General features: G+C 46.3%; 1 protein-coding gene and 1 long non-coding RNA gene across 2 annotated transcripts; one reads left to right on the forward strand and one right to left on the reverse strand.

Annotated features, from left to right (window-relative positions):
• Window positions 1-3,873: 3,873 nt before the first annotated feature.
• LOC148183709 (uncharacterized) lies at window positions 3,874-7,894 on the forward strand. The gene is made up of 3 exons (XR_015773364.1): window positions 3,874-4,003; window positions 6,702-6,772; window positions 7,808-7,894. It is a non-coding gene; the product is annotated as an uncharacterized LOC148183709 (long non-coding RNA).
• A 3,944-nt stretch (window positions 7,895-11,838) lies between these two features.
• DMBX1 (diencephalon/mesencephalon homeobox 1) lies at window positions 11,839-32,552 on the reverse strand. The gene is made up of 5 exons (XM_005521124.2): window positions 32,429-32,552; window positions 18,649-18,812; window positions 14,456-14,651; window positions 12,911-13,265; window positions 11,839-12,437 (listed from the first exon to the last, which is right to left on the reverse strand). The coding sequence occupies exons 2-5, from the start codon at window positions 18,798-18,800 to the stop codon at window positions 12,037-12,039; spliced, it is 1,104 nt and encodes a 367-aa protein (XP_005521181.1). The 5' UTR covers window positions 18,801-18,812; window positions 32,429-32,552; the 3' UTR covers window positions 11,839-12,036.
• Between the last annotated feature and the right edge of the window lie 38,489 nt (window positions 32,553-71,041).

A 71,041-nucleotide genomic window follows, 5' to 3' on the forward strand; every position in this document is an offset into this window, starting at 1 on the left:
TTCTGTGATTCTGGATCTGGCTCCTTCATACTCAGAATCCCAGTTTTACAGCAATGCCCTCCCCTTGTGCAGGTTCAGGTCCAGTGAACCCCCTGACTCGAGCAGGTAAAGCAATATCAGGTATTTCATAGAACACCTCATAACATATAGAACCTCTTTGGTCCTTTTAATCTCCTTTCTTTTTTCAGCAGCAGCAAACAGCTGGCCAGTGCTGGGTGACATTCAGGGGGACAGCTGGGAGCCTGTGAGGGGGACAGGAGACTCTAAACACATGTTTAAACACGGTGCTTTGTGCCCAATAATCAGTAACATCGAGAGGGCGACATTAAACAAAATAATAAATTGTGTGCTGGCCCTCAAATTGGATCCCTTTTTTTTTTTTTTATTTGATTTTGCTAGGATTTATTCCATTTGACAAACCATGCTGTTTAGAATACAATAGTGGCATAATCACAGCCTGGGGCCCTCATTCTTCAAGATAATGGGATACTTATTCATCTAAGGCAGGTACAAGTCTGTCCTTGGCTTTCATTTTACAAGATTACTTGTATTTCTGTCTCATTTGCAATAGGTGATATCTGTCAGAAAGCAATTTTCACCCAATTTGGGATTCTTAATATTTTCTCTTTAAGCTCCTTTGTTGTTGATTTTTCCTCCCCCCACTGCCCGACACACATTTTGCAAGCAACCTATGGACAAGCTACCTTTTATTCCACCCCCTTTTAAACAAACAAACCAACAAACAAATAAATAAAGAGCATCCCTGGCCCTGTTTACACAGCTCAATAATTTATTGGTTAAGTGTGACAGCGCAGGAATTTTTCAATGTACAAGGATTCCTGACTGGTGTGTGCTCCACTTCACCCTCAAGAAAAAGAGAGCAGTGCTCACTTTTGTTTGGCCTGACAGTCTGAAAGTTCAGAGCTAGGAGCCCCTCGTGCCCCCAGAAATGTGCCAAAAAAGCAGTTTTTTAAAGGCCAGCTGGAAGGCCTAAGCTGAGGTCTTGATTCAGGCTTTGATGGCTTAAACACAGCATTTTTTTTCAAGTAAAGATGAATGAAAAGCCAGGTTTTGGGTTTTTTTTGGGCAGAGAGATTTTTGCAGGTATTGTTGGGAAATTAAATCAACAACAAAAAAAATTGATCCACTAGCAAGATTCTACTTCATGCTAAAAAAGAACTATTTGGTTGGATTTATTTTTTTTAAGTAAACATGAAGTGAAATGCGGAAAAATATGTGATAATGTGTTCGGACCCAAAAGGCATCTAGATTAAATTCTAACTATTTGGGATTTCAGCCCTTCCAGATTCCCTGTGTGAAAGGCTCCTCTCCTTTCCTTGCCTGCCTGTTTTCCCTGGCTTCCCCTGCAGCCCTCCCTGCTGGTTTGGGATACCCCAGGTCAGTTTGTCCTCAGATTTGATTTGCAAGGTGCAATTGTTCTTGCTGAAAGGTGCAATGGGCAGAGGTGAAGCCCCCTGCCACCCCTGGCTCCTGTGCTGGGCCCTGATGCAGACACCACACATTCCTGCAGGTAACAGCCCTGCAAACGTCCTGGGAGGTGCAGGGGCTTAAAAACACAGGTGGGAGCAAAGAAAACAAATAAAATTTGGGAAATGGAGCTGAAATCAAAAGCACATCTCTCGTCTCTCTTTGCTTAAGCTGTTTAGAGGAGCTCTGTGTGCAGAGGAATTACTTGGAGGTAACTCAGACACCTTTCTTTTCTCCGTGGGTGTCTCTGAAGGCAAAACTAATTCACTTCTGCTCCACCAGGTCTCCCCTCTATTGTTCCCCACTAATGTAATTTTTTTTTTTTTTGTCTTCAGAAACATTCCTGCCTGTGTAATCATCTCCAGCACAGAGAGCAAGGAGAGGAAATTAAGATATTATTGAGGGTTTGAGAGATAGCTCATGTTTCAGAGTGGATCAGAGGCTTTTTTTTTTTTCTTTCTCCCTTAAGGTGCCTGTTATGGGGAGGTGAGGCCAATATGTTGTATGGTTTGCTGGGGTGGGAGGGCTGGGGTGAAGCAGGGTTGGTCTTCAGGAAGCTGTGATGCTTCTCTCTTCTCTTGACACAGCAATAAATATGTCCTTAATTCCACACGTGGTTGTCTCTACAGCAGATAATCTCTTGGGGGAAGAGTTTCACCTCTGGTGGTCTCCACAGGGAATCACAGGAAGTTTTCACTAAAAAGCTTCCAGTTCTCCTTGGGGAAGAGAGGACTGGACTACATGAGGTATCAGGCAAGATTTTTTTTTTTTTTGGTGACATGAAGCAAAACCAAATCTGACAAATAACTTCTGAGTATTTTTTTTTGGCCTTCAACAAGGCTGAGCTGGAGGGAGCTGAGCTGCTTCCACCAGGCGAGTGATTTATCTTGCTATAGGAAAGTTCATTTTTTAACCAAAGAATGAGACTGCACACATGAAAATCCATCAGCAAAGGTTTTTCCAGGGTAACACAGTGTATTTCAGTTTTCCTCATGTTTCCCAGGGCAGCTGTGGAGACCTGCATGGAGATTTTAAGGTGGCTTTGAAACTGCTTTGTGCTTCTCTGCTTGTCTTCATGGTGTCATTGGAGAGATGGCCTCCTGTCGCCAACAGCCACACTGGCCATGGCCACCAAACCACGGAGATGGACACTTGGCTTCCCTCACAGAGCCTTTGTGATGCTCACGACCTATTCATTGACTCCATAAGAAAGAAATAATTGGAAAATTAGCATAAATATTGCGTGTCAGACTAAACTGCTTGCAGCTGCCTTTGAAATAAGGGGTGGTGTATGGGTTACTGTACAAAAATGATAGATAAAAGTCAGCCTGGGAGTCGCAGGTGCCTCAGCTGGGTTTCCTGATGGTGGTGTACTCTGCTGAAATAACCTCGCGCTCCCATGTGTTTCCTTGTGGACATGGGGCAGTCCCACACTGATATTTCACCTTACCAATGCAGAGAGAATGTGCTGGAAGGAAAGCCAAGCTGAAGGAAATCTGTACCTTGCTTTTTGCATCTGTGTGTGACTGAACTAACTTTGCTCTAGGCATTCCCTGCTCAGCACTTGTTGGGAAGGTGATTTGGAAAGCCGTGCGGAGTGGATGCTGCTGGAAGCTCAAAGGTCTGTAAACATGATCTCTGCTCTGCTGGCTTCCAGGAAAAGCACAGTTGAGAAATGAACTTGGCTTGTCCCAGTGCTGCCCTACTCCCAGCAGGAAAACCACTTGGGGTACAGGTTTGTGAAAGAGGAGCAGGATTAGGGCTGCAAGGGGGCAATAGAGTCACCCTGCTCCTGGTCCTGCAGCGTGGATGTGAGTCTGGGACCGGCTGGACTTGGCTGAGCCTCCTGGATGGGTCTTTGGTAAATCAGGGCTTGGAGAAAACTGTTTCCCCTGACATCTGCTGATTTTTATGGGAGTCAGAGAGTTGAGCACCTTCCAGGCTCTGTGTCTAATCCGGTGAGCCTGGTGCAGGCGAGATGCAATCCTGCCTTTTCTGCAGCTGGACACTCTCCCACCACTGTGGGAGTGGAAATATTCTCCTCCATCAGCTGCAAAAGGCACAGAACAGGCTGCAGTCTGTGGAGAGGCTGGGATTCATCATCCCCATCATGCCCCATCCTCACCTGGGGATGCTGGTGGCAGAGACTGGAGGGTTGGCAGTGGATAATTTGCCAGGGCTGAGCTAAAAGCCAGCTTTTATCCAAAAAGGGGCTACAAAGCGTGGAGACACCAGGTGAAACGTGAGCAAAAGCCCCAAGTGCTATACAGACAAAAGCTGCAGGTAATTAAGTCAATTAGGCATCATTAATAGATGGGTTTCTCTGACGTGTGCCTTGCAGCAGGTTAAAATAAAACACCAGCACGGTCCCTGCTGGACTTGCAGCTCCTGGAAACAGAGACAGCCCCAGTGTATAACAGGATCCTCACTGCTGTTCTGGGGCTTGAATAACATTATGGTGACTTTGCATAGATTTTTTGCCTTAATGCAAATAGGGAAATGATTTTCTAATCAGGTAAGATTAGGCTGAAACATGATAGCTAGAGTTTGGGTTGTTAATGAAATATGGAGAAGTAGCCTGTACCTTTGTAAACTATTCCTAAAAATAATGCAATGTTAAAAAAAAAATTGGTTTCTTTGGCTACCAGGCATGTGAGAGAGCCTTGATGCAAATCTTTGTAATGAGTGCATTCCGATGAGCATTTGAAAAATATATATGTATTTATTTGCATTGATATGTTTATATGGCTTTACATATCAACTTAGTCAGGAAAAATTGAATAAAATGTCTCAGGTCTGGGAAATGAGAAGAGATTATGAAAAGCAGATTTAATATAGCACCGTTTTTTGATGTTTGTGGCACATTTCATCATATTGCCAGAGACACCCAATTACACAGCTTGCAGAGTAATCAGCAAATGGGGAATCCGAAGGAGAATATTAACTCTGGTCTTTTTTTTCCCCTTCCTCCTCCTCCTTCTTTAGCAAATATTATGTTATGCCTTATGGAAATGGATCAAAATGCCACATGTGCAGTTAATACTGAGCTCTGGAGCTCTTTCAAATCTTATTTTTCCCCTCACATTGTATTTTTCTGGAACAAACCTCCTGATAACTTTAGGACATGGTCTTCAAGGCCAAAACACCACCTTAAACTTCCTGCAAGTTTGGGTTTCAGTTTTAGCTGGTGGCTGACTTTACCATCATCAACCTTGCGAGAGGGAAAAATTGAGTTATTAATTGAAGATAACCACATACAAGGACGCGATTATAGTTCATCCATTTATTTCCCTCTTTGTGAAGGCAGGAATTTACTGTGCAGTTTGGTGTCCTTGATGGTCACAGACACTCCTTACCCACAGGGGTTTTAATATTCAAAGCAGACCTGTAACTGCAGTGGAAAAGGAGATCTAATGATTAATATTTCCCCTATTGTGGATAATAAAAAAATACCAATGGCTGCAGTGTAGGACAGTTGTGGCTGGCTGGTATTTTGGGTGAATGTGATCAACCAGTCTTCAAAGGCACTGATGGAACTGGGTCAAAATTACTAGCACTAAAATTTTTGCAGGCAGGGTTGTTCCCAGTCTCTGCCCACATTCCCACTGTTTTCTGCCTGGTTTAAGAAAAGGTCACTTTTCTTGAGAATGTCTGAAAAGTGATTAATCATTGTTACAAATGCACTTGCGTTTCCTTCCAGATTCCTTTTTCCCTTCTATGTGTTTTCCTTTATCTCTACAGCTGAGTAAAGAAACTGGGAAATTATATTAATGGGGGATGACATTCTGAAATGGAATAATTTGATTTTTTTTAAAAGAGCTTCATTATTGGATGACTTCAGGAAAATACAGATAAAAAATATTTTTCCCATCTACTTTACCAGGCATTGGCCTATACCCAAGGTGAAAAGCCCATGAAATCACCACCAAGAAGTAGTTTCACCTTTTAGGTTCAAACTAACTCTGAAGGAACAGGACATAGAGGAACAAGTTTGCAGAAGCTTTTCTGCCATCTCCTGGAGCACAGCCCTCCATGCCTAGGTGTAGAAAAGCAGGGCACATCTTCACCAAAAGAACAGAAACATCCTCAAAATCACATGGAAACCCCAGTTTTTTGGGAGTGGTCACATTTATTGTGCACCACTGCCTTTAGATGTGCTGTCTGCTCAGGTCTTTCCTACCATCACCTCACCAGGCAGGAATTCTGTCCTGGGTTGTGCAGGAAGGGGACAAGAGGTGCTGCAGCCACTGTGTCTTGTGACCAAGGGGGACTTTTCACCTGCCACCCCAGCTGGAGATGTCAACCCCAACAGCAAGAAGCTGTTATTTAGCACCTTTTTGTGCAGCTTCTTCTGTGTGGTCCCAGCCTCAGGTTAATGAATGCTTCACACAATGCATTTTTCTTGATTTTTTTCCCTTTTTATTAGCCGAGTATGAAAACAGGCAATAATTTTACAGAAAGCAGGACTGGCACAATTGGTACATAGAATCATGCTGCAGCTTTTCAGAAATGAATATAAACTCTTTTTTCTTCTTCTTTTACCTACCAGAATAAATAAATATGATACACATTTGAGTTCCTCAATAGTGAATTCTAAAGCACAAGGTCTTACACTACAGCTCAATTTTACAGCAATCTGTACAGTATATTACTTTGATTTCCTTTTTGCAATTTAAAAGCCTTTGTTCCTTTTGCAAGATGGGTTTGACATACAAACATGGATACACTCAGGAGCTAACTGTACACCTTGGGTCAGAACCTGGGGAAAAAGAAAGAATAAACTGATTGCCTCCTGCATGAGAAAATAAACTGAAAAGTTATTTTCTGTTGCAGAGACACATCTAAAGTTCTGCCTTATGAGATGGCCCCACTCAATTGCCAGAGCAGTTAGAAAAGGTTTTGGCCATTCCTGGGGCACCAGCTGCACCATTTAACTCGCTGTGGGTTTATTGTGTGTCTTACAGAGATTTTGAAGAGGACTTCCAGCCTGGAACCCAGATAATTAAAAATATAATCACTTTTTTTTTTTTTTTTTTTGTGTGTGTGTTAGTATATGAAAAACTGTACATTCTTTACAAATTAATGTGGGGGTTGAGTGTTGTTCCCAGCTGTGGCATTGCTCCAGTGGAACTGGTGAGATAATTCCCCTCTGGCATCCCAGTGGCAATGAAGGTCCTAATTTGTGCACCTCAGCTTTTGCTTCTCTTTCCCAGGAGCCCAGGAAATCCAGGGACAACGTGGATGCTGCTGCCTGAGCAGCTGGGAAGCAAACAGCATCCTCAAAGTCTGTGGAAAGCAGGGAACCTGAGTCATTGCTGGGCTGTTGTGTAACGCGGTGGGAGAGTCGCAGCCGCCGCACGGCAGAGCGGGGGATTTTTTTGTTTGTTTGATCTTGCATTGCTGAAATTTTTGGGGGTTTTTCTTTTTGTTGTTTATTGCACCAGCCTCTTCTTATCCTTCCAATATGGATTTGGGCTGAGAGCAGACCCATGCAGAGAAATAGCTTTTTTTTCACTCAAAAGAAAAAGAAAATGATCAGGAGATGTATTATGCTGCTCTAGAACAGATCATAAAAAAGCAGCAAGGGGCACATGGAGGGCTAAGAAGGGAGGAATAGAAAAATCAACACAGCTTGTAAAAACCAGCAGGAAAGTTCTGTAATTGACTTTTTTCAAGCTTAATTGAATTATGTTTCATAGCTACTGTAATTAAACTAATAGAATATGGTGGATTTTAATTTGCATTCCTTTTCTAGAGAGGTTTATTTAATCCTTTATGTATGAACCCTTCAGAAACGTCCTGATGTTGCTCAAAATTGTCATGTCAATGGAAATACCACATGTGGAACACAGGGACAGAAATAATTAGTTCCCACCTCTATGTCTACCTACTTTGGTGTTTCTTCAGCAAAAACAAGCAACTCTTTGGCTAGCTGCAGTGGCAACACATACCTAGAGCTCTTTAAAATTCTTCACATGGTGAAACATCTAAATGAGAAAGGAGATGCGGAGGGATCTGCTTGCTGATGGTTATTTTCATATTTGGCAGCATTTTTTGTGTTTCCTACAAAGCAAATTTTTCTTGGCGGAAATATAGGAATAAAGAAAATACCTCTCTTTATTCCCATATTTACCATCAAGGACATTTCCTCTTCTTAGCCAAAAAAATTATAAAGATAAAAAAAAAAAAGGAAAAAAAGATGTTTCCTTTCAGCTTCCCGGCATCGTTACTGGGTACTTTCTCATTTAGCATTTCTTCTGCACTGTTTAAATATTTCCTTTTTTTTATTTAATTAATACCTATTTGACTTCTCTTGCAGCATAGATAAGACATTTAATCGCATACTCTTGCCCTCAGTATTATGACTGATTTTCTCCTGGGCCTTCATCCTGCAAAGACAAGGTATAAAACCTTTATAATATCACTGAAGGAGGGTTTGGAGCTGTAGCTGCTTCACCGAGGAGAGGCAAAGCAAACAAAGCCATAGGAAAGGCAAAAGACCAGCAGAGGAAATCTCCAGATCTCTAACCTGTCTCCAAACAGGAACTAGGGAGATTTTCCCAGATTTCCCACCACTGTTCTTAAAAGATTGGGCAAATTATTTTTCTGGCCTGTGTGCCATGCTGCGCATTTGTTTGGTGCTCCTTTCATACATTAAAAAATCATCTTGATCATTTGCCTCACAGAAAACAAAACGTTGCTTCCCTTTTTACATTTAACCTCCCCGTGGTGAAGCTGTCCCAGGAACTCCCTGCCCTCGTACCAGGCTGGCACAGCACCCAGAGGGGATGGAGAACTCTTCTTCTCCCCTACAATAATTCAGTTGCCTGGTGAGGTAGGATCTCTGTGTTACACTCCAAGTGTTTTATGCCTGTGATGGAAGAAGCCACGTCATATCCAACTAAAATGTTTGTTGTGTCAGATCTCTGTCTGGAAGTGAGGAGGGGAACCTCAATCTGTTTTGAGTCTGAGACTCATCAGTGACTTAATTTTCCTAAACAGCTGGGGCTGTTGGAAGAAAAGGGGATAAGCAGACCTCAGACCTCAAATGAGGACATTTGCAGGGGTTCTTCCCACCTGGAGAAACATCCAGCTCTGCCAAGTTCAAAGAGGAATGGTGCAGAATCAATCCTTTCAGCCTTCCCAATACATACACAGTATTATGTTGAAGGGGGAGTTTCTCTCTATGTTTCTTCATAATTTTCTTTTGGTCAGAAATAGCCCAAAAGCTCAGAGACCTTACAACAATATGCAGGAAAGAATGGGTTTTGACAGATAATTAATTATTATACTTTTGCAAGCTGTGAGCCTAAATTCTTGCATTTTTGCATTTCTAAATAAATGTTGGCTTTTCAGGTCAGCTCATTCCCCTCATGGATGTTTAAGGTTGACTGTGAGAAGGTAAACCCCAAACTTTGCACAAAATAATTCAGTGACTCATCTGTACTTAAAGCAATCTCCTTTTTTTTTCCCTGTTTATTTTTAAATTTTAGATATTTTCATCCTGATTCAGAATGGGAGAAATAATCTCCAGGTGGGAATTATTCACACGCCCTGGTTCAGGACCAGCTGCACCTCAGTCAACTGCTGCTCCTCGCAGAGGAGATGAGGATGATGCTGAATAAATGCCCCTACGGACTGATGGAAATCCAAATGTCTCCTCTCCCAGTTTGCTTCCTGAGCCGTGCTGGCCTCATCCCAGTGCTGGTTTTTAATGCTGTGAGAGATGCTCCACTGGGGACGTTCCTGGTAGCAGCTCCAAGCCTCTGTGAGGAAGGAGATCAGCAGTAACACAGGGGTGAAGGGGGTCAGGCTCCAGGGGCTGTCGAGATGTGAAGGCTGTGAATGTTAAAATGAATTTTTGCACTGAGGCACAGGGAAGAGTTTCCCTCCTTGGCTCAGTGGGGGAGATCTCGTCTCCCTCCAGAAGATTGTGGCAAATCTAGTGCCGGATCAAGTGAGCTTATCTCCTGTGCTGCCTGTCCTCTCCTTGCAGGAGCAGCCCATAAATCCAGGCATACTGACCTTCCCGTGGCAGATGCTGTGGTATCCATCACAAACCCTGGTAAGGCTGTATCTGCCCTGGTGTGTGCTGGTGCCTCCCTTTCCAGCCCCAAGGGCACAGAACAGATGCCTGTCTTACCTGGGATGGTGCAAGAACAGCAGCAACCCTCTGCTCTCTGCCTGAAACACCCTCTGACATGAGCTGCAGTTTCAGGGGCATCTTTTATTAATTAAAAAAGAGATCAACTGCAGATCTGATCTCATACCAAATTACCTCACTTGTTCACTGGCACCAGGGAACAACATCAGAAGGGGTGTTAACTAAATTTGTGTTTGCTTTGCTCTGGTAAAGCAACTCCACAGCCAAGAACATTGCAGAGGTTAGCAGGGCACAGAAAAAAATATAGGTGAATAGAGCCTTTTGAGGAAGGAGGAGGAAAATCAAAGCTCGGTTTGGGTGTCCCTGGTTTGGGTGACAGCAAAAAATGAAAGCTGGGGCTTTCTTTTTGGACAGAGAAAATGTGCTTTGGTGGTTTTAATTTACTCAGACTCCTTTGAAAGGGGCAGCCAAAAATCTGCTTCCTACAAATACATTTGGTTTTGGCAAAGTGGAGATTTCTGCCGGTCACAGGGGCTGATTTGACACAGTCAGGAAAACTAAAGCATGAGAGAAAAGCCCCAAACTGAAGCTTTTGGCACGACAGAAATATTTATGGAAGACACTCCATTTTCCTTGGAAGCTGGTGCAGCTGATGAGCTGCCCCCTCCGGAGGTTTGCTCCTGCTACAACTTTATGAGGGATAAACCATTATTTCCCATCAGACAGCTATTCTTACATCTCTATTTGTGTGAGTCAGGTGCTTTTTCAAGAAGTGATAACTGAAAACACTCTTTCCCTCTATGTTTAAATAGGTAATTCCACCCCCAGCTGCTGCCCCAGTATGAAGCAAGGTGGGAGTGAGAGGGGCCCCACTTGGGTGGCTATGGGTCTTCACGTTAAATCAATTATGATTATTTGCAGAGAGCCAGCACAGCTCTGCCCAGCCTGTTAGTGACACAGCCAGACCACACTCTTGAGATACAAACACACCACCTGCCCCAGAGTCACTCTGGATTTCTCTGTCCTAGGCAGTACTGGAGATGAGATCTGAATATCATCCCTCCTTAATGCTCAGGGTAATAGCAGTGAGTCCAAAATGTTTATTTGGTTAGGCAAAAAAAATAATAAAAAAATAAAAAGTGATTTAAATTGGCAGAAACATTCCTTCTCAACAAGGAAAACCACCCAAGGGTGAATGATGGGTCATTCCAATGAAATGACACAGAAACTGTTCAATGCAATAATTCTGAAGCTGGTGAATTTTGGTTACTTTCAAACCCTGCATTTTTGGCAAGTTCATCTATTCCCCCTCAATTCCCAAGAGAATATAAAGCCCCTGCTCACACCTGCTTTGCCTCCAGCAGTTCATAATTTTTCACTTGTTACATTTCCACCTGATAATTGCTTTCTGGACTGAGGGCTTGAGAATAGAATTTGGTGATCAGAGGTTTTTTCTAGACACAGCTTGCATTAATCAAGTTTTTTGTCAAAGAACCATAAAATTCATGGTGTATGAACATACCAGGAGTCCATACAAAATTTTTATTACTATCTATTGTCAAAGTAAGACCAAAACGCTCTCCAAAAAGAAAAGCCTGTAATTTGCAAGTAAAGTTTACACTTCACTGAAGATCAAAGAGGAAACAACATCTATCAAAAATAATCTGCAAATTTGGCCTTCATTTTCTCCCAGCCAGCAGCATTTGGCCAATATTTTGTCCTCTTTGAGCAAGTGCTATTAAAAAGAAAACTAAAAACGCTTGCCTTATAGGAAGTGCTTAAACAGGAAATTCACCTTCAGATCATTTCCCAGTTGTTAAAAAGTTAGCTTTAGCAGAGAAGGGAGAAGTGGAGTGGTGAAGTGCACAATCATTTCTCTTCCTCATGAACACCTTTAGGATGCTGACCCAAGAAGTGCAGCTAGCTACCAGCTGAGGTCAAGATGATGGCTGATTTGTAACTCTGATACTAGCTACTAAAATCGAAAAGGAAAGGGGAATAAAAGCAAAAGAGGTCACGGTTCTGTAACACTGACAGTAACACACAGATGATGGGTGCTGTCAACATTATAAACTATATACAAGACAAAGAAGGACTCTTTCTTCCCCCAAAGAATGCAACAACAACAAAATAAAAGGTGAATATAACACAGTTGGCACCTTATCGAGGGGATGAGGACAAGGGGCTCCTCCTGAACGTTACAGGCTGAACTCATGGCAGTCCAGAGGACAGTTCATCTGTCTAAACACAGATCCTCTCCCCCTTCCTCATTAAATATTTTAGTGAAGACCAGGCCAGTAGCAATGTCTGATGCAACCGTGGTGCTAAGAAGATGTTAATAAATGCAAAGTTTTCCCTGCAAGGGAGCACCTGGCTCCAGGAAGAGGTGGGGGTGCGTGGGGTCTCAAGGAGTGCCAACCTCTGGTGCCTCTTCCCAGGGGCAGTCAGTTGGGGAGGGTGTCCAGCCCCAGGGACGCCGCGTGCTGCTTTGCCCGGAGCCTCAGGTTCTCAATGCTCGTGGTTTTACTGTTCAGGCTTGGCAGGGAGCTGGAGGCCTGCAGGATGGGGGAGGACCAGACCTGCTGAGCGTGGGACAGCGACTGGTAATAGGACTGACAGTGCAGGGAGCTTAGCGGGGCCATGTTGACGTTCATGCCCAAGTAGGGCATGGCAGACGGTGTCCCCATTTCAAAGGAGGAGTAATGGACCAAGTTGTTGGTGGCTGCCATGTGCTGGCGGAACTGCTCCTGCAGGCGGAAGAGGCTCAGGGGCGAGGAGGAGTAGGAGTGAGTCTGAGCCAGGCCGCTGCTGGATGAAGGCGTCACGGTCGCGCTGATGGGGGACTCTGTAGCAGGAGACAGAGGGGATGGGGGTTATTCCTACAGGCTGGATGTAGGTGCTTATTCGCACCCCAGAAAGGTTCGGGCAGCAGCATGGGCTTCTCTCTTTCGCTGGAGGGCAAATGGGAGAGGCTGTGACAGCTCACGAGAGCTAAATGTGTGCCTTTCCCATACTTGGCACCTGAGAGTGTAGAAATGGGGCTGAGCTCTCTGCTGCTGGGCACTGATCTCCCCAAGATCTAACTGGAGCAGAAGGCCTTGGCTCTTTCAGTGCTCCAGCTGCAATGGACATCCTGCCCTCTGCGGGGCTTGTTCAGTGCTGAGGACAAGAGGACAAGCCTGCACAGCCCATCCATGAGCACCTGCTCCACAGGGAATATGGGACTACACCCAACCACCAGCATCCCCCTTGGAAAGGGGTCCTGACCACCAGCAGACAGGTCCTGACACCAACCCCCATCAAGATGCTGCCCCTCACCTGCTTTTGGGCTCGCTCTCTTGCAGTTCAAAGTCTTGCTGTCCACACCGGGGCTTTTGTCCACTTTGGCCTCATCCAAGGTGCTCTTGAACTCCTCCTCTCTGTCAGTCTGGTCCTCGGGTGCCGACTCGCTGGCAGACTGCTCCGACAGGGTCAGGTTGAGGTCTGTGCCAACCTCGCTGGGGAGGCTCTGGACCTTCTCAGTGTCCGGGGTGGGAGCCTGGGTCTCCAGCACAGGTGGCTCCATCTTTCCCTCACTGTGGCTCCCCTCACAGTCCTTCTGCTTCTGCAGCTGCTCTTTCTGCAGGCTACGCTGCTTCTTACGGAATTTGGCTCTCCGGTTCTTGAACCAGACCTTCAGTGCCACAAACAGCAAGGGAGAAAAAACAGTGAGAATCCTTCTCAGTGCCAAATTCAGCATCATTCAGCCTTGGAGCTTCAGGGAAACCCCAAGCAATGAGGTGCTGCAAGCCCACTGTGCCCAAAGACCATTCCACTTTGCTGGACCTTAAGGATTGACTGTTTTCAGTGAATCTACAGATAACATTTCAAGCAGACTAAAAAATATCCAGCCTCTATATTAATTCTTTAACAGGCTCCACTGCTGGTGTTTTTTGGGGGTTGTTAGGGTTTTTTTCCCAAAATTGGTTAGACAGCTGCATCCAATAGGATGTCTAGCAGCTGTAATGTCTGATGACATTACCTTGGCTTACAGTCTGCTAAATTTCTAAAACCATTTGGTTATAAGTGTATCAAAACTATGGTGGCAACACTCAAAGTACTCATTACAGGCATAGACTGTTGTCTGGGAACTGCATCTAGGAAAGGAGAAGAGGATCCATTATTTTTTGAACCTAAATCAGATACATGGAATAGAAGAAATGTATTTTCAAATCTTGTTCATGTTGTTTGGTTGGTTAGATAAGGAAACAAACCATTTTTTAGATCAAAATTCCTTGATACTTTTATAAAAGAACTAATTTTTTTCCACTACTTTTTCTTTTTGCAGTGAAGAATATTTGCCTTTTAAAAGACAAGAACCACTTCACCAGCAGGTTATGAACTAGCACATTTCGCTAGTTGAAACTGAAAAAAAAAAAAAAAAAAGCAAACAAAAACAAAAAGCAAACCCAAATCTTGGCCTGAGATGTTACAAATATTGACACTGGTGGAAAAGAGCAGCTGGAATTACTTGGGTCTCTGCTGAGAAAGCCAGAAAAGCCTCGCAAATAAATAAATAAGCAGGCTTCTGTTGCCGTCTCTAAAATTTCCCCCAAAGAAATGTGAAAGAACAAATGAAAACCAGTGTACACTTCAGACAATCCTAAATTTAAAAAATGTGCGCGTGGATTAGAACTTTCTTTAACAGATGTGTGACTTTGGGTAATTTTATCCTCCCTGCCCCTGCCTCTGACAACTTTATTGCCCCAAAATCTTCGGTTCCACTGGGAGAATCCTGGGAGGTCAAGGTTGCTGCCAGCCCTCTGGGAACCCGGCTATGTTCTCCTAAACATCCCCACTCGCAAACCCACAAAATATCAGTACCTGGACTCTGGCTTCCGGCAGGTTTGTGCACATGGCCAGCCGCTCTCTCATCACCACATCTGGGTAGTGAGTCTTCTGGAAGGTCTTCTCCAGGGCCTCCAGCTGCTGGGCAGTGAAGGCCGTGCGACTTCGCCTTTGTTTGCGGTGCTGGGACCCATAACGTGCCTCCAAAATGATGTCTTGAAATGTACAGCCGTTGGAAGACAAGAAAAGTGGCCAATTTAATTATTGGAATTTGTACGCTTACAGTTGAATAAAGCACTTGCTAACATCAGACAAAACTACAGAACGTTTTTTCCATTGCTTTAGAACTAATGAAACACATACATACGGGTTTTACTGATTAATTGAGGTGTCCAAAGAGATAAAATCATAGCAGAAGGGTTAAAACTAGATGACCTTTGAGATCACTTCCAGCCCAAACCATTCTATGATTCTAACAGCCTATTCTTTAGGAGGAGAGAAAACCTCTTTCCGTGACAGCTGTGAATTGTCCAGTGCTGAATTTGGCTGAAATAACTCAATCTGCTCCAACATCAGGGGCAGGACATGCAGATGCCCAGACCCCACCATGGCATAAGCACCTGCCATTAAAAAACACAACTGGAAAATGATGTGGGGACATTCACTCTTGTACTTCCTTAATGTCTTGTGCGTAGCTCACTGTAGTCTTCAAGGCATGATATTGGAGAGCTGTTCTGGGCTCCAGTTCAGACAGCATTTCATCTCATGTGCTTTTGTGCATTTTGCTCCAAAGCACATCCTTTGCTGAGCACGGACACTCTCCAGCATCTGGGGTGGAAACAGCAGCCAGGGCCACGTCCAGCCCCACTGGTTACAAGCCCAGAGCTCATGTGCTGAGCTCTTCTCAGCAGAGCACCTACTCACAAGGTCTGACTTCGCAAACCAAGGAAAATTGGAAAATTGAGGGCAGAGAAGAAATTCAGACTGGGGAAAATCTGATGCCAACAGTAAAGGGCTTATTATTTTACCAGAGGCGTTATTATTGCACAACAGTTAGTGGGAGTAGAAAGATCTTAAATCAATGAAAATAAGTTACTTGAAAATGAAAAAAACCCACCCTTTATTATGCAAGTTGGGACATGCTGTGCTACGGCCCTGGAATGAAACAGTCTGGCAAGAGGTTTGCTCTCATAGAGGAAATGCAGAAAGAGCAGTGTCTGGTATCATTTTTAATTCGGTTAAGAATGTGACTTCCAGTAGAAGGGAGGAATGAACACATGAGGAAACAACAGAGCAGGGAGAAAAGCTGGCACTATCAGCGCACAGAGCCCGATGAAGGCTCTGGCTGCTGTTTATTTGCACTTTTGTCACGAGCGTCGTGACATGAATCTAAACAATAAACCAAAACCTGCTGTTGGGCCACCCCCAGCACCACACAGCCAGGTCTCAGATCCACTGGCTAACGAGCATAGCAAATCAGCTTTTCACTGCTCAAACATTCCTCTTCCAAAACTTCCAGCTGTTCCATTCTAGGTCAGCACTCGCAGCGCCCTTCTGGGGGATTGCCAAAGCTGCGTGGTTTTGGCAACCTGGCAAAGATGTGATCAGGCTAAAGGTCTTCAACAATATAGTGCTGGTTGCATACAAGAGAATTTTGTGTTTGAGATATCAGAGCTCCTTGGGGAGTTCAAATGCTGGTGGTAAAGCTGCCCCTTCAGAGGCAGAGGGACCGTCCCTGTGCATCCGGGCACAGCTCACAGGGCAGCCAGGCAAGAAGGGATATTCCAGCACAAGAAATGAAACATTTTAAAAAGCCAGCATTTGTGTTTCAAGTACACAAAAGCAGGAGAAAGGGCACTGGTTAAACACCCTACCTGCAGGCTGGAATATTCCCAAATTTCTAGAGTAGAGGTTAGACCTACCAGCTCCCCAGAGGCGGCAGCTCATGCATTAAGTTTGGCCACTCCAGTGAGAGGCAACCAGCAATTATTTTAATGTTTTAACTATGTTTTCAGGCTTTGTGCAAGAAGGAGAATATAAATTGCAGGTGAGGCTTTGCAGTTACCACCAGAAACCTCTGTTTTCTGACTTAAGGTCATTTGCTTTTGTGCTGCTTTATTCTGACTGTCCCTGGAAGGCAAATGAGATCTATAACCTGCACTGAAAGATATTCAGAAGCAACAGAATGTGAGGAAACTGCAAAGGAAACAGCTCGTAGGTATATAATGCCTACACTGCCAATGATAAGCAGACAAGGGGACTGTGAGATTTAATTTGGAAAGTCTTCCAGGTGGGTTATTAATTTTAAAGATAAGAGGTCAGGAAACCAATTGAATTTTCCAGTCAAGAATATGAGAATAGCTTTTTTATTCTTTTTTTTATCTTCCTCTGCTTTAGCCTAGTTAGGGCCAAAGACGTTAAGTCCTCCATGCTCTACTCTGAAAGATAAAGATCACAAACATCTTTCAAGAGATCCTTGCAGCTAGAAAAGGGGCAGGGTGAGACCCAGGGTCTGCAAGGTACACTGCAGAGTTCAGAGCTATCTGCTCCCATCTGACCACCTGACCACTGAAAGGGGCAGGGAACAAGGGGATGGATGGCCAGGACAAGGACAGCGCTTTCCTCATCACTCTGTAGCCCAGCAGCAGAGCCAAGAGGAGAGTCCAGGTCTCCTTGATTCCACTTTGGTTGGTTACTGATGACTCCTGCTCTGCCCTGTGCCACCCCAAGTATCCCACAGGCCACTTAGAACCATGTAAAGAAGGTCACAACTAACAGCTGGATAAGGGAGCAGCCAGCTGTGGCTCCCTGATCCAAAAAGCCCAAGCTTTGTGGACTGCCCACCTGGGAGGACCTTCCCAAAACTTCTGCATCCTCATTTTGGCTTAAACCATTATTTATTAAATTGAGCCCACCAAAGCTGTCAGGACAGGTAATTTTTCCCACCTACTCTGGACTGGAAGGAATCCCTCTACAGTTTTTTTTCTTTCCTTTTTTTTTTTTTTTTTTTCAATGTCAGACAACTAGAAAGCTATCTTATAACAGATACACATTTTCAGACATTCAGGGGAGGTAATTCCATTCTGGGAAAGTTTCTAGAATCACAAGCATGGTAAATTTTTACTTTAGCTTCCATGTTCTGCTTGTCAGGTCTGCTTTGCATCACTGCATCCAAGTCCAGACCAAAACAGCGATGTTGCAGCTGTTGATCACTTGCACTGCAGGAGCCTTTGATGATCTCAGCCAGGTCTGGATGTTTTGTGGCAGGCTGAAATTTAGAGCAGATACATGTGCCCTACCACACCAAATATTCTCAGGTCTCCATCCATTATTTTTGAACAATTAGCTCTACCAAATCATAAAATACTGTCTGGGCTTTGCACTTCCTATTAAGGAGAGGATCAGTGCAGTGCTGTTACAACCATGGCTGAACACAGAAAGCCAGCTCAGATGCTCTGGACCAGCAGCTCCTGTCATGCTGCCCCACCACCAACAGTGCTGTGTAAATGACACTGCCTGGTAAAGTCACATCTGACTTGATTTGTGCTAAAAAGCTGTTTTTTGGAAGGCAGCAGGATCTGCAGGGAACTGTCACCCAAGGCAGGGTCTAGGACCCCCAGAAAGAAATAGGTCAAGGTGAAACCCAAATAAGATCCAAATGAAGATAATTTCCCAGACAGAAAAAGTGCTTTTTAGGAAAGAAGTAGAAAACAGTTGCATGAAGAGACAACGTGGAGAAACAAGCTATGGCCCGGGATGGCAAGAGGTGGCTGCTAGGGAATGCAAAACCTGTGTGTCTGAGCTGGGTAATCCAATTTACTTCATGGTGATGTTCATTCTGCCCTTATTTACTAACAAGAAAGGGAAATTCTTTGCTGTTTTCTGTTCACTTGTTAAAAGACATTTCAGTCTCTTTTTAACTCTCTTTTCGGTCCCATATAGTGGGAACACATCCCATCTTTCCCCTGAGCTTCCCAGCTGTCGGAAGCCAGTCTGAAGCAAGTTGCCAGCAAACACTGGAGGTGTCACCTGAGTGACACAGGGACACTACTGAGGAGCACATCATGCCCCTTGGCTCTCTCACACTCCAGAAGAGTTTCGCTCAACGCAAACAACAAGGGTCTGGTTGGGTTTTTTTTGCGCTGGGTTTTTGATATTTTTTTTTTGTCGTTGTTTGTTTGGGGTTTTTGGTGGCAGGCAAGGGCAAAAGCCATGAGTTGTTCTTACCAGCCAGTCTCTCAGCCAGGGTGAGGGCGTGCACGGAGGGCCGGTAGTCGGGGGCGTGCTGGGCCTGCTGAGCTGCCTGCTGGTGGAGGTTGTACATGGCGCTCAGCGAGTTCATGGCGTGCAGGGAGTAGCCGTTCACTCCATAGTGCTGCATGGTGACATAAACCTGCAAAACATCAGCCACAGGACACAGGGCCTTAGGGACGTGCTGCTCCAGCCTCCTGCTGTCTCGGCAGAGCTTTGGGAACGCTGGGCTCAGAGTTAAAGTGCTGCATGCAAGGCTCTTGTCTGACCTCTCAAATCCAACAGGTTCTGGGACAGGAAAGGAAATATCTCCTGTACACCTGAAGCACCATCAACACCAGTCCAGCTTCCAAACTTAAAGCCCAGAATCTGACTATATCTCACTCATGCTGATCAAAATATGGGAAAATACTTTTTTTGCATACCATAATACAGTTTATCATATTGCAGTGATTTTTAATGCATTGTCCTAGCTCCAGGGCTAGCTGGGATTTTCCCCCTATCACTGTCTACAGTGGACTATTTGTAATCCCAGTGCTGGAATGTCAAATAATGTTTCTCATCTGAACTCACTCATTTATAATTTGTTTCCATTCATTATTCATTTTTCTAACTGGTCTTCTTAAGAAAACACAAATGATACAGGGGGGTGGAGGGTGGGAAAAGAGCATGTGGTGTAAAAGAAAATAAATCTGCGGCATAATAGCACCAAAAATGTTATGGCTAAAGAGGGAATAAGGTTTGCAATAAATACCGACATTTCATAGCTCAATAGCAAGGAAATTATTTCAGAAAACTAATGGCTTTTTTATTTTTTTTTTTCCTAGTGTGGGCTCTGCATGAAACTTCAAGCTCTTTTTCCTTATAGACCATCTGTAAAACTGAGCTAATATTGATCTCAAAAGCCGAGCAATGCTTCATTCATCCCTGTTGTAAATGACTGAGGGCCTCCAGGATGTCGTTCCTGCAGTTTGTAAGACATCAGAAAGGAAGTTGTGAAACATTAGCCACAAAATAAATTTTTTAAACCACCGTTTGCATCAGCAAGTCACCATCTGGAAAGTCAGTGCAATGAACAAATGTTCAGGGAAAGAGGGTCAGCTGGACTAACTTAAGGAAAGCAGACATCTTTTCAGGCAGCCTCTTAGAAAACAATTTAAACACTGGAGGGAGGTGATGATTTTAGGAAAAATGCCCATGGTTTTAGGAGGAACGCGATGCACTGAACAGAAAAAAATTTGGAAGAACAATTATCTGCTGTATTTTCTGTACTGCAAAAAGACCTGCATATTTCCCAGTAAATGATTTGTACCATGGAGGGACAGATCCGTGGTGAAGAGGGAGAGATGGAAATGAGTTGGTCCCACTGTCCCTCCTGCTCTAACTCCTGTTCTCTCCACCTTGATGTAAGAAGCACAAACATGAAGTGACCTTGTGTAACAGCCAGAGACCAAGTGGGAGTTCCTTAAAAAGCAGCTGAATTTAGTAGGGCCTGGGGCATCTCGTGGCTTCACCCTCTCAAGCATCCCTGCACTGTGGTGCCCAGGAACAGGGCAGGGAAACATGCAGCTGGAGTTTGGTCAAACACTGTGCCAGCTCAAGGATGAGCCTCACAAATGTGAGTTCTGGTTTTGGGATTGTCTTCTCAAAGAGGCTGCAGTAACTATAAACCCATAACTTTGGAATTTAGTGCTCTGCTTCGTTCCTGTTTCCCCAAGTCCCTCGTGCTCTGCCACTGCATCATCTCAGCACTGAGTGACAATGGAGGGTGACAGGTCCAGGTGTGGTTACACCACAAAGATCTGACACACACCTTGATGTGTCTTCATCTGCCTGTTCACCCACTCTGGGTTGACTCCCCATGACTCTAAAATAAGATGTGAAAATGGACATTCTCCTTTCAGGTGCCAACCGAAACACAAGAATGCCATAGCTCTGCTCCAATGCAGCTTAGCAAAGATTTAAACAATGACAAAATTGTTTGCTGGTTCTCTGGTCAAGGTGATGGACTTCACACACCAACAGATTTTTTGGCATTCTTATCTATTTTCCTCACAGTGGGGTTCATGGTGAAATTACAGCTATGGTGTTGCTTTCTTGGACTGCACAGTTTTGCTGCTGGTGACATGTGTTCAGGGACATGTCCCAGTGACATGCACCATTGACATGGCCACAGAGGACAGCTCCCATCACCTGGGAAAGACTGACCTGTGGTTCAGCCTCACCCCATCCTTGGTGTGGTCCATTTCCCAAGAGCATCACACCAATAAAAAACAATAAAAGTTTTTCACAGACAAGGGCAGGACTGGCTTTTCTGACCAACACAGGCAGCAAAACAGAGGTTTGCAACTTCATTCTGCCTCCTCACTTGTGAACCAGCTGGCTGGCTGCACCAGCTTTGGCCAGCGGGGTGGAGGTCTCAAAGCTTATTACATTCCTGTGTGTTTCGTGAAAACCATTTGAGGACACAGAACCTATTAACTGCCCTGGGCTGCTGCCAGACCTCTGTCCTTAATAGAGGCTGGAGAATCCACACCGGGGCTCAGCCTTGCCAGAAGATACGTGGGAGGCCAAGTGTCTTTGACTCCCAGCTCACAGAAACGCCTGTTTTTCTTTTCTAATCCCCCTTGCACGTCGTCGGCCGTGCAGCAAGCTGGCATGTTAAAGGAAAAACCAAGAGGGAAAGGAGGGGAATTTTCCCATACTATAGAGTCTTCCAAGGACACTGCCAGTGGTGTTGTGTCTGGAGCCCAAACACTTGCTCCAGGACTATTTCAGTGGTTTTGATTGTTAAAAGATTTTATGTGTACATCTTTGGGTGGCCTGGAAGAAAGTGCATTAAAAAAAAAAAAAAAGAAAGAAAAAAGAAAAGAGAGAAGGGCTTCTATGATAGGAGTGGACTCAGGATGGGAGTCAATGCCCATCACAGCTTTGATAACTGCCTGTTACACTGCAGTGCAGACAACAGGCAGAACTTCCTACTCACTTGTGCAGCAAATGTATCATCCCAGATTCTGTATAAAAAATGAGGGAATTTACTGAGCGAGACGGTTCAGCTGGGTAAGCAAAGTTAACTGAGACCACAAATAGCTCCTGTTTAACTGTCAGCTCTGAGCTCACTCCAACCCCAATAAATTAAATATTTAAAAGACATCATGCAGCAATTTTTTTAAATGGAGAAAGCCATTCATCAAGCCACTGCTGTGTTTCACAAGCTGTCGAATAGTGCTTACACCGGTTAAAATAATCTTTATATTTCATTAAGCAACCAAATAAGCTGATCCCTTCCCACTGGCTGTATAGATGGTTTTAATTTTCAAAATCTGCAAATGCATCTTTTATGTCTCTGCGTGGCTGGAGGGCCTTAGGAACAGCCACAGCCAGGAGGAGGATGATGAGAGCAAAGTTTGAACTCCTGCTTTATGGAAGGGTATGGGCTTGAGCAGCTGTGGATGAGCTGGGAGGGTAACAGGGTCCATCCTGAAAGAAAGGGGCTTCCTCATCTAGATTTTGTGCATCAGAGATCACTGAAGAGTTGGGAGCAGCAAAGAAAGGAGATGGCAGCTGAGAAAAGGTGCAGGAAGACAATAGGTGAGAGAACCCTGCTGGGAGCCCGTGGGCTGATCCTGCAGCGTTTGCTCAGCACAGGGGTGGGTGCTGCTGGGCACTGCCTGGGCTGGCACCTCCTGAGGCCTCTGGTCTCTTCCTGCAAGGCTCCTCGGGCAGCAGCAAAGGCTCTCCCACCCCCAGCATCCAAGTCCTGCCCTGTCCTGGCTCCCCACACTTCCCAGCACCCAGGGCTGTGAGGTCTCCTCGCCACATCCTGCACCAGACCCTGCTGGGGTTCTCATTCCTTCTGCCTTTACAGGTCTGGCATGGCCACCTCAGTGTCAAAAACCCTCCTATGGCTCTTACCTCTCACTTGTGTTTTCGCTGTGGAAGACTCATGGATGCTGTACCTATTCTTCCCAAGCCTGAAGACTTCTGTCCTGCCAGGATCCAGCCTCACAGAGAGGATATGGGATTCCCCTTAGCTTTAACTGCTGCTGTCTATGAGAAATTCAGCTTTCTCCATTCCTGCATTGCTTTGAGGCCAGGCAATGCAGGGTTCTGCCCATCCCAGACTAATCCAGGGACTCCATCACTCTGTATTCAGCTGCTGCTGTTCAATCTGATGCAAAACAATCTGCACATTTACCAGCCAGAAACAGGAGCCCTGCTACCCCAGAGCTGCACTGCATGGCTCCCATCCATCCCTTCCCTGCTCTGGCCTTGGAAACCTCAGGTTCCCATAAAGTCATACAGCACAAGAGTAATGCAATTTATTGTGCACCACATAACAGTGTGGCATGCAGGGGAGATCTGATGCTGGGTTTTTAAATTCTCAGCTTTGTACAAGGCTTTAAGTTTCCCTATTAAACTGGTAACTAATATTGGTACAATTTATCATGTAATTCTGAGTCCTGAGAGAAGTCCTGAGAGAAGTTATTAAGAGACATGCACTCATTTCCTCACCAGGTGAAAACTCCTGTTCCTAGTGGCTTGTGTATATGTGGAATTGAGACAGATCTGAGAACAATTTTCAAAATGAATTGAAGTTTTCTGAAAAGTACCTGGCAAGAAAACATCCATATTTTCCCTTCTATCACGAAAAGAAACAAAGCAGCAAATCACCAAAACAAAATCCCAAAGAAGACTTTTGCCCTTCTCAAGCAAACACTCTCAGGTGAGATGAGGCTGAGGCTGGATGTAGGACATGCGGCTTTGCAGGGGCTTTGGACCATTATCTTTTTTCCCTCCAAACAGTGAGTCATCCCAAACTCAACAAAATACTGAGACTAAATTCATTGATCATTGATTCATTGTCACAAAACACTCAGGTGCCATCATAAAAAATGAGGTAATAAAACCTACGAGTTAGAAATACTGAATTATTCCTAGAGGTTTCAAGAAGAGGATGCCAGTCTGCTTTTGACTGGTTGGCACCATGGGATGTTTCTTTATCACTTCATCAAAGCTATCCCCAAAATGGGATGGCTGGTAGAGAGGGTGTATGAGGCCTTCTCTATGTGGGAAACAAGCTGTACAAAAAAAATAGAAAAAAATCAAATCTGGACTTTGGAAAGTCGCTTTCAGAAGGGAATTTCTCCAAAGTTCATTTCTCATGAAGAGGTTCACCACAGATGCATTTAAAGTTTGGAAGACGTGGCACAGCCTTGGGTCTGTGCCCTGATGTAAGGCACAGCTTGAGCACAAGGAAAAGATCAGTTAAAAAAAAAAAACAACGAAGCATGAAACAGAAGTCTGGTGCACTTGATTGGTGTTCAGGGTTCTGCAGGTGATGGAAAAAAACAGGAGTAGCACTGTCAGGTAAAAGAAAAGTTGTGGTTCTCAGCCTGAGGACCTGCAAAGGTGGTACAAATCACTGCTGGTGTTTATGCAAAGCACAGGAACCCTCTGTTAATTACTAACAGGGAAAAACAGCAAATGGTTTGCACTGCAACATCCTTTCCTTCTTATTGCCACTGGCAAAAATCATCATTGAAAATAGAATCACAGCAGAATATCCCCCCTCATCTCCCCCGGAGCTGTTCTGTGTTATGGTTTTATTCTTTAATTCCTTATTCAGAAACACTTCAAATCAGAAAGACACAGAGTCAAAGATTTGTTATTTATAACTCACATTCTAGGAAAATAGGCTCACTCTGTAGACAGACATTGGGTTTATATGTATTTGGTACTAAATGAATTACATACCTGGGGGCTTATGAATAAATGATCCTAGCAAGAGGTTTTCTTCAATCTTTTTTTTTTTTTTAATATATCCCTAAATCTTTTAGATATATAAAGGTCCAAAATCACGTAAGATAATAACCAACATGTTATAAATCAGTTTTGTTCCTCATGTGAGATTACTGAATGTCTAAGGAAACAATTTCACCTTTGTAGTGGGTGAAATATAGATAATTTGAAGTACTGCAACACATCACAGTTTCTCATTCAAATGTCAAAGTCTGAGAGCAGCACACACCATGAAAACGGGCTTCCAAAAGGATTTCCTTATAACTGAAATAAGGAACCGAGAACAGCTCCCAAAAAAAACCCCAGGACTCCGCATTTCTGATCTCCCTGAAATATTTTTACACCTGTCAAAATCCCTGGATTTAAATAAAGTTAATTTCTAAGTGCAGAGAGAGATCTTAATTAAGCAGTATCTAGTTAAATAAGTGACAATGCACCGAAAGCAAAACCTGACCAATTACAGCAATTCTTGCAGCTCACACTCAGCTATTCCTAGTGACCTTGGTATAAATAAAGAGTTTTTTTCTTAAAACCAGGAGGATTGCTAGGAGCTGAAATCTGAAAATACTACCAGTTAGGGTCAGTGTCACCATTTTTATGTAGACCTTGTAAAATAATTGACTCTTTGAGGCTGTGCTGACGATGATGAGCACAGCAACTGGGTTTGTAATGCTCATCTATTTGTATTGGAAACATCATAGGATGTGAGAGGGCTCGTAATTTTTATGAAACAAACCTCAGAGCATCCTGCTGAGACAAGGAAGTTTTGTTGCAGGACCCTAGAAATTCTCAACACCAGGTTGTGAGCAGCTGAGGTAAAGGCCCTGGCTGACAGGGGTAACTCTCATCAGCTGCTGTGATTTTTATGTAAAGCTTTTGTGAAATCATCGTTTTTCACCCAAAAGATAACAGAACCGAGTGATTGATTAAACACTTCCTGGCAAAAGACTTTCCAATGCCTTTGCTTGCAGAGAGATTCTTCAGAGGGCAGGGTTGCTAGGTCCAAAATAAAGAAAATAAAATAAAGACATCTTTAAAGGATCTGCTTTTGAGTGGGGGATAAGTTTTAAGGCTTGGAGCCCAGCAGCTCGCAGCATAGAGCCAGGAGTGGCATCACTAAACATCACTGTGGTGCAAAATCCCTTGCTTGTCATAATTTACATCAGACAAGCAGTGCTTACAGATCAAGCCAGGACAAACCTCCCTTCTCCCCTTCAGAGCAGCGCTCAAACCTCAGTGGAAGCTCTTGGAAATTTTATCGAAGTGGAGCGCATTTTCCTGGGTAAACAAGAAAAGCTCTCGATACGAAGATCACTTTGAGTTTCTCATCTCATTCTGCTTCCAGATCAGTCAGCAATGATAAAAATAAAATCATGCACTTAAGATTTCTTATCATTAACAGCAGAATGGAAACTGAACCACACAGCCCAGCTCTGCCAACATTGCTGCTGCACATCCCTGGATGTGAAATGCGGTCGCATCCCGCTGCAGCCGGCCTCGCACGTTCCTGTGGTGCCCACCTGCTCCCCACACCTTACAGCATCTCTGCCTCTGGACTGCCCTGAATTCAGAAGGTGGAGTAACCTTAAAGCACCCTGCAATCAAACTACTGAATTCACAAACTGCTTAAAGGGTTTATCTTTGGCGTTCTTGTGAAAAGAAAAACAGCAAAGTACCTGTGCAGCTCTCCGCCTCACTTTTGTGAAAAAGACTTTCTTGAGAAGCATCATTTTGTTTTCCCTAATCCTGGCAAAGGGAATTTTCCAAACCAAACTCTACCCAGGCTGCTGGAAGCATGGGGGTGGCTCGCTGCTTGCTTTCTGCCCCCCACACAGCTTTTGCCTGCAGCATATTTGATTGCAGATTGTTCCCATGAGCAAACTGACGGTCTTGGAAGGCAGCCCCTTGGGACTTCTGGTTCAGGCATCTCCCATCCCTGAAGATGGAGCAATATCCTGGAGGATTTTACCCATGACAGTCTCATTAAGAAGACAAGGATCTACAGTTCTGTGTCAAAATATGTTTTTAAGCCTGTGACCTTTAATGACAAGGACCTGTGTCTGTCCTGAGCAGCACAACCACGACGCTGATCTGACAATCTAACACTGAGCCCTAACAAGGGAGATCAAACACTGCAAGAAGTGCATAGATAAGCTTTGCAAAGATTTTTCTGAGGCAGGTTAAGACATTGCCAGTTCCTCTCCTGCTGCTCCCAGGTGCTGCAAGCCCTCAGCCAGGCTGGCAGGAGGGAATGCAGGCTTGCTCCAGGCACTCCTGCTGCAATGCCTCAGCCCAGATTCTGGGCTCCACGGGCAGGCACTGGGATGAGGCATGCAGGGAGGGTGATTTCTCCACCCACCACCACTACTCATCAAGTAGAAAGTAAAGAATTGAAGCTGTAAGTTCTGGGTGTTAAGCTGAGAGGGTTTGGTACGCACACGAGGAGCGGAGCAGTGTCTCTTTGTGAAATGCAGTGGTTTCTGCCACACTGCTGGAGTTTAACCCTGCTGGCACAAAAGGACTTTCCTAGGTGCTCTTTGAGCTGGTTAGATGGAGGGTTGTGAGGTTATGATGCCAAGTGCAATTCTGCTCAAAGGTGATTTTGAGAGACAGAAAGAGCAAGCAAAATTTGAAAGCAACAGAAGTTGAGAGCCTGAACTCAGGATGTTTCTGCAAGTTCAGCTGGACCCTGCCTCTGCAGATGGTTCTTGCAGCACTCCAAACAGTCACAAAACACAGGATGGCAACTGCTCCTGCTCAGACTTAAATCAGCTATAAGGCAGAATGACAGACAATCCTACCTTGGTCTAAAAGCAAAAAAAAGAAAAATCCTGAAAGGCAGCTCCATGCAATTGTAAGGAACTTCCAATACCTTAAAAGAATAAACCAGAAGTTTGAGTTTTTCTTCTTTGCAAATGGTAACACAAATTTTTGTCCTACCACTGAAAAAGATGCTTGAGCTCAGTGGCTTTTACAAGGAGGGGCTGGGGTGGGGGAAAGACTTGTGCCACCTTAAAACAGGGCCCCAAAGTGGAGTTAGTGGCAGCAGTGCCAGGGCCTGGGGAGCACCACGGCTGCATGTAAGGCTTCCTTTCCCGTAAGCCTTTGGATCCCCACACCGAATTAAGCGCAGCTGCCAAGGCAAGCAATGTATTTTGGCCACCAGCAGGTGATCTGTGCTCTAAAGAGCTGTGCTGTAAAGCAGGCAGAGCTGCTAAATGTCTGCTGGGTTTTGTGGGGAGATGTGGAGCCCCTCAGCACAGGCACGTTTGCCCACCTGCTGCCAGCACACGCCAAGAGCTCTCTGAGCCGTTCCCTGCCCGGTGCTCGGCACGGCTGGAGACATCAGGTTCCCAAAGCTGCCTTGGGAAGAGCATTTTCTCCCTGGTGAGATCCCTCAGCTCATCTCCCCCAGTGCAGTTGTTACTCTTTCTTTGGGAGGTCCTAGTGGAGTTCCCGAGCATCACACTGACACTTTCAGTTTTGCAGCACCATTTCTCAGGTCAGTATTTGCTCAGGACATACAGAGGCTGCTGTTGGTCCTAAGAGAGCTGTGCCAGCTACCCACAACTCTTGGTGTAAATATCTATTTCCCTCCCTTCGGAGAACTGCTGGTCCATCCTGCTCCCAGCCCTCCCTCAGAGGCTCTCTCCTTCCCGTGAGCTGTAATTCCACCAGAACTGCTTTAGGAAACAGAAGAAGTCTGATCCAAAACCTAATGAAGTTAAAAGGAAAAAAAAAATCAATTTCAATAACTGTTAGAGTGAACTAAACTGGTGAAAGACCCAGGTTTGGCTAACCCCGGTGCACCATGAATTAATTCTTGAGTATTTGGCTACATTTCCAAATTCTCCACCAGCACATTTTGATGGAAATTCCCCTGAAGTAGATTATTAATAGCTGTACAGGATTGGAAAATTTGGGATTTATTGAATTCCCGTTCTTCAGCATTTTCCCTACTCCTGTGTTTTTCCAAATGGAGCAAGGTAGATAGAAATGCTCTGTTCAGACACAAGTTGAAGAAACCAGCACTCAACTCTTTGTCAGGGTTTAAGCCCAGCTGCCACTCATCAGTGCCTCAGTAGAAGCACTTTCAACTTGACGAGCTGAATTTTGAGATGCCCCTGAAAAACTACTGGAATCTTAGAAAACATGAACTACTTCTAGGTGAACAGTTTCCCCACAGTGTCATCAGTAATAGCAGCAGGTAGCTGTATCAGAAGTGCTGGTCTGGGACCTTCTCTGGTTGTGAAAATGACAGAGGAAAAAGAAACTGTTTGCTCCGACTTATTTTCATCTATTTCCTTCTTTCTCAGCAAAACATTCTTTTAAGGGATAAAGCCACTGGGAACAAAACCCACTGCAGTCACTCCCTATACAACTGTATTGTGCAAAACTTGCCTGGCAAGCTTGCCCTTCTCTCTGATTTGTGGGAAGCTCCTCTGACTCCGTTTCTTTGGGGCAGGCAGTGACGCTGGCACTAAGGAAAAGCAACACCTGCACCAGCTCTGTGAAACTGTGCCTCCTGATACGGCAAAAACATCCCTGCTCATGTGTGTGAGCATGAGGAGAATCTGCCATTTAGACATCAGGATCTCTGTAAATTAGCAGGAAAAGCTGGAAAGCTGGTCTAAACCAACTTTCTGTGTACTGATGATACAGTTTTGGGTGCATTTTTGCATTGACTATGTTGGTGTACTTTAATTAACAACTTCTCATCAGTCATGGGGTAACTCAGGGTTGAAGTCACTCTTACCCTTTCAGGAATTTCATGTCCATTGCAGTTCTTAGTTAGAATGGAAAAACTGAACTTAGAAACACAATCCAAAAGCCAAAGGGTTGTAGGTCCAAGTCTCTCTGGCTGGGGCAAACAAGGAAGCAGGATTGACTTGCATCAACCTACTCACGGGTGAAAAGCGAACGTGGAAGACAGAAACTAAACAGTCGGCAAAGCCAGGTCTGGGATGTGGTCAGGAGAAACACAGAGAAGTGAGAAACTGCAGATTTACACTCTGCCCGCTACTGCACGGGAGGGAGTGTGGAGCTGTGGGCCAGGGAGGGTGTAAAACCTTTCCTCCTCAGGGTGAGTCCCATCCTGCTCTCCCCAGGACAGGAAGAGCAGAGGAACAGCCTCATCTGCACTAGGGCACCCTGTGAGGCTTTGCCCTTCATCGAGAACACGACCCACGACCCGTAGGTGGATGAGGTACCCAGCAGGGTCACTCGTCCACGGCTTGGAAACTCAGGGAGGAGAGGAAAAAAGCAGCGGATATTGCTCGAAAAGCTGGGGAAGGTGGGTGCTGAAGGTTACCCCCGCAGCCCTCCTCGCTGAGCCCCGGGCAGGCTGGGAAGCGGCAAGAGGCTCCCCCAGCCTGAGGAGGGTCTCACCCGACCCAGCTAAGAGCAGATTTCGCTTCTCTTTTGCTTTGTGTTCCGTGCAGAGGTGAGGGAGGGAGAGGGTAAATAAACCCCAAACCCTCCAGCTCTGCCTTTGGGGAAGCGGGAGGCTACTTCAGACAAAACTGTTATCCATTAACATCCAATTATCACTTGGTCCAAGCCATTAATTATAAATCAGCCTCCTAATTGGGATAATTAGCTCTCTGCTACTTAATGTAGTATGACTGATGCGTTTGGAAAGAAGGTAATCAGTCCATTTGTTTAGCGTTAGGCGAACAAATCCAACTCTCATGGTTTAATTTCGGCCTCAGCCGTCCCCCCCCGGCCCAGCATCAGCATTCAGAGCTCATCGCAGCTCCATTAATTGTTTGGGAATCACGGCGGGGATGGGCACACGCGTCTCCGCGGGGCTTTCGGGACAGCAGCCCCCAGCCTGGGGATGCGACCGGACTCGCCCCTCCCTCGGGGGGAATTGCTGGGATTTTGGGGAGGGGGTTAATTAGAGGGGACGGGTTTGAGCCTAAGCGTGACCCCGCAGTTGGGATCGTTCCGGACAAGCGAGGTGCTCTGCTCCTCGCATCCCCCCATCACCTCGGCCGGGCCTCGCCTCTAGAAACCATCTCAGGGAGAGCGGAAAACTTTCCTTTTTATTTTTTTCCCCCCCCTCTCCTTTCCCCCACTTCCCCTGGATGTCTCATTAATGACGGCTGCTCGGCGAGCCGCCGATAGCTGCGGGACATGATTAGATATTTATTACTGTCATTTACATGGAAAACTTGAGCTAACCAAGTGGAACTGGAGGGGGCCGCCGGAGGGGACGGGATGAGGCGGAGCGGGGACATTTCTTTTTCCCCGGAATGCGGGACACAGCCGGAGCGCGGCCGGCTGGAGCAGAGGGTGCGGGGACAAGCCTGTAAAGCCCCAGCCAGGGACAGGGGTGTTGTGCGGAGCCCTCCCCGGGTCTGGGGCTGCGATACCACCTCGCTCCGGCCGCGTTTCGTTTCGAAAGGGAGCGGGCAGCGCTCGGTGCGGGAATCCCACCGGGAAACGGGGAATATTGCTCCCTCCCTCCTTTCTGCTGACAGCCGTGCCGAGACGACCCTCGGGGACACCAAGGACCTGTCCCGGGATGCTCTGACCCCTTTTCCCCCCGAGGGGCCCGAGGTCGCCGGCTGGAAATAAATGGAAAGCGCGGCCGGGAAAAGCCGCCGAGCCCGGGGACAGGATGGCTCCGTATGGGGCTCTCGTCCCTTCTCTCCCCAAATAAAGTGTGGGGCGGCAAGCGTGGCAGTCAAACCCGTTCCCAATCGGAGGAGAAACTTCCCCGAGGGCCTTGCTTTGGAGCAGAGGAGCCCGTGTCCCCCGCAAGGCTTCCCGGAGCTCACCCTCTCCTTGTCCCCTGCAAGGGGAAGAGGTCCCGGCAGCCCCGGACAGCCAGCACCCCTCGGGGACACGGACTTTTTTCCGCTCAAGTGCTGGCCGCGGCGGAGCACAACCCACCCCCCTTCCCTATCTGTTATCCCATGGCCCGAGGGGAGACTCTGGCGGAGATGTATGAGATCTCTTGCGGTAAAAATATGCATGCGGATCCCCATTTGGTTAGCCCTATAATGGAGGTGTAAATAGGTTTCGACTGCGAAGCCCTTAATTTATCAAGAAGAGCTGACAGCGCAGGTCCGGGATTTATACACCCCTTAAAGAGGGAGAGCGTGGAGGGGGGGGGCGCAAAGACCGGCCTGCCAGCTCCTTCCAGGGGGCTCCCGGTCCGTTTTGCCGTCTAACCTCGCAACGGGGTGACGTGAGGGTGTGATTTGTCCTAGAAAGGCTTCCTAGCGCTGCCGGCATCTTGCCGTCCCTTGCCGCCCCTTCCGCACTCAACTTCCAGCCGCACCAGAAAGAAAAACCCATCCCGCGGCCACCCCGAGCGGGGCCATCGCCGTCGTTCCCGGCTCCCGGCCCCGCTCGGGGCTGTTTCTGCCCTCGGCAGCTCTCCCCATGCTGCGCAGCTTACTAAAACATCATTATGTAAATAGGGGGAAAGTTGCGCTCTCCACCCGCGGAGCCCTGCTGACGGAGGGATGCGCGTCCTCAACCATTCCCTGAGCCGGGTTGCAACCCTCGCATCCCCGCCAGCCGCCCGAACCCGCACAGCAGCGGGCTGGCAGCTGGAGTCAATAGGGAACGAAACCCCGAGCTGGTAGTGGGGGTTTGCAATATTTTTTTTTTTTTTTTTCCCCAGGTAGTTTGGCTTTTTTGTTTTTTTTTGTTTGTTTGTTTGTTTGTTTTTTGAAGTGTGGTACACTCCAAATAAACAAGAAAAAAAAAAATGAAAGAGAAAAAAGAAACAAAGAGGGAAAGGAGGACAGAGAATTTGCGCTGGAGCCCGGGCTGGGCTTCTCCTCGGCGGTGCGCGCATCCCTGCCAGCGGTCCCTCCGCCGGCCGCACATTCCCCCACGGACAGATTCCCCCTCCTCGCAAGCGATCCCCAAAGTCCTCTTGTTTCCCCATCGGCACTCCCAGCCCGCCCGGACCCGCGCTGCCCGGGGGGTTCTTACCTGGGGCGGTGGGGCAGCCTGGGCCCGCCGTGGGAGCGGGGACACGCGTGGGAGAGCGGCGCTGCGCCCCGGCCCGCCCTACTCCATCCGCCCGCGCTGCCTGCGCGCCCGGCGGAGCTGCCATCTACCGGGAGGCAGCATTGCAGAAGGATTTTTAAAAGGAGCTTCATAGCGACCCGGGAGCTACCCAGCAACATTTTCAATGGTCCTCCACCCTGTCAATCAAAACGGGGCTGCTGATACCCCCCCCCCCCCCCCCCCCCCACCTCCCCCAGCACTTCTTACTAGTCATTTACTCCAAGCCGAGGTGTAAACGCCTAATTAAATCCCTGGAAGCGGACGGGATGCCGGTGGAGGGAGGAGGGCTGGAGCCAGGACCGGGGGGGGGATGATGGGGTCCGTAAGGCACAGAGAAGGGAAGCCGTGCCTCTCCCCGCGCCCCTCGCTTAGCACCACGCTGGATCAGACCCCCAAGTTTCCCTCTCCCCCGACGGCCCCTGGGTGGAGATGCTGGTGGGGGATAATCTCCCAACTTTAATTACTGAGCGACCGCGGCCCCCCATCCTCCTCTCGGCCGCCTCGCTGTCCCAGCTTAGCCTGCTGCACCCCTCGGCTACTCTTTAAAATTGGGAGTTGGGGGAACGGACGCGGTCACAAGACGGAGAGATAAAATAGGAGCTGTGGAAGGAGCTCAGAGGCGCTTTGGGCGACGGATTCGCCGGCCGCCCCGTCGGGGAAGCTCCGCTGCGGCTGCCGGGAGCGCTCGGGCGGCCCTGCCGGGACAGGGGAGCCGGGGAAGGCACAGGAGGCACAGGGAGGGACAGCGGGCCAGGGGGGATCCCGCGGAGCTTCGACGGGGAGGGAACGAGCACTTAACGCATCTCCCCGCTCATGATTTAGTATTTTTTTTTAAATACTTTCCCCCTAAATACTTTTTTTTTTTTCCTTCGGTACTTAAAAAGTGGAAAACCAGCTTTTCCTTTTCTTGTATTTCCTTTTCTTTCCCTTTTCACTCTCTCTGCGGGGTTTTCGCAGGTACCTTCCCGTCCAGCGGCCGGGCTGGTTATCTGGCAGAGCTCACTAACTGGAGCGGTGGTTGTGTTTGCTTTTCAGCTTTGCCATGCCTTCGCAGCAGAAAGAGCAGTTTAAAGCCTTTAGAGAGATTTCTAATAGATGCCAGTTCCTTGCCTTTAGATTCTCTCCCAGCCCAGGAGGATTTAGGATGGGATTGGGAGACGAGACGCCATTTCAGGCTCCAAAACACCCTGTTTTAAAATGACTGCGGGTAAGAGGATTAAAACAATAATACCCTTCTCTTCTTGAAGGTTTTTTTTTTCCCTCTCTCCCTCCTATAGAAAAGATTTCTTCTCCCAGAGCAAAACCGTTTAGACAGGAATTAAGGGAACAAGAAAGAATAAGAGCGGGGGAGAGGACCTTTTAATTTGAGCTTGATATTTTGTACAAATTCTGACCAAAAGAAAAAAAAGAAGGGATCGGTCTGGCTCGGGACACCAGAAAGCTCCAAGTGCCACTTTTTTTGTATTTATTTTTATTGTATATATTTAGTCCTTTTTTCAAACTAGGGGTTACGGGGTACCAAGTGATCGTCTCGGGAAAGAGAGGGAGGGGGTGAACCTATTGAAATTCATTCCTGCCCTCGCCCCTCCGAGGTCCCGCTCGCCCCCAGGAGCGAGGAGAGCCCCTCGCCCCGTTCTTCCCCCCGCACCCTCGAACCAAGCACCCGCTTTTGGCCAGGAAACCGATTGGGCGAAACTCGGCGCATGGATCGCCGCCATCGCTTTTCGGGCACGTTTTTCGGGGAGCCGGAGCCAGGCTGGCCCGGCCACCTCCCCGCAAAAACAACTCTGAGCGGACCTTCGTGCTTGTTTTTGGAGGTGACTGTGCAGAGGACACCAGCGGTGACACCTCCCCCCGTGTTTGCCAGCGGCGCCTTCCCTTCTGGCTGAGCACAACGATTTGGAGCGGGGGACGGCCGGGAGCCGGCTGGAGACGCTTCCCAAATTTCAGCGGCCCCCCTGGGAGCCCCTCCTGGCCCCTCAAAACCCGCTTGGGAGCAGCCCCGCGGACCTGTAGCTCGCGGGATCTGGGGCACAAACATCAACCCAGGGAGACAAAAATCTGACAAAAATCTGCTCCAAAGCCGGCAAACTGTGCGGGGCTGCTGCGCTCCGTGCACAGGGAAAGGGGTTCCCCGTGGGCCGGGGGGCTGTGCCTGCCCGGGCTGGGGGCAGCTCCTCTTCTCTGTTCTTTCTGAATTGTCCTTTGCAGCCAGGCAAGAATTCCCAACCCCTCCGACCGCGATGTCACCATTGTCCCCTCTCTCTGCTCGCTGAGAGCACGGGGGATTTTGTAATGACTTCGACCAAAAAGCCCGTTTTAATTCCCCCCTTCCCCTCGAAGAAATAACAAGAGTTTCCCTCTGTCTTCATAATATCTTCCGGCTGAGGGATTGCTGCCGTTTAACCAGCACCTATAAATAAATAATTACGTTTAATTCAGCTCTTCTTGGCAGAAACGAGTAAACAGCGCATTTAGCGCAGCTCGGGAAAGTGACCCCAGTTTGTCCGCGGAACTGATTTATCGCATCTGCCCCCCGCCCCGAGGTATCGATGGGGCAAAGCATCAGGGAATCGGCACCAGTCGTGTCCGGATTACAGGGGTTTCTTCTCCAAAACGCGGAGAAGCGAGGGAGGGACGCGGAATGCGCAGGAGGAGGGAAGGCAGCCCGGGGAAGGGACCCCCGCTCCCCCCAGGAGCCTCCCTGCCCACCCCGGGGCTCCTCAAACTTGTGTCTGCCACCGGCTCCGACACAAAACCTCAGCTCGGCTGGGCAAGAAATGCTTCTTTTCACCCCTGCCAAAATAATAATAATAATAATAATAATAATAATAATAATAATAATAATAATAATAATAGTCGGTGGAACGAGGGTAGATATCGGGCAATTTTTTCTCTGTGAGTTTTGCCTCCCAGAACAAAATGAAATATGGAAATAAATAAATCTGCCACCCAGACATGATCCTGCACTTCGAGACAGGGTGGGAGGAATTTATTAGTTTGCTACGTAGTAAGGACATTTTAAGTTTCCATGATATTAACGGTAATATTTTTAGCAAACTGTCTGGGTCTATGCATGTACAAAAAAATCCCCTTTAAAGACCATTTTTTATGTCTTTCCTAAGTAAACCGTGAATTTCAGGTTTCCATGTAGGCTCTAAGCTCCCTCACCTGCATGACAGGAAGGACAGCTGCTACTTTTAATTTGAAAAACTGCTTATTTTGTGGGGAAAAAACCCCAAACAAAAACCTAACCAAACAACAAAACAAACAGTGGAACGATCAGGGTATAATGTTGGAAGAAAATTGTGGTTTTCTCATTTTATTTAAAAATACAAATAATTTCCCTATCTCAGGTATTGAACACGCACCACTCCATCCCCATCCCCACAGAATAATGTATTTGCATTTGCACAGAAATCATGGTTGTTTCCTCCAGAACAACTAAAATCAAAGCCAAGCTGGTTATGTTTTAAACAGCTAATGCATTAACTCCCTCCCTCTCTCTCTTTGTGGTTTTTTGGTGTTTTTCTGTTTGTTTGGTACTTTGGTTGTTTGGCTTATATTTTTTTTTTTTTTTTTTGTGTCTGTGTGAATTTTATAACACCTCTTTCAGGACAGTAAACTGTGTTAGAGAAGTGAAAATTAAATTTTAGGCTGAATAATGAGAAATAAAGCTCCATCTTTGGAAGATGGACAAGGAAGAAAACTCAGAACACTGACAAACCTCCTTACCCCTGGGTCTATGGCAAATACAGTGCAAGACATTTCTACTTGCCTCAAATTATAATGGCAACAAGGTCTTAAAATAGCTACTTAACTAAATCAAGGCCACTTTGCTGCTTGGTTTTGTTTTGGATTGTTTTGGGGGTTCCCCCCCACCTCTTTCTCTTCTTTTTTTTTAATTTTTTTTCGGTTTGGGGCATCTTTTGGAGGTTTGAAATGTTCCAGACATTGTCCAGTACTTTGTCCCCGACGCCAACCGCATTCGTGTGAGACCGAAAGGGGATTAACTTGTGAACTTTTAAAAATCAGAACTTAAATGAGAGGCAAATCTAGGCCACAGCTCATTGTGGGAACCGTTTCTTAAGCAATTAAAGCGAGAAGAAATTCCTCGCAGCCTTTTTCCTTAAAGCAGCTTTCTGAAGGATTTAAGGAGGACTAGTGTCCGGTCCATCAAGAAAGATTTAAACTGCACAGTGATATAGAAAATCTCCACTTGCTCTTATTTAAAGGGGCACTATCACCATTTCCATAAGACCCTTGACATTGTTTCTTTAATCTTGTTTATAAACTTAAACAGATTTAAAAAGTTTTTTTTCTCTTCCCTGCCTCCTTTTTTTTTTTTTTCATGAATTCATTGAAAATATATTTGATGCAGTATTTGAAAAGAGACCAAAACAGGCTCACAGTTGGCTCACAGTTAAGGATTTTCTGTTACTAAAAAGTCTCAAGCCACAGCTTGCTACATTTCTCCTTTTGCTCTTGGAGGTTTGGAGGAAAGTGAGATTAGTGGGAAGAGGAATTTATATTTTTTTCCTCTGGGGTCAAGTATGCAATAAAAGTTTCTTTCTCCCCAAATTAAGAGGACACAAAGCACCTTTTCCCCCTGAAATCGACTCAAACCTTCATGCACTATTTGCGGTTTAACACATTTTCCTTTGGCTGAGGGTAGAATTATATTCTAAGCAGCCTCCTGCAATGTCAGGTTTCTTTCTTTCATTCCTTCCTTTCTCTTTCTTTGCCCCACTAGTGCTCCCTCCCAGCTAAGTCCTGGCTGTTGGGGCTGGTTCCTACCCATATTTAGAGGTCAGCCAGTATTTCTTACAGTTTTTCCAATTTGAGCTGCTTGACAAGGTTCTCTGCACTGCATTCAAAAAAATACCTGCTAACCTTATTCCAGAAAAACCAGTTGTTCCCCCTTAAGTCTTAAAAAGAAGAAGAAGGAAAATAAAAAAAAAAAAAAAGAAAGTGAACACCTTGGAGTCACCAAGGCTTTTGGTGCTTATAGCTAATTAATAGCCCTAATGATATTTTTTCAAGTCCATGAATACATTATGTTTGCAATCCAAAAAGCGTTAGCCCCATTCAAGGGTACTTCAACATCTGCTCATTTAAGGGCAATTAATCATTTTGATATATGGTTTAAAATTGACTGCTTCCAAGGGACTTTTTTTTTTGACAAGAATAACAAAGCAATTTGCCAGGAGCCATCTTCTGGACATGTTATTAGCAGAGCCTTCATCTTAAAGAGGGTTTAAAAAAAAAATCCTCAGATTTAGGTACCTGCTTTAAAGGGAACCCAACACCTTCTCTCTCCAGCTTGCTTTCTTACACTTCCTCCAGTTCTTCATCCAGCTCTTCATTCCTCTGTCAAGAGTTAGAGAACACTTCCATCTAGACCTAAAGTTTAAACCTTGAATGCAGAGGCATGCAAGTTTATAATTTTGCCCCTCATGGAGAATGTGAGCTGAATATTACAAAATACAGAGCAAGCTCAGCTCCTCCTCCCATTTCTGCTTTCTCTTAGTTGTGATAATAATTAGTTTTATGGTTTTGAGTAAAAAAACCTGCTTCACATTCCCTCACTGATCTCAAATGCAGCCAAGGAATTTTTTTTTTTTTTTTTTTTGCTATTAACTGCAGATTGTAACTGTAATAAACCATTCCTTAGTTTAGCCTATTTTTCAAAAAATACCTGTAAGGAATCGAATCTACCAAGAGCATTAGGTGAAAACAGCCAAAAAGATCAATTTTTTCAGCCTGTGGTTCCTGGTAAAAGTGTTAGCTGAGAGAATGTAAAGGGGAAGTCTCTCCCGTGCAGGGAATTTAAAGTATAGTTATGACAGGCAGATCTACTTATTTATTTATTCAGTGAATCCCAGCTGTGTTCAGAGGCTCCTGCCAAACAGGGGGCCCTTTCCAGCCCAGGAGCTGCAGATGAAGGAGGGCATCCAGGGCAAAAGAGATAAGCAGGAAAGGTGATGAGAAAAGGCAAATAAATAGAGGAGGGATGTGCCCAGCAGAGGCAGAGTCGGGAGGAAAGGCCTCCCTCAGCCGAGCTCCTGCGCTCCTGGGAGAAAGGGATTTCAGGGTCTGTCTGCCTTTGGGGACACTGCACTTCTGCTCTGCTCTGTCACAAAGACACAGGTGTGTCTCCTCCTGTCCTGTCACAGGCTGCTTGGGAAGAACCAGCTAAATCAAAATTTTGCAATAATATGTCAGAAGGGTTCCCTTTTAATTTGAAATGTTACTAATTTATTTTCTGTCTTGATGCATCAAAATTGCCTTTTTGTTAACACCTGGGTTGGATTCAGAGCCTTTTATCTCTGGCTTTATTGTGGTCTGGGGCCATCCAGTGCCCAAGCTACTCCTTAACTTCATGCAGTTTTTATTCATTAGTCTACAGCCAATGAAATGCCATTACTTGCTTAAAAAAAAGGTTATGTAAATGAGTGGAGGTGACTTAAAAAACATCCCACTAATAGACGATTTGGGTTTTTATCAGGCATTTGAAGGCATCCTCCAAGTAACGAAGTAGCCTGGAAAAAAAATCCAACCAGGGAAGAATTGTGGGCAGTTCTGGGCTGACCCTGCTGCTGTGGTGCAGTTGTTGTTTGGGTATGAAAGGTCTCTTGTTCTTTGAGGATGGAGTGGTGGGAGAGGTGACATCAGCCAGGTCATGTGGGGGGGCACAGCATGGGTGGGAGGTTGGACCATTAGCCACCACGTGGCCAGAAAGACCTGGCAGCTCCTTGGTTTTTAGGTCTCCTGAGAAAAATGTTCTTCCTCCCCAGCGAGGCTGCAGAAATGACAATTTAAAGTCATTGTAGACCCTTCACATTTGTATTTTGCTGATTTGTTTTTCCTTTTTTACGGTTTTCTGTATTTTACAGACAAAAGGCAGTGAAACATCTGAAAACAAGGCACTTTTCAGTCACAGTACACAGATCAGGAGGGCTTGGGCACAGGCTGAAAGTTCAGCCCATCTGCTGCTGCTGGAGGAGGAACTGGAGAAGCCTGATCTGCCCATCGCCTTTGTGAAGGGTGAACAACTTGGTGGGGTCAATTTTACTTATTTATTTTTTTGGTGTCTGTCTCACCCATGGATTAATTTAGGGGGAAACAATCTCTCAGGGTTTTACAGTGGTCATACTGAAACCTGGTCCAAACATATCCACCCACGCAGCTTCACAGACATCCTTTATGGCTCTGGTGTGCCTGGAATTTTAATACTCTCCACACTCATCGATGCAGGGTGGGATGCTGCCTCACCTCTGACAGGGGTTTCCTTGCCAGAAAAGCCTTTCCTTGCATGTTTGAGAGGTGAAGAGCTCTCCATGTGGCCACTGTGCTGTGGTTTATTATTCAGACCCTGATGGGACTTGTGGAAAGAAGTGTGAATGTGGAGGAAGGCTGTGATAGGGATGTTACAGCTCCTCGAGTCAGTTCTCCAGCTCCTGGAGGGCTAGAAATGTTATCCAAGCAGAAAAGAAACCCCAGAAAGTTGCTTAAATTCAGGGCCTCTCCATGGGCTTGGCATGGAGAGACTGCATTTTCTAGCTGGAGACCCTTCCCACGTGAGTAGCAATGGTGGTTAAGCAGCAGGTCAGTCTCTGCTTGGCTTCCCTTTCAGCACCCCATGACTTGGGCAGCTGTCAACAGTTGGGGGGATTTTTATTTTTTCCTGTTTTAAGAGCACAAGGCAAATCCATAAGAGGACCTACATCCTCTGGGAACAACATGATGCACCTGCCTGTGTGGGCACAAGTCATGTAACGAATTTGGGGCAATGAAAGTGTTTCTGACCCTGATTTTCCTGAACCTGTGAGCCCCTGTTGTATCAGCCCTCTGTTCCATTAGCTGAGGTCCAGCCCTGTGACGTGGGATGCTTTGAATCACTGTCTGCTGTGGTTTATCCCCCAGAGAGCTGCTTCTCCTTATCCTCAGGAAAGACATTACTCTTGCAGCTTGGCTGTGTCTAAGTGTGCACTCAGGCTCGATTTCTACTGAGAGCTGGGTTATCCCAGCTTTCTGTCACTGAAACCAGAGCAGGGCTTTGCTGTTGGCACCAAGGATTTGTCCCTCACCAGCAGATCAGACCCAGAGCTGGATCTCCCTAACCATCTTTTCAGAAAGAAGCCTGAGTGTTGATCTCTTGGACATCAGTGCAGGCTCTGCCAGTCCTGGCAGTGAGGCTGGATGCAGTTCAGTGCTATTTCGCTGGTGTAAACCCCAAGTAATTTATTCAAAAGCGATGATATTTATCTAGATTTACATCATTTAGCACTAAGTTCAGTCCTTCGGTAACGGATGCTCAAATGCATGACTGCATTTATTTTGTACCTGCCTCTGAGCAAAATGACAGATACGTTTCCTGGGGGATAAAATCCATCTCCCAGGCACACAGTCAGGCTGGCTGCATTTTCTGCAGCAGAAATTTCAAGGACATAAGAGGTCTGGGGAAAGGGAACTTTTCCTCCCAGGTCAGGAGCATGGCCCAGTGGCCACCTCCACCAGCACTTGTGCACCAGTGGCCCCAGCCCTTGTGCTGGGTTGTTTGAGCAGCTGGAGGAAGTGTTTCAACCCAATTTCCCTGCACTGGCACCGGTTTTGGGGATGTGCTGGCTGCAGGCACCAGCCAAGGCCATGCCATCTCCTGTGCCACCCCACCCCAGTGGGTTTCTCTGAGGGGGTGACAGGGGAGGGGAAAGGAAAATGAGCCCTGCTCAGTTTTGTGTAACACAAGGCATGAAATATGTTAGGTAAACACCTTATTAGAAATGATTTGTCATCCCTCTGCCTCTCTCAGCTGCATGTAACTCTATCTCCAGACTATTATAGTATCAAATATATTTTACAAGAGTTTTACCTACAGGTGACTTGCTCTTTATTACTGGATGTAGGCAAAATCAATACTTTAGTAACTAGAAGATCATTTATTTTGCTTTTTGAAACATTTTTCAACAGTGGGAGAGCAGCTAAAGCCTGTGAAGCTATGATTAAAAACCCCAAACTCTACTTTCCCTTCCTTCTCTGCCTCCTAACCCATTCATTGACTTAAACAGGTAATTTCTGAACCCAGATCATCATCCTGAACAGCCACTGCTGGTGCACGGTTTTTTCTTTCCTTTTTCTTTTTTTTTTCCATTGCAGACAGATAATTCTTTAAACTTGGATAATTTCAAGGGGGAATCAACTTAATATAAATGTACCTGTCACTGTTTGAAATAGAAGCAAATTCTGGCCTTTCAATAAGGCCACTTCTGCAGTCCCACACTGGGGAAAAATCAAAAATTGCTCAGAACTGATAATGCATTCCTCCAGCTCCACAGCCCTGATGGAGTTCATTCAGGCCAAATACCCTGGCTGCTTTTAGGCGTTTATTTTACCTTCTGATTTGTTTTGAAGGTCATATGATGCAAAGATGATGGAGAGGAAATGCTTGCTGTTTAGGGAGGTTTGTCCCTGAGTCACAGCGCTCTGCTGCTGGCAAATGCCCCACAAGGAAAGGAAAATGCTCCTGGGCTGGTGCAGAGCAGAGAGAGGCTTTTGCCTCTTCTCCCCAGCCACAAAGGCTCTGTTATCCTTCAGGTTTGTGGCTCCTCTTGCAGCTGATAGAGCACTTTATCAATAAAGAAATAATCTCAGGCTGGAATGTCCATGTGCTCTGATAGCTGGGACTTGGAGGGAGCGAGTGACATTGCTCTGTCCATGGAGGTGAGGGCTGCTTGGATAAAAACTCAGACTTTAGATCTGCAAGGAGCAGTTGAACATCTGTGCTCTACATCAGCCTGGGCTTTTATTTACCCTCCTGTGAGTCAAGGAGAAGGGAATTCCCCCATGTAGAGGTGGGGACAAACAGCCAGGCACCAGAAACAATGATGAGGAAAACACTTCCTCCAGAGAACCACCTCTCCAAGCACCTTTGACCCACCCTGGGATGCACTTCCCACCCATCCCATCACCTCTGGCCACTCTGCAAACTGCTGGTCCAGCGAGACCCTGTCATGTGGTCACTTTGGCTCACTTTGGTGTCAGCAGACCACCAAGGGTCCTGCTCCCAACCCATTCTCCCTGCCACCAGCAGGAACAGGACTTTTCTTATGGCAAAGCAAAGGGAAAAGCAAAACAGAAGAGATTTTTGCTCATCATCCCTTTGGTTTTATCAAAACTTCTCAACCAGCCATTTGGTATCAAATGAGCAAAGGTGTTTGCTTTAAAAAGTACATATGCACATACTGGTGTGCTCACTGTCAAACATGCACAAGTGTACAACCTACAGTTTTTAGACTATAACATTTATCATCTGGAATGTCCTTTGATAAAGTCAAAGACCTTCTGAGTCACTTAATTTTCCAGAAAAATCTGATATAATAGCCTACTTGTGACGAGAGGGGTTTTTAGGGTTTCTTTTCTATGGGTATTATGTTTTTAGTAAAATGTAATTTCCTGTTTTGGAGGGGAGAGCTGGATTCCCTCACTCATTTACTTCTTTTTTTCATTCTGGCACAGCTGCACAGAGTTACACACACTGGGGTTTGGAGGATGAGGATCCTTTAAACCCTGCAGCTCAATATGATGTTACACCTGTAGTCTCACAGCTTTGCCACAAGTGCTTTGGGTACCAAGGCATGACCCCATGTCCCTCAAAATAAAGAAAGAGGTGGGGACATACATAAATCATCAAAGGATGGAAATAAGTTGTTATTCAGTGGTTTTGCTGGATTTGAGTTGGGGTTTATTTTTTCTAACTCCTTGTCCCTGTTTTTGAAGTGATCTTGTCATGCAGGAAGGGTTGGCAAGTGCAATGCCCCTTGGTACTTTGATTTGGGTAGGGGTAAATCTCCCATATATGTAAAAACTTAAGGTTTTGGAGGTTCTCTATCTCCATCCAAAAATCCCTACAGTCTGTCTTCTAACACTTGGAAATCCTGTTGGCAGAGAAAATGAGGTGCCATCATCACTTGGTGCTTGGTCTTGATTTATTTCTATTTTACTTACAGCTTTTTTTTTGCAAAGATATCATCACATGGGGCTTTTCCAGTTCATTCTGCTTCCTGCCAGAGGACCTGGGCCTGGCTGATGGGGACATCTCACCAGCTAAGATATGAGCATCTCCCAAAGCTGGGAAGGCTGAGGATCACCATTCCTTCACACAGCTGGCTGGTGTTTGAATAAATGGGATTCCCTTGTCTCTCAGTGCTGGCCTCCAGGGCGTCTGGAGCAGTGCTGTGGCTTCTTTTCACTGGGCTTTGCTGGTGAAGGCCCAAGATCCCCTCAGGAGAAATGCTGCCCAAGCCCCGGTGAGGCCTTGCCTTCCCCTCCCTCTTCTTCTACCAGCCCCAGCTGAATTTTGCTCATTTTGGAGCAGTGGCCGTGTCAGGAGCCCGGGAGGTGGTGGCTCAGGCGGCCTCACCCCCTCTGCTCCAGCGTCCACCGTTCCCACTGCAGGTCTGGCCATCTCGCATTCACAACGTGTCCGGCAGAGTTTGTGTCAGGGGGTTTAAACTTTAGATTTGTGTGACCAAGGAATTCCCAGTTCTCTTGCATGTGTTCCCCTGTCTCTCCCTCTCCCCCCGTCTTTCTCTTGGCTGTGAAACAGCACAAGGAGACTCTTTGTATGCTCCTAATCCTGAAGCAACACAGCTTTAGCAACATCCAGGGATAAAAGCACCATCAAACCACAACTTTATGGGGGCAAATCTCCTCTAATCCCTCGCTTTAGCTAAACAAAGCTTCTTGCCCTAATCCGCTATCGCTTTAAAAAAAAAAAGCTCAGATTTTGTTTTTAGTAAGAAGATGATCCAAAGGACTAATTTTAAGAGAGACTAACCAACTCTGACAGCTTTTAAAATAGACGACAAGAAAATAGATGCAAACTTTCCTCTCAATTCAAGGGTTTTCAGGCTATGCAATAAGAAAAATATCCAGGGTTTAACTGCTTTCCTTTAAGCTCACTTTTATTGTATTAAACGCTCTGACCAACTCAGATTCAAATCACCAGGCCCAAATGACATTTGATCTTTAAAGAGAGAGTTAAAAAGTGTGCATATTATTCCCAGGAAGGCAGTCCAAGGAAAATCAATTATCATAAACAAGGATTATATTACACACATGGTCAATATGGAAAAACAAACATGATGCTGATAATGACCTGTGGAAGTGGCTCACATCTTAAACCACTTTGATTGCACTAAAGATAGTTCTTTATTAATTTCAGGATGGGTGTGTGCAAGTATGGTAGTGAGGAGAAATCAAGCTCTTAAACAGTCAGGCCAAGCTTTCACTCCAAACATGAACCAAGTGTTGAATTTCCCTTTCTTTTTAAAATGCTTTTCCTTGTGTGATGTAGAAGTGTTTTGGTTTGACTTGGGGGCTCAGCGTGTGTGTGCGGCTTAGCGCTGCTGGGCTTCAGATGTGGGAAAATGCTGGGCTTGGAGCAATCAGGGGCAACCACTGTGGTTCCCTGGGGACCAGGCTGGTTTGAGCCTCTGCAGTGAGCAGGTGCCTGTCTCACTCCCATCATGTTCCCCGGGTGTTGCAGGAAACCAGCTTGGTTTACTGTGAGGAATTTTCATTATCCATCAGCATCTAGTCTGGCATTCAGCAATCTGCCTGCAGGATGAGGAGAAGAGTGGGGTCATTGCAGCACTTACATCCTTACTCATGCTTTGCTCCAAGTGAGAAAGGAAAATCTGTACCCACATTTTTCCAACATGTTTTACACAGCCTGACCACCTTGCTGGTGTGAGGAGGGGGGCATTAGCAGGTCTCTGTTCCCTCAGCACACCTGTGTGGGAAGGGATGGAACCACACCCATCTATTCCCATGCTTGTGACCTTGTCCCAAACAGGGGATGGGACCTTTCCTCATCACAGATCCTTCCTTCAAGCCGGCTGGGAGCAGAAAAAAAACCCCAAAATAGCATTTCTGTCCCCAGGGGAATTCCAGCACTTTGAAATGTGCTTTGGTGCAAATACCACCGGGAAGTCAAAATTATCTGTGGATAATTTTGGTGTTCTGACATCAAAGGATGTGAGCAAACACCGAATGGAGCACGAACATTGTATTCAATAAAACCAAAGTTGTAGGAATCTTTTGACATAGCATAAACGTAGAAGCTAAACAAAGCTAGGAAACTCCCCCTGCCCCTGCATGGAAACTCACTGAGATGAAGCAGTTTTGAAGCTCAGTGTGCAGGGAAACTCTGGGCAGATTCTTTGGATGTTCTCTCATCATGAGGGGCTGTCAGGCATGACATCTTTTTTGCCACGTGTTGTCTGATTGCAGTCAGATGGGGAACGGTTCTGCCCGGCTCACTGGGAACATTCCCCATAAATCCAGCTGGTGGGGGAGCCCCAGACCCCTTCTCGCTGTGGATCAGCCTTGCCTGCACCCATGGCCACAGATCCCCTTTCACCTTTGAGGGAAGCCACTGATGGTCTCCCAGATGTTCCACCTGGTCCCTGTGCTGGCTCTGCACCCACTGGCTGCACTTGACTCCCTGTGCAGCTGTGAGAGGAGCGTGTTTCCCGAGCCCCTCGGCTGCCCGGGAGCTTTGTCCTCGGCCAGAGAGACGTGTATAATCTTTGGCTAAGCTCCCCCAGGACCCCCAGCCTCTCTCTGCTCAGCCACACTGAAAGGGCCCTTTTGAAGTCTGCCTGGCGGTGCGGGGTGTGTTTGCCCTCGGACGGCACATGAAACCAGTAAACACCATTTCTGGGTAGAAATCTCCAAAGTCCATATCCTTTCAGCCTTAAAGTTTCCCTTTCTCATTGACCTGTGCCCAGAAGTGACTCCTGATTTGAATAGCAAATAGTAGCTGTCTTTCCCTCTACAGCTAAGCTGTTCTTTTTAATTCCTCCCAAGGCAAGGTGGGAGCTTTCCACTTCCCTCTTTAGGGCAGCCGAGGGGAAGGGAGAGCAGCAGAGTTGGTGGGTGCTGAGTGAGGCCCTCATCCTGCTCGTGCAAAGAGCCTTTGCTGGACCTGTTTTCCCTTCAGCAGTGGTTTTCCACCAGGTAATCACAACCCTGCAGAAGTGTCGTGGCACATAGCTGGGATTTTTTGGAAACACCCTTTGGTTTGGCCAGCATGGGTCTGGACTGCTCAGCAACACTCTGACTTTATAGCACCTCGTGTCACCTGCTGATTTGCTGTGTGTTCAGCAGCAGGCATGGAATAGGGAAACCCCAGTGAAGGAGAAGGAGGATCAGCAGGAAACTTCAACATTTCGAACCTCAGAACAGAGCCAGGGTAAATATACACCCCTCCATCCCTGTCCCAGCCCCATGCTGCAGAGCAGGAATGAGCCAGGGTTGGGTCTTGTAGCCCATAGTCAGGCCCAGGAAATTAAATGCCAGGTGGGACAAAGCTCTTGAAAGTCACTACTTTGATTTTTTCCTCCCAATATGCTTCTCCTCCCTGCTGGCCTTTGGAAAAATGGTGATTTTCACAGGCCCTGGAGGATGCAGCCCTGAGGCTGGGGATTCTGTCTTTCCCAAAACAGCCAAGGGAAGCTGATAGGTAAAGGGGGCTCTAAAGAGCCCTACTGAGAGTTGTGGAGGTAATGGGATGTTTTCTGTCTTTCTGATGGGGCAGCCTGGGAGAGTTTCCACAGGTCACTGGCATTTTGCCTTTTCAGTGCTCTTCCCCTGGAACAGGACAATGGGGAAAGCGCCTTCATTTGCTTTTGTGCTAATGAAGTCAAACAAGCATCAGGGAATTTGCACTGGGGATCTGTATTAGGGATTTGATCTGTATTAAGGAAAAAAAAAAAAAAGGCAAAAAAAAAGCAGTTTCTTTGGGTAAAGCTTATCCCAAAAAGCATCTGGTAGGCTGAGGGCATCTCCTTTGTTTTCAGAAGCTGAGCAGTGACTGGGAGTGGGGAATATTTTTTCCCTAGATTTAGACTTGAATCTATATTTTTCTTTGTTCAAGGGGGAAGTGATGGGATGTGGGAATACCCAGTTTGATCTCAACGCTGGTAATCAATCTGTTCACTGAAAAGAAAGTTGCAAAAGCCTGCAGCCTAGTGAGCAACCCCATTTGTTCTCCATCCCTAGATCTCCAGGTCCAGGAGTCATGTAATACTGCTAGGTTCTTCACTTTGACTTTTAATCAAGCTGCAGGAAGGGACCTATGTATCATTTCAAAAGCCTGAAAACCAGAAAGGAAATGTGTGACATTATGCTTTATTTTACTTTTTTTATCTCTTGACTTTAAAGTCCAAGCTATGGAAAAGCACACTGAAAACCTGGTGGGAACATTTTGAGGCTTAATGCAATTAACTATTCAGTGTGATGAAATATTTTGTAAGATTGCAAAATCCTCTTCTTTGTTGTCTAGAACCCACCTGAAATCTGTGGAGTTCACTGTACTGCTGCTACTGTGATATCACTTCTACTTTTCACCCTAAAAAATTGACTGGGAGCTGACTTTCAGCTCCAGGTTTTGAATCTGAAGCCTGGAGCATTCAGCTCTCTCCTTCAGCCTTTTCTACTTTCTATTGCTTTCCTTAACATTGGATGAGAATAGCTCATAAAACCCCCTGCAAACAGTGAGCAAGCAGCAAACCCAAACATGTCCCCATTGCAGCAAATGCTGGAAGAAATAAATTCAGCTGAAAAATCCCTGTCTTGGTTTTTTGTTATATTTCTTTCTCTTGGATAAGGCAAAAGAAGGGGGGAAAATTAAAATCCCTTGGTTGCAAAAATGCCTTCAGTCAAGTTCTCTCTCTTACTGACAGCTCAGTTCCAGCTACAGAAGTCTTAATGATATTTTGGCCATAAAGCCGAGAGAAGCAAGAAAGCCCCTTCAGACACCGGGAGCTTTCACCCGAGTGGAGCAGTAAGTAGACAGCTGAAATGTATCTTTGAACTCAGGCAGGCAAAACTGGTTTGTTGTGGTGTCCCTCCTCCTGCCCACATCCATCTCCCCGTGCTGGCACAGCGGGGGCTGGTGGCTCGGGACTGTCCCCATGGTGTGGTCAGGGATGGAGGGCTTGGTGCTCCTCTGTCTGAGGGATCTCCTTCATCTGGTGCTGGTAGGACACAGTGCGTGTTGCCTTTGGCCTTTTTAATTGTCTGTGTTGTGCAGGTATCCCATGGCTGCAAATCTCACCCTGGGCACCCCAGCAGCACTTCTTTCCAAAGGCTCCTATGGAAGGAAAGCAGCTGGACTTCCCCTGGCCAGAAACTGGTCACCAGTACCTGTCTCAGTGGGCTGTGGCACCTTGTGGCTTTGAGCATTGGTTTGTGTTAAACTGAGGTTGAGCTAAGGGGGAGGTGACTGCTCTCCTCTTCAGTGTGGGTCTTCCAGGGCCTCCAGCTCTCCGCTGGTCCAGGTGGACTTAGGCTGGATATTAGAAAAAGGTTCTTCACCCAGAGGGTGGTGGGGTGCTGGAGTAGAGAAGTGGTCACAGCATTGGGCCTGGCAGAGCTCAAGAAGGGTTTGGACAATGTTCTTGGCCACATGGTGGGACTCTTGATGATGGTCCTGTGCAGGGCTAGGAGCTGGTCTTGATCCTTGTGGGTCCCTTCCCACTCATATTCTGTGACTCTGTGATCTCCTGCCCCAGAGATCTGGCCAAACATACTGAGCCCTTGTGTTGGGTCTGGCACAAAAAACTGACCACATACCCCTGATTTTGGACCTACACTCCTTTTTTCTCTGCTGCTGACACCAGACCTGCAGGCTAATTCTCATGGTGACCCTGTCCTTGGAGAAACCCCAAGGTAATATGGCATTGTCTTCTGTGAGGACAAAGGCACAGGGCATCGCTGTGCAGACTGTGTTCCCTCCTGCACCTCTGCCTTAAGAGGCTCTCAGAGATGTCCCCTCCTCTGTCCCCCCTTTCCTTGTGTCCTTCCCAGGACTGAAGGCAACCCCAAGCTCTCTGGTAGAGGTGTTTAGGAGTGACATCTTGGTGCCCCCTGATGCCAGCCCTGATGCTGCTGGGCTTTGTCTCACCCCTCCTGGCTTTGGCAGTAGACTGGGGTGCTCAGTTAAGAGCACAACCACATAGGAGAAGGGCCAGACCAAAGAGGAGAGTGTTGTATTTGCAAGGCTTTGAGTGCTCACTGAAAGCACTTTTCAAAAATGATCTTTTACCCCTTAATCAAAGTCTTTACCCATATGTTTTAGCTGCTCTTAGCTGCCCTTCCTGGCCTGGGGCTGGAACCATTTGCAGATCTCTCTTGGCTATTGGCTGATCCTAAGTAATAAGCACTAATGTTTGAGCTTCAAAATCACTTGCAGAGTTGCAGTCTGGTAAAGCCATCTGGTTGAAATCTGTCAGTATTTATTATCCACTGGAAGTTTTTCTCTGAACAGCCTTGATGCTGCCTTTCATTATCATGGAAAGCTGATAATATTAAACTAATTACAGGGAATAGCTGATGACGAGTTGCTCTTTAATCTGATATCTTTTTTTGGATCAGAATTAAGGTCATTCTCCAAGACCTTGATTTTGGAAACTCCCTGGCAGCAGTTGTTAGCTGGGTTAAAATATTTACAAATCCGTGTATCTTCTGTTGCTCCCGTTAGGAATGAATAAGCAGGGATTTGTCAGTGGGGCTGAAATTCACCATTGTTTTAGAAGGTACTAAGTATTGTTCCCATGTGCTGCTTATGCCATGTGGGGTGGATAAGAGGGGCTTTCCCACATTCAAGCTTGCCAAGTCAATTTTTCTTAGGCAATGTTAGGTTGTCTTTAAATCAACATAATTTGTTTCCCATCAGACTTGGACATACCAAAATAATGTCAGTCTGGTCTGAAAATTCTTCTTCACTGTGAAGAGAGAACAGCCTCTGTACAGGATGGTCCCTGCCTGGGTCCTTACAGACACCTGAAGGTGGATGGGGCAGCTTGTGGGGCCAAGGGGGCCAGCTCAGCACCTCCTGAACATGAGGTTTGTGACCTTGCAGGAACTGCAAAATGGATTGGAAGGAGCCACTGAGACTTGTGGTTGGCTTAGGCTCTGTCTCTCTGGTCTGCTTGCTGGTGGGTTGTGTGGGGGATGCTGCCTGCCTTACTTTCCTTGGCGTTGAAGTCAATCCCTTGTGGGGAGGCAGGAGGGAAGTCAAGGCATTTAGAATCCATTTTCTTTGGGTAATGCTGTTTTTAGGTTGTTAATTGTCTATGTCCAAAGTTTGGAGGATGTAGGTCTATCCCTCTCTGTGGCCTTGAACAGTCTAATGTTTCTGCATCTGCTCACAGTCTGCTGTGGGACCTGGGCAGCAGCTTCTCTGCCGTGGCACTTCAGCTTCTCACCTGCCTCTTTCCTCCCATGTGGATTTACAGGAGAGGAAGGTTTTGGTTCTCAATGTTTACACAGCCTGGCGAGGACACAGCTTTCCAATTACCTCCATGCTTTACAAATTGCTTTCCTGTAATATGATGTAATGTATAGCTCGAGCTCACTGCCAGGTCCCTGGGATGTAACTTGGTACGGCTGCCTCCATCCATGCAAACAGGAGCAACTGGAGTCCTTCCCTTAGGGCTTACTCAAATACACTATATTTAATAAGATTTAATCCCTTTAACACAGTTGCTGGCCTTGCCTTTTAAAATTGGATTAAGACTGATGCACTATAGAGAGTTTTTAATGCCAATGAACCCAACCTGTTCTAGAAAATGGAAGTTGTAAACATGGTATGGATTCTAAGATCAGTCTAACCTTAGGAATTGGCTTTGGGAAAGGCTGCACAAAGGCCTTTTTCACACCTTTAACTCGGCAGGACCTGAAGGCAAATCTGTGGACAGATGAGCAAGGCTATGAGGAGTTCAGCTGATTCTCTGCTGCTCTCTCACAGGCACAATTAAATGGCAGCAAGGCAGAGAAACATTTCCAGTGCAAGTGTCCTGAGCAGGAAAAGCACCAGGATTAGGAGACTGGAGAAATGACCTTAAAACTAAGTAAAACTGATGCAGATGTGAATTATTGCTGGATCAGAAGAGTGAAAAAATACAGTGTGTGTGTGTGTGTGTGTGTGTGTGTGTGTGTGGTGACTGTCAAAGGCTTGTGACATCTGTGGGCTACAGAGAGCTGTAGAAGAAATAGTTCTCATTCACCTAGAAATGCCTTTGAGAAAAAATGCTAAGGTGCATGCTTCTGAGTTAATTTTCTGAAAAGTTTTTATATAATTTTATCCCATATTTGGGGACAAAGTATTTTACCTATGAATTTTAAATGTACCATATGGATTCATATTTGAGCTTGAAGGGAGAAATAAGGGCTTAGCCCTTACTTTTCACCAGGGCTTCTTGAACTCTCATTTACTCCTCCCCACAACACTGAAGCTTTTCAGAGCAATGAAGAAAAAGAACCACATGTGAATTGTGTCTGTGCCTGGATCTCAGATACAAATGGGGCAGGATGGAGGCTGCAGTCCAACACCTGGACACAGCCAGGACTCACTTGTGGGTTATGGCACTGAGCAAGGCTGTGCCTGTGGACAGCCAAGGCTTGATTTAATTTATTTCCTCCACACCTTTCATGCTTTTTCTAATATCCTTCACTTTCTGAAGCAGTAAGGGGAAAGAGGTGTTTGCTTAGCCTCCTCTGTTTGCCCCACCATTCGTAACATGGAGCCATAAAATTAAACCCAAGTTATCTTTAGCCTAATGATAGGCATTGGCAATCTCAGATCCCTTTCCCTAAATGGAAGGGGCAGTTCACTGACACAAGCAATTGCCAGACTGCAGTGGTATTTGGATGGGAAGGAAAAAAAAAGGACTAAACAGACCTGGGGAACTCCAGTTTGACACAAAAAACAACATGATTTATAGTCCACAGTGACCATTGGCTCTAGTGGCTGGAGGACAAGGAAAAAGAAAAAAAAAAAGGCAAGCAAAGAAAAAAAAAAGCCAGGACAAGCAATCTGCAACCAGCCTAGGAAGATTACTGCCATAAAAGCAATGCTGGAAGGGGCTAGTTATCAAGTGGAAAACAAGAAAGTACAACTCGCTCCCCAGTCACCAGATTTAGGGGACTCTGGTTGGAAGGTTCATACTCTGGTGGGCCATTAGAGCAGAAACAGAAATGGATGCAGTAATCCAGAACATATTGAGTCTCTAGGTTGCCATGAAATATAATGCAGGGAGAAATGAATTATTTTCCAAGGGAAGCTGCAGAAAGCACATATATAGACTTTTTTTTATTGGGACTGTGTTATCAACAGTCTCTCTTAATAGTCGAAAACAGCTTCTTATGTTTTTTATAGAGTTTTAAAGATCCCTCTGGACGTGTCTGGAGGGGCTGGATGGGGGAGCCTTCAGGAGGAGGGAGCAGGGGAAGAGGAGAAGGGAGGGAAGTGCTTTTAGAGTGAGCACGGTGCTGATTTCTTTGCACTGTCTCAGCGTTTGGCTGTGGTGCTGCATTATGTTAATTTTGCCTCATTCCTTGCACAGAGACAATGACACACATCAACGCTGTTCCATGTGGAGCCATGCTGGCCTGGGTGTTTTCCTTCCCAAGAGGGTGAACCAACACTTCTCCAAAAATTATATAGAGGTAAAAAAAAAAAAAAGAAAAAAAAAGTGACTTAATGCTGTTTCCATCCACCCTAGAGCACCCTCAGGGGTGGTAGAAAGGCAGCTTGGAGGAGCCCAAGGAGAACTAAACTCTTCCTGGTTCTGGAGGTTCAGGATCATCTTGTTCTCCTAAGCCCACATTTAAAGAATGAAAGAACCTTGTGAAATCCCTCTCATGACATTGATGGGACTTTAAATGTTTGGGAGTGAAAATATTAAGGCAGATCTAAGAGGTTTTGATGGTTTTTTTCCCTGCACAAAGAGCAGTTTTATACTTTAACACCTGTATCCCCTTGTAATACTAACTTCTGGTGAAAGAGCTGCTGCTGGTGACATGAGTTGTCAAAATGAATCTTGAGATTATACAAATAATATGTAGTAAGGTCTCTTTTGCCTTGTCACCCAACTCTGAGGCTCTGTCTTGTGTGTGTGTCATGTTTGCAAGGCTTTTTGACAACCACAGGTAAAACAAAGAGGAAAGAGAAGGGAAATGGGAAGAGGAAGGGGAAGGGGAAAGGGATAAAAAAGGGGTAGATCCCAAGCAAGCTGAATTGTCTGTCTCACAGGAGCTGAGGTTTGAAGAAATCAGAGCCAAGGACTCAAATCATAAGAGCTCATAGCAGAAATTTTTAGTCACAGCAGAGTCCTTCCAAGAAAAAAACCCTCTGAGTTCCCATGACGGACAGAGCACACAAAAGCATGAAAATCACTTTGCTTTGCAATAGCCTGCCTGTGTCTGGAATTGGGAAGCTGCCTCCAGAAGCAGCCTCTGAAATGTAAAGACTGCTGCATGCAGGAGCCAATCCACCAGCCAGGAGTGCAGGGATATTGTCCTCAAAACATAAAGTTGGACTACTTGCAGTAGGAGATAAAAAAAAAAATTAAAAAAAAGAATGATCAGCCTAAAACTCAGAAATTTCTTGAAAAAATGAATTATCTTGGATAGAAAACTTGATTGATGCTCTCTGGCCACTTCACACTCCTGTGCCTTCTTCTCCCTGTAACTCCACAAAGCTGTTCAGCAGAAGAGCTCATAGCTGCAGATTTTACTGTTTCAAAATTTTTTAAAAGTGCCTGTCTTGTTAGATTCCTTAAAGTTCAGCTGATACTCTACACAATATATATCAGAGAATATGACAGGACAGTAAATAGAGTCTCATTTCATTGCTCTCTGGGGAGATGCTGGTGGCAAGATGGACTAATATATACAAAGTGAATTCTACACTAAGTACTGATCAAAACAATTTCAGAGACCCAGGCAGTGATCTGGCACACTGTGCAGTCTAAATTACCCTTTAAAAATATATATATATAGCCAGAAAGGTGCTTATCTCAGCTTAGCATTCACCTCTCAGGCTGTCTCCCTGCCAAAACACCAGCTCCTGCCCCAGGGGCCAGTGGGTGGACAGGATTCCTGGCAAAATCCCTTAGGGAAGCTGTGGGATGTGGATGCTGAGTGTGGTGGCTGAATGGGCAGATGGGTGCTGCCCTCCTTGGGAGGAGGGGGTTCCTCCAGCTGCTGGGACAGAGATCCCAGTGTGGCACGTGCTGGAATTCCTTTCTTGCTGTGCCAGTTTCTAGGGGCTTGTGGGAGCATTTGGGGTGGCGGTGGGGGCAGATTGGCACAGATTTATATGCCAGGCTTGTCTCTAGCTCTGACTCTGCTGTTCCGCCTGGGCTTCCTTCATTTAGAGCCCTTTGTTACAAAATGTAATGGATATTGCCCTAGGAGCTGTTTTCAATTGCTCGTGACGAAGTAAGAAACAATTAGGCAAAGCATATTTTTGTTTATATCCTTACTGCCTCCTTTCCTGGGAGAGACTTAGAGATCCCTGGCTGGTCAGGTTATTAAAATGTTGCTCAGTCTGAATCTTGCAGGCTGGGCTGGAGTTGTGGCTCCCCCTGAGCTGTGTAGGGGTGGGAGGAGTAAGGTAAGGGGAGAAAAAAGAACTGAAAATAACAAAATGAGTGGAAAAACAGAGAATTTATTTTTTCATTTTCTTTGAAAAGGTTTCCAAAGCTGCCCTAAGGGCGGTTTGTAGGCTGGTATTGTTCTACTGAGAAAACCTGCATTGGGCACTTCAAACTGTGCTGTGCTTGGACCTGGGACTGAAATTCATACTTCAGTGCTTGAGGCTGCTCTGCCAGGGCTGCTAGGCACATGGTCTAGGCAAGGGTGGAAAAAGAGGTGGTGCTGGAGGAAGGGATGGCAATGCTGGTCCCTGAGCTGCAGAATGGTGATGCTCAGGGAGCCTCATGGCTTGGGCTGTCCATCCCAAGCTGGGTTGAATGCAGTGGGATGTGCCTGGACATGAGATCCTGGTGCTGTGTGTGTGCTCAGGAGATACAGAAAGGGATTGAGAGAGGGTTGGAATCCTTCTGCCTTTCTCACTCCCCCGAGGGATGCTGATGGTGGATGTGAGCTGCCTTGGGTGTTCTGGGGTGGAAAAGTGTGCTCTCAGCTGAGGTACCCACCTGGAAATGTTGTCAGGCAGGTCCTGAACCTGGTGGGAACAAGGCCAAGGGAGAGCCCAAGAGGGAGAGGGGCTGCTGAGTGGGAAATGGGAGGAAGTCCCACCCACTGCTTAGGGAGAGAGGTGACAGAAGGTGACAGAGCCCTAAACAGCATCATGAGCAGCAGGATGTGAGTCCATGTCTGAGTGTAAGGACAGGCTCCACGTGAAGATAGCTGAGAACAGGATCCCAGAAGCTGCTGCATGCTGGGGCCTTCCCCAGAGAGGACAAGAGGCAGAGATTGCTGTCACATGGGCTATGGGGACACCAGGCTTGAACCCATCAGGCTGATCCCTCCGTCCTTCTGGCTGATCTCTACCGGGTGTTACTGGTGGCCTGTCCCCTTCAAAGCAGCCCAAACAAAGGGCTTTGCTGGAGTCATCCTTTGGGAAGAGGGCTCTCCATCTACTGCACGCCTTGCTGCATTTGGACCCTGCCTATAGACAAGAAAGCAGCCAAGAGCAGCCAGTGCCAGCTCTGAAATGTTCCTGTTCCTGCCCCCATGAGGGAGGGCAGCCCCTCCATCAGCCTCAGGAGCCCGGCGATCTGCATGCAAAAAAGGGCGGGCGGGGGGCAGCATTCATCACTGCAGAAAAGGGCTTGGAGATGCTCGCAACACATGGCTTGTCCTTGGGAAATTGTAGCCCGAGGATAACACAGTATTCGGACCTTCATCTGGCACAGGGAATAAACTGGAAGCTGCCTTCCCCAGTCATTTCAAATAAATCTCAGTTACTGATACAAAAGGCTCTCAGGGGGTCATTGATAAACCTCAGTGTGAAACCCAAACAGCACAGCTACCTCCTGGTGAGGAAGGAGCAGGTTTAGAATGGGTTAATTAGAAAGATAATGAGCTAACAAGGCTTCATTTCTGTTCAGTGGCTCAATGAGGAATTCATTAGAAAGGCTTAATCTAACTGAACAATCCCAGGGTTTAGAGAGATTGCCCATTGATTGCCAGCCCAAACTGTTTATTTACAGGTTTTTGCTGGCTGAAAGGTCTCATTCCTTTATTTCTAAGGCCACTCGGATGTGCCATAAGGATTCTGTGTGTACCCAGCAAAAAGCAGTGGCAATAAAAATCTGGCAGCAAAGCCAGATGGAAAGGAGAAAGGGATCAGTGATCCCAGTAACACAAACCATGTAATTTTGGTGTGTTCCCCCAGCTAGGGATGAGGCCAGAGGAGTTTATAGATAGGGTTTGGGTGCTACTGGAAAGAGAGGAGAATTGAAATTAAGAGAGAAAATAGTGTAGCATGAACACCTTATAAGTGGGGAGAGGGGCTGGAGCTGATCCCTCCAGGCTTTTCTATTTCTCACTCCATATCATAAAATGGACATCATTTTGCAAGTCTTTTTCAGGGGCTTTCAAACACACTGGGGAACCTTCTCATCTTGGGAGTGTGAGGTGCCTCCACAGGGTCAGGGAGAAGCGAGGAATGTGCCACTGGATAAAATCTAATTAAATCTATGCAGATAAATCCCTTTTCCCATCAATCCCTCTAGCAGCTACATTCTCTCCCTTCCTTTATGGGAGGAGGTGCGAGTTTGCAGGGGCAGAGGGATGGGCACCTTTCCCATCACAGGACATGAGTCTCCAGCACATCAGGCACCAGTGAGATTCTCTGCAGCCCTTCATGGTTCCCTGTTCAGTTTGTAAAAACATACTTTTCATGGTTTTACAAACTGAATTGATGTTGGGCTGCACAGAAATCCCAGGAGGATTCTCCAGTTGAGATCAGCTTCTGATGGTGCCTCTCTCCTGAGAACTGACAGGCTGGTAAAATTTCAAGCCAAAATCTCTGTTAATGCACTCTTTTTGGCAATCTGGCTCTGTTTTAGAGATATTTCCTTCACTGTTATACTGTGTTGTAGGTTGTTTTTTTGGTTTTTTTTTCCTCATGGAAACAAAGCTGTATGTTCTTCTGCTGGAGACTAAACCAATGCATTTCATGTCCAGGAATCTTGGACCAGAACTGCATGAGTTTCTTCATGACCTCACACTCTTTTAATGGCACACACTCTTTTAATGGTGCTTTTTAACAGCATGTGACAGGACTGTATTTAGTAGGGAAATGAGTGTCCTGGACCTGGATATAACCCCTTTGACAAGACCATCTGCCACTGTCAGAGAAATGACAGGATGATGAGCCTAGACCTGAGCAAAGTTCAGAGTTGGAGGCTCTCAAAGATCCCTTGGTCATCTTCCAATGCTGTAAAAGTGAAAAAACTTAGAGTGCCTATAAATAAACGAGATACTGGTGCTGAGCTGCCTCCAGTCTTTTCAAACTCTCTGTGGTTGGTGACCATGACCTGTCCATCAGAACCATTATTGTCTGCACTGCTGAAAGAGGCTGGTGCTAATTTCTAGGTGGAGTATTTTAGAGTCACATTATATTTGCTGAGCTTTTAAAAATCTTGCTAGATTAATAGCCTTTAAAAAAAAAAAATCTATTTTAGTGCCACATTAACCACAGGCCACAGTGTATTAACTGACAAAACCCAAATTGTTCTTTAATATTCCTAAAGCTGGTGTTAAGCACAATAAGAACAATTTTCGCTTTCAATAAGAAACTGACCCTGGGTTTGCCCTCTGCCCTGACCTGGGTCTTTCTCTACAACCATGAGGGACCATGTGGAGTCATTCTGTTCTCCCTTGAAATGATGATAATTAAAAACCATTTGCTTTCAGATGTTTCTTCCATCTGATTATCTCTTCCCCTTTGGTCTCTAGTCCCTTCTGGATGTGCAACTGGATTTTCTGTATTTTTTTTTTGCATTACTGGTGAGCTCCTTTGTTCTTCTGGTGAATCACAGCACACAGCAGTCCAGTTTTTATTTACTGCTAGACTGGGCTTCCTGAGGTTTATTTACAGCAGAGAGAAGCAGCACAGCCCACTGTACAGTGTGTTATTCTGTTGATGTGCTTGCTAGCTCAGGGCAAGCTAATGGCTATCTCTCACCTCGGGTTGTTTGCCCAAGCTGTGAAGTTTGAACACCAATACCTGTCTGGAAGCCACTGGGTGAGATTTTAACTGGGTGACTTTAACTGTAATTACAATGAAGGAGGTGTAAAAAGTAGGAAAAAAAAATTAAGAATAAGAAGCAAAGTTTTTTCCCTCCTTGCAATGTGATATTAAAAGGAAGAGCTTCATATGTCCGTGGTGCTGATATCTGGGCATTTTCATGGTTAGCCTCAATGACAGTCAGTGATTTGTAAGGGTCATAAAACCTCCTGCTTCAGGGATGAAACTGATTCTTTTTAAGAAAAAAAATCCTGATTGCTTCAGGATTAAACTGATCTCCAGGTGTGAGGATATTTCTGTGTAGTCATGGTCTGTCTGTCACCAAACTGTGTTACAGCACCTCCTGCTAAAGTCACTGGTGCTGGTTCCTGGTTGGGATGGGATATGTGAGCCAGAACATGGTAACTCCTGGCTACCCAAAATTGAATATTTGGAGGAAATAATTAGTTTCCTAATTACATCAGTTACATCATTGTTTAATAAAATCTGTCCTCCAGCACCATGACAGCTTGGGAAGCAGTCACCTTCCTCCCTCTCTGCTCTGCTGTCTTTTCCTGCCCTGTCAGTGCTGAGCCACTGCTGTTATCTCAGTGACCAAAACAATGAAGCTTAAAAATGCTCTTCTCTTTTGGATTTTATTTTTTTAATTTTTTTTAAATTTTTGTGGGTTTTTTTGTTTTTTGTTTTTTTTTGAGGACAGATTTAATCCCAGATCAATTGGCTGATCAGTGTGGAGGGAATGGAGGGGCAGAAACTCCTTAAGCCAACCCTAAGGAGTGGCTGTGTCTCCCATATTTAGAGCAAGGGAGGAAATCAGGGCATCTTCTGGACAGAGAATTTTTCTCTGCCTTTTGGAATCAAAGCAGCTCTTACACATCTTGGACAATCATCCCTTGGAAATGCTGAAAGGGAGAAAAAGGACTTGTAACACCCGACTTGTTTTCCAAAGTGACTGAAAAATTTGCATGCTTCAAAAACAAGTACAGAAAACAGAGATTGCCTATGCAAATATAAAAAGGGGAAAATAAGTAACTTCATTTACTGATTTATTCAGAGCAGAGCAGACAAACAACACTACTGTCAGTTTGGACAGCTTCTGTAAGGGAAAGAAAACACTCAGATTTCAGCATTTCTGACAGTCTACTTCTTTAAAATCCTTTAAAGTCCTGAGCCTGGAGCTCCCCTAAGAGCAAGCTGATGTAATTCACTACCTGCAGTGACTGTGGCCAGAGTCTGTTTTATGGGTTTGGCTGCTGCAATATAAAATCAGAGCAGGGGTAGATTTGTATTTTCTTCAATCACAGGACTCGATAATGCTGCGCTGGTACAACGCTGCAAATATTTACTAGCTCAGAGAAGAGCAAGGGAAGAATTGTTGAAAGCAGGATTGATGTTCCTAGCTTGAAGTTTTGCTTGCTCTTGGTTTTAGGTACCTGCTCCCCAAGAGAAGTAGCTGGGGGGGTGGAAAGAGCAAAGTGTATTGTCTCTGTGTTTCCCATGCATTGTTCCCTATGAAAGCATCTCCCTGCAACCTTTACCTTCTGTTCAGACGGCCCCAGCCTGTGAGGAGAGAATGGCAGATTTGTGCTTTCTAAGCTCCAGATGGGGCTCCTTTCTTCTTCCTCTGTAAGTTAATGGTGTCTTGCTGAGACCAACTGGGCATGTAAAGATTTGGGCAAAACTCACAGCAGTGGTCTCATAACCTCCAGGCTTCGCAGTCTCATCCCAACGTGACGGCCGGTCCCCAGCGGAGCTTGGCTGTGGCTCTGATGTGGTGCCAAAGGAGATGGGGAAGGTTGTGCTGATTACATCTGTTTACCAATGGTTAAATAAATTAAAAGCCCATTGCAGACCACCAGCAGGCCCTGCTTTCTGCCCAAGGTCTTCTTTGCACACTGATATCACTCTCTGCATGTCAGTATTGCCAGGGTGACTCTGGTTTGGTCAGGGTGAATCTTCACAAGTAAAAATAGGTGAGGTAGGAGCTTCCCCCTTCCAGCAGCACAAAGTGCCTGGGCAAGATCCTCTGATCAGAGCAGGGTCACACCAGTGAAGCCTCTGGCTGTGCACCATAGGGCAGCTGGACCAGCTCCCTCCTTGCCCACATCCTATGCTAAAGACAAAATGGGAAGAAACATTTGTGGGATCCTGTCTGAGACCCTGGTCATCCCTGAAAGAGGACAAAAATCCTCCTGCAGAAGGATTTTTAACTTTGTTGCCAGTGTTGGCACAGCACGGGAAGGGTCTGCCCTGATCATGGTCCCTGCACACTGGGATTTGTGTAAAGTCACTGTGAGGGACAGTGACTGTCCTGAAGAACACGTGGTCTTGGTAAGTGGGACAGAAGTGGCTGCAGTGATGGGAGGCCTGGGAAGATCCTGGAAGAGGATGTGATTTCCACCCATGAGTCTGATCCAGTACTGTCACTCCAGCTGGTAGAATCCTGTGGGAAGGCAGCCTGAAGGGTAAGGAAGACTAAGTGGCCAGCTAGGGCTCCTCTGCCTCTAATTTCTTTGATTCTCTGAGCTAAGCCCTCAGATCCCTATTTGAGGATTTTTTTATAATTCATTCCTAAGCAGCCAGATTACCAGCCATATGGACAAAGGATACTAGAGAAAGATTATTAAGATTATTAAAACAGATTATTTCTGCCATTGGAGTAGAAATTGTGATCAGTGGGAAAGGCTTGAGCCAGGCAACTAAGACAAAGGCTTTCATACTTTTACTTCCAGCCTAATCTCAGAGCTGCTGGTGGTTTCTTGGGCAGAGGTGTATAATCTGTTTTACTGGGAAATCTCCAGGTGGCTGACATTGGGTGTTGCCTGTTATCAAAGATGGGGAAAGGGATGTTCTCAAGACCTCAGATCTGCCCATATTGTGTGCATGTATGGAAATCATATGTGTGAGTCCTGTTTGTTCTGACAGAGACTTGTGTTGCAGGAAACACTTTTGGGAAGACAGAGGGAATCTATTCTTTGCTTGCTCCCCCTTTTGGAGAGATAATCTCCCTTCTTTCCCATCATCCATCACTATATCTGTGATGCCATAAGCTGGGCAAGCTGACCCCAACCGACCAGAAGGACATTTCAGACCCTACATCATCATACCCAGCATATAGAGCTGAGGGAAGAAGGACGAAGGGGATGAAGTTTGGGGAGGTGGCGTTGTCTTTGCCTTTTCTGAAGCGTTGTATGTGATGGAACCCAGCTTCCCTGGAGATGGCTGTCCATGGGAAGTGGTGAATTAATTCCTGGCTTTGCTCACACATGGGGCTTTCACATCATCTATTAAACTGTGTTTATCTCAACCCAGGAGTTTTTTCACTTTTACCCTTCCAACTCTCTCTCCCACCCCATGTGGGGAGTGGGTGAGTGGTGGTGTGGGGCTGAGTTGCCAGCTGGGGTTAAGCCATGGCAGAAGGCTCAGCCACAAGTCACTACAGAGAGACCTGCAGAGCTACCAGGCACAGACGTTGTTATTTTTGGTATAAGTGTTCTTGTTTCAAGTTTTTTCAGGTGTGAAGTTTCCCTGTTCGACAGCCCATCAATCACACAGGGGACACCATTAATAAATCTGTCCATGATTCTCCCTTGAGCTTGAAGAAAGAAAAACTCCAACTGTTAACAATTACTATAGAAAATTAACTCCATGGATTTAAACAAAGTCTCATTGCAGGCTATTTTTGCATCGTAAGGATGGGAGGGGAGGGGGCAATCACCCTAAGATCTGCAATGATGAGAATTTAAATTTTTTTGAAAAAACAGACATCTGTCAAAAGTTTAATTCTGGAAACAGAGGCAACTTCAATGGCTTTCTCACACTGTTCTGTTGAGCCCAACTCCTTGGTAGCTCCATTTGGTGACTGGACACTGCAGAAGGGCATAATGGGAGTCACCAGCATTACATTTAAGGAGCCAGCAAGGCCTGCTGCAATTTTCTAGGGTCACCCCACAAAAAATGTTTCTCCTTCCTTCCTGAATCTATTGCAGCATTTTTTGGCCACGCTTAGTTATGTCTTATAGAAAACTTCTGCTCCCAGTTTCCTGGCTGTAATTCAGTAATGAAGAAGGTAAGTGATAGAGGGCTTCTTCCAACTCCTAGCAATCCATTCCAATAGCTAATTACCTTGACTGCCAGTGATTTGCAAGCTCTGACTGGTTTGAACCTTGTTGGTTTCAGCTGCCAGCAATGGAGGTCACTGTCTTTGTCTTCCAGGTTAAAAAGTGCTTTATGCCATTTGAAGGAGCCACAGACTGTGACTCTGTCTGTGGTTCATGGGAAGCAGGAGGGGCATATCCGTGGGTGGAAGGAAGTCCTGTCATCCCAGAGGCTGCCTTGGAGAACAGCAGGATCATGCAGGAAATTTGCTGGTGTTTTTCATATATTTATACCTGCTCAAGGACTACCCTGACTTGGCTGGTCTGATCCATGTGCACACATCAGGGAGTTAAGATTAGAAACCCATTAAGAACCCATGGTGTAAGAGGTGCAGTTTCCTCTGCCCAACACCAGTTCTGAGCCACCACAGATCAGCAGACTCCTCCTTTGTCCCCATAACCTTCTGGTCACCTCTGCACATAGCAGAGGTCTCTCCTTCCCACCCATGTGCTTCTCAGGAGCTCATTTCAACCTTCCTGTGTCCCTGCTCCTCCCAAATCTCCCTGTGCAGTGTCTTTTGCTTCCCTCTGTCTCTGTCAGAAGCTTTCTCTGCGCTGATGAATCCATGCTCAGCAGTAGGTTATATTCATTTGTCTTCTTCCCCAGTTCATTTATCACCATGAGTGCTCTGTTGTGGAGAATCCTGATAGAAAGTCCTCTTATTCTCCTGGTTGGCTGAAATATGGCATTTCAATCAGCTGGTTGCTTATTACTGTGACCTTGCTGGCAAATCTAGGCAGGACCCAGAAGGGTAGACATGGAGGTCTCCCTTTGTCACTCTCTCATGTGGAAGAATGACAATAGCATTTTCCTTTCTCTTTTACTGTCTGCTCTCAAGAGTTTTGCCTTGGCTTTTATTTTCACATTATTTTCCCCTGTAGAATCAGGTTGGTTGTGGCTGTGGCAGGGCTTGAACACCTCCAAGGATGGAGACCCCCCCACCTCTGGTGTCCTGTCCGAGTCCTGCACCATCTGCATGGTATGTAATGGTTTCCTGCTCTCCAACCTGAACCCCCAAGCCACGGCTTGTGGATATTTCTCCATTTTACTTTGTTTGGCACTCAGATGAGAAGTGCTCTGGTCCTGCTGTCTTTCTGAACACCCCCAGTTAGCTGTAAGAAGCATTAGACCCCTGCTCAGAAACACAGAAACAAGTGACCTCTTGAAGTGCCTTCCACCTTAGCTTCTGTGAGTAGGAGGCCCACCCTGTGAAACCATCCCAGCTGCCCACGGGCACTTGGACAGGAACATCTACAGAGCTGCTCCATGGTGTAAATGGGTGTGATTTGCCCTGATTTTTCCTAGCACAAGTGATGCCTGCTCGTGTTTTGGGTTGTGCGTGTGACACATTTTCCCTGTCACAGCCACACCGAGGGCCACATCAGCCCTTACAAAGTTCATATTGCTTGCAGGTTCAGGCTTGCAAACACATGGGTTTAACCTTAGGTATGGCAATAGAAAGGATATTTGTTTCAATAGTACATCTCACCATGATATAAATGTGGACATTACTCTTTAATACTTTTCCCTGCATCCATCCTTTCAGCAGCAAAAGACTGAGTAGAGGAACATGATGCAGCCCGAGCTCTTCCCCATCACCCAGGAGAACAAATGGATTCCAGTTGCAAAGCACACTGTGGCTTTGTCATTCTTTTGACAGGTAATTTTCTCCCTGGTGAATATACCCGAGACTCCTGGAAAACACTTCTCAGTGGCTGGAATGAAGTTGTTTCACTCCTGGCAGCAAGGAATGAGTCTGGCAGTGGCACTGGCTTGTTGCTCTGTGTCTCTCCCTGAGCCCCACACTCCTGAAAGCCTGGTGTGACTCTTTATTATCCCTGATTATGTCAGGTGTCCTCACTTGCCTGGTATGACCATCAGGCATGTCATTTATTACCGTGTTTTTCCACCAACCTGTTGTAGGCCCTTCTCTGAAACACCACACCACTAGGAGATAATGTTCTCTCCCAAGAGTTTGCAGCAGAAAGGCTTATTCAGCCGTAAACTCAGTTAAGTGCTGCCCCTCACTTGCTAGCAAAACCAAAATTCAGATGCAAGAAGGACTGGGGTGTGCTACTGAATGCAAAAAAGCAGATACAGCCTCCACTGCAGGGAGAATCAAAACCACAGGTTGAAATGAGCTGGTAGGGATGTACTGCAAAGGGAAAATCCAGCCAAGGAAATAGGGGAATGGGCCTAGAGAGAAAACCTGGAAAGAAGTAGAGGCTCCAGCAGAAAATCTTGGAGATTAGTAAAAAGGACAGTAAAAATAAGGAAAATAACCTTTCCAGCTCTCACAGGAATAAGAATGCAAATAGGCTACCATCACAGGCTCTCTGGAAGGTTTCAAAACCCAAAGAAGGTTTCTGTCCCCAAAAGAACCAAAAATCCTAGCATCCCATGTCAGGGTAGAGAAGTGGTCCTGCAGAGGCACCTGCAGAGCCGTTCAGCCTCTGTGTCAGTACTGTATCAAAGCAAGGGCTTGAGCTCCATCCCTGGGTTTGCCTGCTCAGGAGGAACCCAAACAACAAACAAGATGGTTTAACATGGTGGTGTTTCCCAGAGGAAGTGTGTTTTGCTCAGGAAAAATGTTTAGTTTTTCTCTTTCTTCCTGCCTTTTCACCCTCTCCAGCTCTTTTAGTTTTCAGCCAGACCAATTCCTTCAGTTCTCAAGGAGGCACAAGGAAGGCGACAGGAATAGACAGAACTGTGGTATGGGAAAGGAAGCACAGCACAGCAGTCCTGATAAAAGGAGGCTTCAGCTAGGGCAGAATCCCCTCCTGAGCAGGTGAATGGTCATAGAAATGACAAAATTGTTTGTTGGACATTGTTCATTTAAAGTTTTTCCCCTAGGATTTCAGTAAACCTCTTTTGGATTCAGGATCTGGTATACTGTAAAATCATTGTTCCCAGTGGAGCTGAAGTGCTGGAGCTGTGCAGAACTGAGCAGGTGCTAGTGAAGCCTGATCCTGCCACTTCCAGCTGAGGGCCCCAGGAAACTCAGCCCTCTGGTTGTCATCTCACTTGCCTCTCTGCATCTCTCTTCCATCAGTCCAACTGAGTCTGACAGTGTTGGAAAGCTTTCCTCCCTCCAGCCTTCGTGGGTCAGTGCCCGAGTCTCAGACCTGCTAGTAATGAGCCTTATAAAGAAATAATGAGCTGGAAAGAAAGGAAGAAATGGAGGAGAAGTTCCTCCAGACATTTGGGGTTTTATTGCTCTTTTTTGATTGGTTTTGTTTTGTTTGTTTCTGTTGTTTTGGGTTTTTTTTCTGTAGCTGTGATCAAGACTTGCAAAGGTTGCTTTTTCGGGGGGAGATGTTTTGCCACCTTATAGCCTACTCCATTGGTTTCCCCTTGCTGCCCTTTCAAAGATTTAATTTCTATTAAAATACAGGAGTCTTGAGCAATTGAATGGTCTGAATTTCAGCACCTGAGCAAAGCCACTAAATTGACTCATTAAATACTGGGATACAGGTTGCTCCCTGAAAGAGTCAAAGAAAACATTTTTGGCACCATGGTTCACGTCCTGGGAAAACAGAGAGAAAAAATTATGCTGGGGACACCTCATCAAATTATTATTAGACACTAGTCAAATTATTGCTCCTCAGGGCTGCAGAGAGCTTGAGGTGCAGAAAGCATCCTGTGGTTGCTACAGGTCCCTCCTCCTTTGCAACAGCCTTGTGTGGGTGCTGGTGGTCACTATGCAGGGCTGAGGGAATATTTCTTCCAGCTGGGAATATTTATTTTTAGACATAAATCAGCCTCTTTTGGCTCTGGGTTGCCAGCGTGGCCCAGAAACCTGCACCTGGTCCCTGTTGGACCCCTTGTCCACACGAGTTCTTGACTCACAGTCACTGAGCGGAGTGGCAACCCCATTTTAGTTTTTGTTTTAGTGGCATCCAAAACCACCACTGTCTTGCTTTTCCACGTGTAAGAACTGTTCCTGACCCCTTTGCTGAGGCAGACTGCAAAGGGAGGAAGGCTGGGCTGTGTTTCCCTGACAGCTGTACTGGCTATGCCAAGCTTTGGTAGCAGGGGGGCTACAGGGGTGGATTCTGTCAGAAGCTGCCAGAAGATTCCTCCATGTCCAGCAGAACCAATCCCTGGTGGCTCCAGAAGATGGACATGCTGCTGGCCAAGGCTGGGCCAATTAGAAGTGGTGGCAACGCCTCTGTGATAACAGATTTGAGAAGAAAGAAAAAAACAAGTTGTTGTGCAGTTGTAATTGCGGCCAGAGAAGAGTGGAGTGGGAATGTGTGAGACGAACAACTCTGCAGAGACCAAAGTCCGTGGAGAAAGAGAGGGAGGAGGTGCTCCAGGCACCAGAGCTGGGATTCCTCTGCAGCCCACAGTGAAGACTATGGTGAAGCAGCTGTACCCCTGCAGCCTGTGGAGGAGACCTACGTGGGAGCAGGGGGATGCCTGAGAGGAGGCTGTGAGCCTGTGGGAGACCCAGGGAGAGAGAAGCTCACCTTGGAGCAGCCTGTCCTTGATTGAAGAGTGGCCCATGCTGCAGCAATTTGAGGGGGATGGACGCACGCTGGAGAAGGTTATGGAGAACTGTTGCTTGTGAGATGGTCTCGTGTTGGAATAGTTCATGGAAAACTGTCTCCTGTTGGAGGGACCTCACGGTGCAGCAGGAGAATGACTCCTCTCCCTGAGCAGCAGGAGAAACCACAGGTGATGAAGTGACCATAACCCCCACTCTGTGTCCCCTGGCACCGCTGGGGTAGGAGGTGGAGCTGGGAAAGAGGGACTGGTGGAGGAGAAGGTGTTTTCAAGGTTTTCTTTTACTTCTTATGATCTGATCATGTTAGCAATAAATTCAGTTGATAGCTCTAATTTAAGCCTGTTTTGCCCATGAGGGTACCTACTGAATGATCTCCTGGTCCTTATCTCAGCTCATGAACCCTCTGTTATATTTTCTCTCCCCTGTCCAGCTGCAGGGGGCAGTGGGAGAGAGGCTTCTGGGGGTTTCTGACATCTGGGCAGTGTCAGCTCCCTGTACCAGCACAGGGCCAGCTGCCAGGGCTTGCTGCCTTGGTGATGGGGGGAATGCAGAATGGGGGGAATGATGCCCAAGGGAGCAGCTGAGGGAAAGGCAGTCTGTTCCTCTTTGTAACTCCCAGCTGAGCTGGTCAAGTTGTGCTGTTGGTCTGGAGGAGCCCAGGGAGGGAGCAGGTTGGGCTGCAGCACCAATCCCCTGCTCCGTGCACCCCTCTCCCGGGCCTCCCCGAGGCTCTGCTCCCCAGGACACAGCCCCAGCCTTGCGAGCCTGGAAGCTCTGCTCAATTTGAGCAGACCTATTTAAAATTCAGCTGGGAGATGGCTCCGGCTTGTTGCAATGCCGCTGCTGGAAATAGAGTCATCACTGGAGACTATTCCTTTTTACAACTTTAGGTATATAGATTTCCTCTCGATTCAATTTATTTTTATATCGTATCTTTAATACACTGTCTCTCCAAACGCTTTAGCAGATAGAATTGAAATAATGAGATAACGCTTTGGCGGAGTGTGTGCAGCCGCTCTCAGACAGGCAGCGGGGTGAAGCAATAGATGGAGATGGAGCAGAGAGTGCAAGGTGGAGGCTGCATCACTTGGAAGCAGCAGCAATTTGAACAAACGTTCAGGCAGACTGTTTATGGTGAGCACAAGGGCTGATGGATATGAAGAAAAGCAAGTAGGCAGGTGTGATCGAAAAAGGAGGAATTAAGGAGTAATTTCGATTGAAGAAAGATGGCTCTAAAAGGGAATGAATTCGAGGGAGGGATGTTCTCAGCCAAATGGATCAAAGGCAGTGAAAGCAATCCTTGATTCTCTCTGTTCATCAGGAATGGATGTTTTGTTTGCTCCTCCATCACTGCAATGTAAAACAGAGATAGAGACAGTGTAGGTACTGCGGCTCCACTCCACACAGGTGCTGAAATTGCTGCGTTGCCCTATTGACATGCCTGGAAATGGCCAAGTGTGCAAAGATGCAAATACACCCAGCTGGAAATTTCTCTCTGAGCCTGTTTTCAACAGATAATGTTGATATGAGAAGTGCAAAAGGTTTTAGAGAAGAACTGGCCCAGAGGGGAAACTGTTTCAGTCTTATTAACACAGGAATGACAGGACAGACTGTGACAGGACAGGTGTTGGTTAAAAATATACATAAACACAAAACTCTTTGGTGAAAAATGTAAACAAAGTTGAAAAGGAAACTTAATTTCATCCACCTTGGGCCACTTTTACTCAGCAGGGAAGAGCAGCATGAGAAATTGCAGCACTTTTTGTTTTCATTACAGTTCGGACTGTCAGGGAAAATGAAATCATCGGTTTTCCTGTAAAAGGGACACTCCTGTCACCTCAGCCACAGTGAGTGATGGGAGAAAAGTTGAAAATCTTTCTTGGACTGGGATTTCTGGTCCTAACCAGTGATGAGTGAACCCAAGGGTTGTTTCACTGGGACTTAAGGGACAAATCTTGAATGACAGGGAAAGCTGTGAGCAGTCAGAAGCTGCTACTCAGAGATCAGGCAAGATGGAGCAAGCTCATGTCACTCTGTGGTACCAAATGGGCTCAAATCTCACCTGGAATGGAGCAGGGAGCTGGGAGGCTGATGAACACAACTGGTTTGCATAGACACAATATCTCCATGCTGCTGTAGATACAGGCCTGGGGAATTGAATTACTGATGGTGCAACCCAGGATGACTCCAGTGTTGAAGTTTTTGGGGAGCCCCAAAAATTCTCTGAGATGCTGGCTAGGTTCCCTTCCCAACACCTCCTCCACTTCACAGGACCCAGCTGAATTTCCTCAGTACTCAGTGGCTCCCACCAGAGGATGGTTGGATGGATGGATGGATGGATGGATGGATGGATGGGGGATGGATGGATGGATGATGGATGGATGGATGGATGGATGGATGGATGGATGATGGATGGATGGATGGATGGATGGATGGATGGATGGGGGATGGATGATGGATGGATGGATGGATGGATGGATGGATGGATGGGGGATGGATGGATGGATGGATGGATGGATGGATGGATGGATGATGTATGGATGGATGGATGGATGGATGGGGGATGGATGGATGATGGATGGATGGATGGATGGGGGATGGATGGGTGGATGGATGGATGGATGGATGATGGATGGATGGATGGGGGATGGATGGATGATGGATGGATGGATGGATGGGGGATGGATGGGTGGATGGATGGATGGATGGATGGATGGATGGATGGATGATGGATGGATGGATGATGGATGGGTGGATGGGTGGATGGATGGATGGATGGATGGATGGATGGACAGGTGGATGGATGGATGGGGGATGGATGGATGATGGATGGATGGATGGATGGGGGATGGATGGGTGGATGGATGGATGGATGGATGATGGATGGATGGATGATGGATGGATGGGTGGATGGATGGATGGATGGATGATGGATGGATGGGTGGATGGATGGATGGATGGATGATGGATGGATGGATGGGGGATGGATGGATGATGGATGGGTGGATGGATGGATGGATGGATGGATGATGGATAGATGGATAGATGGACAGGTGGATGGATGGATGATGGATGGGTGGATGGACGGATGGATGGATGATGGATGGGTGGATGGGTGGATGGATGGATGGATGGATGGATGGATGGATGGATGGACAGGTGGATGGATGGATGGGTGAATGGATGGATGGATGGATGGAGGATGGATGGATGGATGGATGGATGGGGGATGGACAGATGGATGATGGATGGATGGATGGATGGATGGATGATGGATAGATGGACAGGTGGATGGATGGATGATGGATGGATGGATGGATGGATGGGGGATGGACAGATGGATGATGGATGGATGGATGGATGGATGGATGGATGATGGATAGATGGACAGGTGGATGGATGGATGATGGATGGATGGATGGATGGATGGGGGATGGATGGGGGGATGGATGGATGATGGATGGATGGATGGATGGATGGATGGATGGATATGGAAGCTGCTCACCTGGCCCTGCCTCTGCCCAGTCTGGAAGAGGCTGCCCAACTCCTGATGTGTTCAGAGGGATGGGGAGGGAGGGGGAACTACTGACAGTGAGAGGACAGGTGACCCAGGGCGTTGCCTGTTGAAGCTCAGCTGCTGCATCACCATTGTGGGAGCGATGGGTGCCACGAGTCCAGCGACTTGGCACAGCAGGGAGCAAACCATCACGGCTCAGTGGGGTTATAACTGGGGCCTGCCAGCTGAAAGTGTCAGGGGAAGACTGTGGGGAGATGATGGGGACTGCTCCTC

Source organism: Pseudopodoces humilis, chromosome 10 (genome assembly GCF_049639895.1).
Source record: "Pseudopodoces humilis isolate 2021_Gansu_Grassland_sample_001 chromosome 10, ASM4963989v1, whole genome shotgun sequence".
In the NCBI taxonomy this organism is placed as follows: Eukaryota; Metazoa; Chordata; class Aves; order Passeriformes; family Paridae; genus Pseudopodoces; species Pseudopodoces humilis.

Bases quoted from the DNA above. Each gene is read 5' to 3' on its own strand.
- DMBX1 (XM_005521124.2), bottom strand. From the start codon at position 18,800: ATGCAGCACTATGGAGTGAACGGCTACTCCCTGCACGCCATGAACTCG. The intron at 13,266-14,455 runs GTACTGATATTT...GTGGCACTGAAG, and splicing joins TGCCGGAAGCCAGAGTCCAG to GTCTGGTTCAAGAACCGGAG. The intron at 12,438-12,910 runs GTGAGGGGCAGC...CTCCTGCTACAG, and splicing joins GAGAGCGAGCCCAAAAGCAG to AGTCCCCCATCAGCGCGACC.